Raw genomic sequence first — 72,089 nt, 5'->3', positions numbered from 1 at the left:
TTTCCTTTTAAACTCATGGTTACCATGAATCCAATAACCACCCACTCATTTGGTTATTAAAGAAAAAGAATTAATTATCCAATAATTAATATTATTATAAATATAAATGATAACCAACTTATCATACTATATTTATAACCTATAGTTTTAATATTTCATCTCATGAAACATATAAACCCTAGTTCTTTTTCTATTCCATGGTACTTAATGTAAATCTCATTTACATCAGTCTTCCACTAGATGTATCTCCTACATCATATCGATTATATCATATATAGTCAAAATGCCTCCAGTCAATTTGAACATTTCAAATCAATACCAAGAACTGATCCTCAATTGAATCCATTGAGCTACCAAGGGGACCATATGGACATGTAGCTTGAAGCTCCAATGGTACGTGAATAACTGACTAAACTCTTTAGTCACGGGATCCACCATCCGTTAACTACCAGCCACTCTACTAAACACCAACAGGTGAACTCTCCTTACCACAGATATATTATGTGTGCATCTTAACCAATCAGTACAGCGACAACCCTTCACAGATCGCTTGTAAGTACAGTTGGGCCAATAACCGTTATGCCTCTGTAGTTACATTTGTCTCCTTAAGTACCACTGATCCCTCTAATGAACATAAGTCATAGTCCTACTATGACTGAGAAGTTGTGACTACTATGTTCAAGCCCCGGAATCAGCCCATAAGGGAGCAATCTCTCTAATTATCTCTACTTCGGGAAAAGAAGTGAATTCCATCTTGTGGATTGAGTTCCCAGCTCCCAGATCAGACAAGTCCCTAAAAAGGTAGACATGTTGAGTTGGTAATCTGGCCACTCTCACCATACTAATCAAAGGACTGCCTTCAAAGGCAGGAGTTTCCATAACACTCAGGATTGAGGTCGTGTCACCTATGGTCGTTTAGGTCAGATTTCCATAACACTCAGGATTGAGGTCGTGTCACCTATGTCGTTTAGGTCAGATGCAAGTCTCTAGTAACGGCGTTATGTACAGAGTCTAGTCATCTCGTGGTCCAGGTCTTATAAAAACTCTTTGTATAGGACACCCCAACTCGCACGTCTCCACATGAATGGTCAGGATCTACCATCTGTAGTAGTTTACAACACTTGCAAACTTCTACAAAGCAGGCCATATTCGTAGTGTCACAAGGATTAGGTATCCCACCTTAATCCTTATACTACAGACCTATTTAGGTTATCACTTAAGGCATGATCCACTTGTATATCGCATATACATGCTTAAGTTCACATAAGATAACCAAGGAGCTTTATTGATTGGATATGAATAAATGCCAAAATTAAATAACATTTATTTTGTTCATTAAACAATGTGTATCTTTACAAAACAACGAGACTCCGAGAGAATTAGGACACCAATCCCAACAATCTCCCATTTGTCCTAATGACTTGGGAGACTAATGTACAATACAATATAAAAATGTACAATATACAATAAACTAGGGCATGCCCCAGTATCATCTCCCACTTGCCCTAGACAAGATGCCGCATGTCCCGCAGACCCAGACTCTCAAGGTGACGCTTGAACACTGTATCCGTGAGGGCCTTTGTAAAGGGATCAGCAACGTTGTGCTCCGATGCGATCTTCGTGACTATCACATCACCACGATGCACAACCTCCCTGATCAGATGATATTTTCATTCTATGTGCTTACCCCAACGATGACTCTGAGGTTCCTTCGAATTTGCTACAGCCCCACTGTTATCGCAATACAGTGTGATCGGAAAATCCATATTTGGAACAACTTCCAAATCTGAAAGAAATTTCCTCAGCCAAACAGCTTTCTTAGCTGCTTCATAAGCCGCTACATATTCGGCTTCCATAGTGGAGTCTGTGATGCATCCTTGCTTGATGCTTCGCCAGACTACAGTCCCTCCATTCAGAGTAAACACTGACCTCGATGTCGATTTGCGAGAATCTCTATCGATCTAAAAGTCAGATTCCGTGTATTCTATAAGGATCAGATCCTTATCTCCATGCACAAGCATGTAGTCCCTCGTTCTCCAAAGATACTTGAGGACCGTCTTGACCACCGTCTAGTGATTAAATCCTAGATTGGACTGATACTGACTGACAATCCCTACTGTATAGTAAATGTCGAGTCGAGTACACAACATTGCATCCATTAAGCTTCCTATAGTAGAAGCATAGGGAATCCATCTCATCTCCTCAACCTCTTGAGGTGTCTTAGGACATTGATCCTTAGACAGAACGATTCCATGCCTAAAGGGTAATAAACCCCTCTTGGAATCCTATATCTTGTACTTGATCAACATTTGATCAATGTATTATGCTTGAGACGGGGCAAACCATTTTTTCTTACGACTTCGAATGATCTGGATCCGGAGAATGTACTATGCCTCACCCAAATCTTTTATTTGGAACTGGGCAGCTAACCAACTCTTAATGTCAGTCAGATACCCTACATCATTTCCAATGAGTAGGATATCATCCACATACAGTACTAGGAAAGCTACTAAGTTGTTAATGATCTTCTTGTAAACTCAAGGCTCATCAACGTTCTAGTCAAAGCCAAATGACTTAACAACATTGTCCAATATGATGTTCCAAGATCTAGATGCTTGTTTCGGCCCATAAATGGACCTATTAAGCTTACAAACTCTTTGCTCTTGATCTGGAACAATGAACCCCTTTGGTTGAGTCATATAGATGGTTTCCTCAAGATTACTATTAAGAAAGGCAGTCTTGACGTCCATTTGCCATTTTTTATAATCATAAAATGTGGCTATGGACAGGAGAATCCTATTAAACTTCAGCATGACAACAGGTGAGAAAGTTTCCTCATAGTCAATTCCCTCAAACTGGGTATAACCCTTTGCCACAAATCTAGCCTTAAAGGTTTGCACCTTTCCATCTACACATTTCTTTCGCTTAAAGATCCACTTACACCCAATAAGTCTTACCCCATAAGGTGGATCAACAAGCTCCCAGACATTATTGAAGTACATAGACTCCATTTCCTGGTTCATGGCTTTATCCCATTCATCTTTGTCAACATCCTCCATTGCTTTCTTAAAAGACAACGGATCCTCTACCCCATCATTCATAATGACGGTTTGGGCTTCAGTCAAACTCATGTAGTGATCTGGTGGGTTCATAACCCTTCCACTATGTCAAGGCAGTCTCAATTCTTGAGCTGGTTGATTAGACGTTCTGACCTCAACAACTCTTGTTCATCTGTCGGGCTGTTCAACAACTCTTTGAACCCTCAGCAGTCTCAGTTTCACTAGAGATCTCATGTAAAACGAGCTTACTTCGTGGCTTATGATCCCTCATGTGATCTTCTTCCAAAAAGATAGCATTTATGGAAAAAAATACTTTGTTCTCACTCGGATCATAGAAGTATCCTCCTCTCATATCCTTGGGGTAGACAACAAAAAGGCAAACCTTCGAACGTGGTTCCAACTTTTTTGGGTTAGTCGCTAGCACATGCGCCAGACAGCCCCAAATCCTGAAGTGGTGTAAACTACCTTTACGGCCTTTCCATAACTCAAAAGGTGTTTCAAACACACTTTTCGAGGGAACGTTATTCAGGATATAACATGCAGTTTGCACTGCAAACCCCAAAACGAGTCTGGAAGATGAGCATAACTCATCATAGACCGAACCATGTCCAACAAGGTTCTGTTTCTTTTTTCTGATACACCATTTTGCTGAGGTGCACCAGGGGCCGAGAGTTAGGATGCAATCCCATGTTCTATCATATATTTCTAGAATTGGAGGTCCATATACTCTCCATCACGATCAGATCATAGTGTTTTTATCTTCTTACCTAACAAGTTTTCAACATCAGTCTTATACTCTTTGAACTTGTCAAGGGCTTCAGACTTACGTTGCATTAGGAAGAGATACCCAAACCTGGAATAATCATCTATGAAAGAGATGAAATATTCATACCCACCTTGAGGTATAACATTCATAGAACCACAGAGGTCTGAATGTACAAGCTCTAAGGCTTCCTTGGCTCTGTAACCTTTTCCAGTAAAAGGTCGTTTGGTCGTCTTGCCTATGAGGCATGATTCACATACCGGCAAGGAGTTTTCTTCTAAACTCTTTAGAAGTCCACTTCCCACCAATTTCTCAATCCTATTGAGGTTGATGTGACCTAATCTAAGATGCCAAAGATGGGCGTTTTCTTTTGGAGAAACCTTTGGTCTTTTAGCTGTTGTTGCCGTACTGAACATTTTAGTGTTAAACAAGGCTTTTGTGACTAACGGTCTTAGTACATATAAGTTATTTTCCATTGAACCATAACCAATCTCCATTCCATTCTTGAAAATAAATACTTTATTCTCATAAAAGGAGACAGTGTAACCTTGTTCAATGAGACAAGAAACCGAGATTAAGTTCCTCTTAATATGAGGAACTACAAAAACATTATCCAATAACAGATAATGTTTCTTGTCAACAAATAACTTCAGCCTGCCTATAGCAACAGCCGACACACCCTCACCAGTACCGACTCGAAGAGTCATCTCTCCCTATGACAATGTTCGCCAAGAACAGAATCCTTGTTAAGAATAACTGACATGATTGGTAGCACCTGAATCAAGGATCCATGCAGAATTATCATTCTCTACCAGACACGTCTTCAAGACCAGTAAATCATATTTACTATCTTGTCTCCTCTTTTGGAGAGTAGTGGGATCGAGGTCGTTTGCCACGAAATTCATTTCGCACGATTCTTTCCACTGTAAATAATCGGTCATTTTAAAAGCTTTAAACGGAAATACTAACGAGTTGCTGAAAAGAAAAACACATTGACCTACGTTAGGTTTTAAGCAAATACCCGTTGTAAAACAAAACAACATCTAATAAGATTTTAGCAAAACATGTATCCCGTGTGACATCTAGTTTCGCAATGACTCTTCAAAGGTTTAGGACAAAAGCCGCCGAAGGAAGGTCAGTTATCCCTCCTCTGAATTGAGAAGTTCTCAACCAGTCATTAATACCAGAATAACTATTTCTCCTATAACGACTAGCCATCTTCATTTGGCCAAGAAATCATTAACTTACTTAACAATCTCTCATAAGTGTGACCTACCATTTTAAGCCCTAAAGGTCCGTCCCAAAAGGCCAACCCGAAGGAAAAAGTTCCGATTGGGGAAAAACCTAAAGCGACTTTATCCATTTCTGGAGTTCACCTTGATATTGACCAACTGCACAAAACCCATCTGAAGGGGGACGCTCCAAAGGCGACACGAGGGCGTACAGAATGATCTCAAGGTGTGAACCATTGACAGAGACCATAGGACGTATTGACACACACCCTTCACCCACTTACTATAAATACTCTCTCCATTCACCTTGATATTGACTCATGCAAACACCATCTGAAGGGGGATACATCCTGGGCACCACGAGGCCAAGCATGAATCTCACAAAGTGAACATATAGGAGGAAACGTGAGTGAAATCATAGACATATCTGATAGGCCTCTTCCTCCCACTGAGTATTTTATAACATAGTGTTTAGCTTACCTAGAAAAAAAACACGACTAAAGATTTTAACTAAGTGACTTTTAAGTTTTCCCAAGAGTAACTTTTACTGTGGATAGTGAAACAACTTTTTATCATCATCCATTAAACTCTTTAACAGAGTCTTTGACCAAATCGTCATATGCTTGTTGAAAATCTATCTAATTCACCTTTCCAGGTAGGTTCCCAGGTGGGGGTATTACGTTTCCGTCAACTTAAGAACCCCAGCCTAGCCAGAACCCATCTTAGACAAAAGGTCCCTTATAGATAGGTTTACAACAAATTTAATCTTTTATTCAACCAATTTAATCCTATTAAACTGATTTTAAAAGATTAATCTAGGTTGCTAAACTCTTTAGAACCACTAGTTAATCCAATTTTAAAACCCTTTTAAAAAACTTGAGTTCACCCGTCTAATTTCCTTTATAACACTTATAAACGGAAACAACCACGATGTTAAGCTAACACATGCAAGGCATTCATAACGCTAACAGCTTAAGTGTCATGCTCAATGCATTGTCCATTCATTGCTACTTCTTTTATATAACACTTATACAAAACGGCAATGAAACAAGAAATATGCTTCCATTCACCCTTAGACTATAACATTTATAATAAAATGATTATGCATGATAATGCTCAATGCATGCAAAATATAACTCTTATATTTCATGATGCATGCGCATGCTTTCAAGTAATTTCTTCATGCTTGATTATAACATTTATAATACATGATGCATGAATAATTGCACAACCTAAGGTGAGTTTTAACTATATGACAAACACTTTGGCATATAAGTACCATACATCACATGTATAAACAACCAAGGTTGATGAACCGGGTAAATTGCCTTAAAAACACAAAAGGAAAGCTAACTATTACAAAGACAAGGAGTCTCTGGTTCAAACAGGCGAACTGAGTCTTGAATCGCTTGGGCGAAGCATCGCTTCTCCAACCAACCATCGTGTATTAAGCACCCCACAATCGTCTATACGATAAAACAAACTCTTTGCTCTATTGCTTACCAGCACTCCTAGAGCTAAATGATTGTTTAGCATTTACTATACGATTGTCTAGAAAAAAACTTAACGATCATTTAGCTATTACTACATGATCGTGTACCTTTACTAAGCGATGAAGCCTAAAGTACACGATCGCTTAGTGCACTCCGAAAAACGCCCGCTTTCCGCGATCATCTAAGCGACTACGATGCTGCAAAGCACCATTGCCTAAGCGATCACTTAGCTAGTGCCTCCTTATCGCATACGCATGATCGCATAGGTATTAACTAAGTGATGAAGCTTGCTAACTACACGATCATCTAGCGTGCGCCTTCTACTAAACAACGAGCATTGCATGCTCCCACTTCGATCGTCTACCTCCAGCACCTACGTGATCAGGCAACCAATGCCACGTGATATGGTAAACGATTTACCCCATCGTTTAGCATTAGCTAAACGATCGATTAAAAAATACTACACGATCGTCTAGAAAAATATAAGCGATCATTTAGTTAAATCCCAACGATTGTTTACCTGAGGCTACACGATCTGACCAATGCTTGATCTTCTTCTTCGTTGAGAACCGCATCTCCATGTGCCGAAGCTTCATCACGAACGACTCGACAAACAAAAACTTTTTGAATTACAAACTCGATTGCGATGTTAAGTTCGCCAAAAAACACAGGGGCCCTTACAATTAATACTTTGTAATACCGAAAGCTTTAACAAAAATGCAATTTTAAACCCGAACATTCATCAATGCAACCATAGATGTAGAAAATGGTTAACCACAATTGCAGAAACCCACCGCGACTGAAAATTGCGTTCGATTCAGATCTGTAATTTGGAATATCAGAAAACCTTGCTCTGATACCAATTGAAGGAAATCGGATTCGCGATTTTCATGAGCAGCGGAAGAAAGATTATTCCAAATCACAATCGTGAATAAACAATACATTTATAGTCAACTTCAAACAAGCGGTTATACAATTCATACAGAAATTACGGCATGAAAAAATACAAATGCACAAAGGGAAAACTCTACAAACATTTGCAGATGCGTCTCCACGCTTCTTTGCGCATGACCGCTCGAACAATAGCAACTTCGAAAGCCCGATCTACACAACCGCAACACTGCAGCACGAACACTGCGCTTGTCCTCAATGATCGCCTCGGCCAAAAACTCCTCAACAACATGAACTACCTCCATAGCACCACGAACGCCCTCCTAAAACTTGACGGTGTCGAGTTGAGTCTGACACCACCAACAAGGCTACCTTGGTATTCTCAATGTGAGAATTCAAAGGGTCGGCTCTGCTCGAACTTGGTATGAGGCAGACAAACGGAGGAAACACCGATCATGTACATGACTAGGCAAGTGGAAGATGGCAGAGACCTATCGTTTAGCTCGGTCTGTCGCCTACAGACACTACACGATCGTTTACTTAGGGTAAGCGATCGTCTAGCAAAACTATGAGATCGTTTGGTAAATATTGCACGATTGTTTAGCTCGCCCAGCCATCGTTTAGTAAATCTGTATTTACTTGACGACTCCATGAGATCCCTTTTTTTTTTTTTTTTTTTTTTTTTGCCAAGAGAAATCTCAAAAACTTTTATCAACCTTTTGTAAAACTTCTTTTCAAAATAGGAAAACCACTTTTCTTTTAAACTCACAGTTACCATGAATTCAATAACCACCCACTCATTTGGTTATTAAAGAAAAAGAATTAATTATCCAATAATTAATATTATTATAAATATAAATGATAACCAACTTATCATACTATATTTATAACCTATAGTTTTAATATTTTATCACATGAATGAGTCTTCTCTTCCAAAGAGAAGTTGTGACCACTATGTTCAAGTCCCGAAATCTGCCCTTAAGGAAGCAATCTCTCTAATTATCCCTACTTCAGGAAAAGAAGTGAAATTCAACTTGTGGATTGAGTTCCCAGCTCCAAGATCAGACAAGTCCCTAAAAAGGTAGACATGTTGAGTTGGCAATCTGGCCACTCTCACCATACTAATCAAAGGACCGCCCTCAAAGGCAGGAGTTTCCATAACACTCAGGATTGAGGTCGTGTCACCTATGGTCATTTAGGTGAGATGCAAGTCTCTATTAGTAACGGCGTTATATACAGAGTTTAGTCATCTCGTGGTCCAGGTCTTATACAAACTCTTTGTATAGGACACCCCAACTCGCACGTCTCCACATGAATGGTCAGGATCTACCATCTGTAGTAGTTTACAACACTTGCAAACTTCTATAAAGCAGGCCATATCCGTAGTGTCACAAGGATCAGGTATTTCACCTTAATCCTTATACTACAGACCTATTTAGGTTATCACTTAAGGCATGATCCACTTGTATATTGCATATATGCTTAAGTTCACATAAGATAACCAAGGAGCTTTATTTATTGGATATGAGTAAATGCCAAAATTAAATAACATTTATTTTGTTCATTAAACAATGTGTATCTTTACGAAACAACGAGACTCCGAGAGAATTAGGACACCAATCCCAACATGCCCCACCGTCGGGAGATAGAACCTATCTCCTAACAGTCCCTTACGTCGTCGGGAGTTTCTAAGGTACTCCCAATGGTCCCTTACATCGTCAGAAGAGACCATATCTCCCAACGACCGATCTCTCGATGGCAGATTTAGGTGTCGGGGGAGCTTCTTTTTCTTGTAATGAGTGTGTCGACAATATATCTAATATCAATCAACATTCAATCGGTAACTTATTTTAAAGTAAAACATGTGTGTTCTATTTTATGAACATGATATTCCAAGTGCATCAATTCTAAATATGTTTGCTTTTATTTTTTTTCTTCTTATATATATGTATTGTTTCAAACTTCAAATTTCATATTAAAACCAATAAATCAAAAAATTTTATTCAATTCTAAATTTCTAAATTCCGAATCTTTCAAATTCTCCAAATCCTGAATTATCATATCTCATATCAAACTACATCAAATAATTATTTTATCAATTATCCTAATTACGGTTCCAAACATCAAATAGAAATTGCATGATAATCAGATAGTAATCACAAAGTACTTAAATCAAATAGAAATTAGATAGCAATCAAATAGCAATCGGTATCACTTATTGCTATTTAATTGTTTTAATCAAACAACAATCAGGTAGTCATTAGTATCATTGATAACTTGAAAATCATTATCATATAGGAATATGTATGATTGACAACCAGTATTAAATAGTAATCGGACAACAATCAGATAGTAATTAGACAATAAAAAACAATCATTATCAAATAGCAATCAAACAACCATTAGATAGCAAATCAGTATAAGATAACAATCAGCATCAAATAATAATCAAACAGTAATGGCAACAATCAATATCATTGACGATTAATATATCAGATAACAATCATATAACAAAAAATATCAAATGAAAATCAGATAGCAATCACATAACAATCAGAAATCAGATAGCAATCAAATTCCAGGCGGAAGTCAATGAATCATGACCGCACGAGTGAGATTTGCCATGTTTGCAAAAAATATAAACGAGGGACATGCTTCAAATTTTCAATTTATTTTTTTATTAAAGTTGCAATTGTCCCATGATGTTATATATTTTTTAAAATTAATTAATAGTTAAAATATCATTTTATTTAAATAGAAAAACAGATACCAAATCATTCATGGTTAACCAAAAAATTGACAATGGGACCAAAAGTGTTATAAAGTAAACTTCAAGAAAAGTGTTGAATCTAACCCCAAATGCAACTTAAATCAAATTTTAAGGACTAAACGTGTAAATTTTCTTTAAAAAAAAATTATAACATTACTTTTTTTTTTCGAACAACATCAATTGAATCTTTAACCTTCAGATCAATAATACAAAACTTATATCAGTTAACTTACGCTCATGATATTCATTTATTATAAGGAATTTGTTGCTAACATGAAATTATAGCTTTGTGTTATAATTAGATGATGATATCTTTTTGGTCTTTTAAGTTTTAGATCTAGTTTCCATTTGTTCCATAAATTTTAAAATGTTATGCTTTTATTCATAAAGTTTTGAGTTTTGTTTTAATTTAGATTCAAGTTTCAAAATGTTACAATTTTACTCTTAAAAGTTGAGGTGTGTTTCAATTTTGTCCATATGTTTCAAAATCTACACTTTTAATCTCGACTTTTCATTAAATAATCAATGCATTCTTTGACATCAATGTTTATTAATTAATTTAAAATAACAATGTAGTAAAATCTTCAGTTTAATTTTAATAGTGATGAAAATTAATATAACATAATTATTATAATTCTTTTAATTTAATTACATTAGTTAATAGACATTAGCACTAAAACAAAAAAAGTAAACTTCAGTGAATCAAGATTAGAAATATAAATTTTGTTACTTAGTGATCAAATTGAAACAAAACTCAAATCTCAAAAGTAGAAGTGTAATATTATGAAATTTAGAAACTAAATTGAAATCAAAGTCAAAAAATATAAAAACTAAAAGGGTAAAATTTCGAAACTTATGAACAAAATAAAAACTAGATCTAAAACCTAGACACCGACCAGTATTTTTTTCAAAAAAATATTTTTAAACTTCCACCCTTTATTCATTAAAAAAAAAAAAAAAAACTTTCTAAATTAATTTTTCAAACAAGAAAAAAAATGAATAATTTTTTTTAAAAAAATTAATGTAAAATAATTTTCAGTTAAGTTAGTACTTCTTTTCTTTGTAAGTATTAATCATTAAACAGCTGTGTCTTTACAAAAGAGATCCCCTGCCTCTTCCCCCACATTTCTTTATTATTGAACTTAACTTTAGTTAACTAAGACAAGATTAATTTAAATGAAATAAACAAGTTATATCCATAACAACATTAATCACGATTTGATGAGATGAGACAGCTCAAGTGATGTAATATATGTTGTTTCACTTAATATTGTTTTTAAGGAAAAGAAAAAAATAATTGATTTGACAATTGAGGATATGTGGGGTTATGGAAGACTTGAGATTCCAATTCCAAAGGCATATGTTTCTATGTGTTTGACTTATTATATTCTATGACCAACCATTGAAAAATAAAATAAAAAAGATACTTTCTTTTTCACTATATTTTAGGCTTTTTTACCCCTTGGAAAAAGAAAAAAAAAAAAAATGGGTCCCCAATAACTCAAAAATATGCTTTTAATTTCACTTTCAAAGGTTTTTATTTTGTGTAAAAAAAAAATACTTTGCCTCCTCGAGTGGTCCAACCAACAACACTAAAAATCATCTCAAATTATTTTCATCTTCATACCTTAAAAAGAGATGGATAAAAATTCTAGCTAATTCTAAACGTGCCTCACAAGTTGCAAAAAGTTCAATCACTTTTTTTTCCTTTAAAAGTATATTTGTTAAAAAAGGATTAAACCTATCTCCGTAATGTAACATGATATACTAGATTATGAGATTTAGAATTCAATTTATAACTTAGATAGGTTAGTTTTTGCTGGTTTAATTTTTCTCTCTTTTTTTCTTTTTTAAGGGCGTCGAGTGAATTTAAATATGCAATTATAAAGTATGATATTTAATTGGAAATACTTTAGTTTGCGTTGTGTCTCTGATGTGTCATCTTTGAGTGGTTTCCAAGTAGATTAGCAAAAATGTTAAAAGAGAAAGTGTGCGGAATGAAAGCATATGCCAAATGAGTTGAGGGGCCACACCCACAAAGCAAAGCAAAGCATGCATGGCCGAAATTTTGGAAAATTTTGTGCTATTCCATCCATCTCCATAATTACACAAACTTCATCATATAAATCCACAACTTAATTCAACACACATCATCTTCTAATTTCTTCTCAATTTTCCTTTCAAATGGAGATAATTGTCCTTACTTATATATCCATGATCATTCTCTTTCCTAACCAATGTGAGATTTTGTTCGCACTCCTAACAAAAATATGGAAAAGAAAGTACTTTCATATCTAGTCACAGTCGTAGACAAAGTGTTTGGATGTAGGAGTTGGATGAAGTAGAACGAGTTTATTAACCTCATTTCTTGTTGACCCAAAAAATTTGTAAATCGATTGTGGGTCCAACAATTTAGGAAGTGTTTCGAGCAAGGAGTGGAGTTGTGAATTCCAAGAAGTGGAGTCTTTGTGAACTCCTAGGACTTATAGTGTAGAGAGTTTTTTTATTATTATTATTATTTGTAGTACATAGAGTAAGAGTTAGTAAAACATAAAATTAATGTTTTTAGTCGTGGAGCTCACAAACTCATTGGGCCAAACACCCATTTATTATTATTAATTTCATAACTTAATTAAAAAATTAATATTTTGAGAAAGGAGTGGAGTTGTAAACTCAGACCTATAGTGTAATAAGTTAATAAGATATGAAGTTAATGTTTCTAAGTCGTGGAGCTTCACAAACTCCTTATGTCACACATCCACTTATTAATATTAAGGGTTAACTATACGAATAGACCATTTGAAGCCTATATTTTCACCTACTCGAAGGTAAATTTGGAATAAAAAATCTGTAGAATTTTGAGTCATTCTAAAGCTGAAATTTTCTAAAAAAAATTGACACTTGTAAAATATATAGTTGAAATATTGTTATTTCTTATTATTTCTATTGTATTATAATTTTATAACTTATTAATTCCGTACACCATTGAGCTCATGACTAAATAATATCACTCCTTGTTGTGAAAGTCTCTCATGTCTGTCAAATAATCACTCGATTCGAATCTATGCCAAATCACTTAGATTTTTTTTTATTTTTTTTTTTTGGTTGTATATGTAGCCATGTCTTAATTTCATCTTCAATCATAGCCAATCTTCCTCCAACAACTTGTCTATTGGACACAAATATGCAAAGCTTTGGTACCACTTATTAGAACAATAGACTTCTATCTTTTTCATATCTCCTTTGAAATATATTATATTGATATTTTTCTGATTTTTATTCTTAAAAACTTCATTACCAATAATGAAATTATTGTTTCCTACTATATTTTTTTTCCTTCAATCCATGAATTAGTCAAATGTACGTAGTGTGTCATGTGAGGAACTAATGACAATTGGTATTAAATTGCTTCCTTATCATGACCAATTTCTCCATGCTTACCTATGTATAATAATTTGGTCTTTTTTGTTTTTATTCCATCAATTCTAAGCACTCATTCTCTCAATTCCATCTTTATCTTTGGTTATGATATTAATTTTCTTAGCTTGTTGGTTCAATAATTTTCCTTTTCTACTAATTATGTTCTATACTTTTATTTAACATACAATAACATCAAATGTATGTTCATATGTATTTTACAGCATAAATTATGATTTATATTAGGTGTACGACGTATAGTGGTTAATGACGAATATGCCCTCCAAAATCAATAATATATCACATTATTATTTAGAATGATCTTTTTATCTTGTCAATATGGTGCACAAATTCTAAAATAAATTATCTCGAAAGATCTTATTTACACTATATATATATATAGATAGGTATATTTCACAAATGAGACACAAGTTACGTATATATTCCAATTTAAGCAAAAAAGTGAATTTATTAGAGTTGTGATTCTTGTGAAGGAATTAAATGGCTTCTTTGACAATGGTTTGCTTACTACTTTTTAGATCAAAGAACATAATTTATAGTGATTTCATTAGGACTCTTTCTCTAGTTAAGTATTAATGAAGGGCTACTTTAGTTATTTATTTATTTTTAGTCCAAGTAGACTATGTAGGTCGTCCAAAATTAAAAAGGAAGAGATCATAGATTGACTAAGAACAAAAAGGTTGTCAATATGGACTACAAAAAAATATATAAATATTTGGAAACTTTTAAAATAAAGTGAAATATTATGGTTTTCCAAAGAGGAGAAGCATGCCCATTTCTTATATTACCCTTTTTATGACTAGGTTAAAAAATATTTGCATGAAAATAACAATTTAGTTTCAAAATTTTAATTGATATCGATTTAGTCCTTATATTTTTAAATTTGTAAAAATTTAGCCTTTGAAGTTATTAAGTAACAATTTAATCTATATATTATATAATTTGTAACGATTTAGTCTCTATCATGAAAAAATACTATTATGATTTAATGAATTTTAATAGATAACGATAAAACAATTTTATTTTCCTCTTTTTGGTCCAATGAGAAGATAAAGGTTGGCAATATGGACTATAAAATACATATAAATATTTGATTTTTTTAAAAAAATAAAGTCAAGTGTTATGGTTTTCCAAAGAGGAGAAGCATGCCAATTCTTGTGTTACCTTTTTATGACAATAGATTGAAAACAAAAATAATAAAAAAGAAAAAGAAAGCTAAACTAAAGAAAATGATATAAACGATTCAAACCAAGCTTTTGAATTAGAAATTGATGTCCCTCTTCTTCTTCAAAAGCTCCCAACTTTTTTAAAAAAAAAAATTGCCAAAGGTTTGTTGGTCAAAACCACGTTCTTTTATTACACTCACTTAGAAAATGGCGAAATTTTCCTTAAAGATAGGCTTTTTATTAGAATGCAATTTGGAGTTGGATGTGATGTGACCAAAAACTCCTTCAATGGCAATTACCGACCTCAATAAAGCTATTGTTTATTTCTTCATTTTTTCTCCTTTCCTTCAATGGATTGAATTGAAAGGGATGTTGTCTTGGGAGTCGAGACAAAGATAAATAAGTTTGAATTCATAGAACTTTCAAAACTTAAGAAAGCCTTCAATTTGTGTAATTTGTATTTTTTATTTTTTATTTTTTTGGTTAGGTAGAGAAATGATATTTGATAAACCACTTGTTTAAAATGTTAATCGCAATGAAAATGTCAATAGAAATATGGATATGTTGATTTTAAAAATCAAGTTAAGATGTTAATTTTATTTATATTATATTCACATTAATGACTTTTTTGTTTTTATTTTTTAGATCATATAGAGGTCAAAGTTCGAAGAAACAACATTCTCAAATATATAAAACAAAAAATTATAAAAAAAAAGAGAGAGAGAGAGAGAATAAAAAGTCAAAATAAACCAACCAAATAAGACTCCGAGGAACACAAATTAAAAAGACATGTGCTCTAATTGTTAAAAGGATTATAAATCAATTGACATAAGATATGTAGTTTTAATCTCCCTTTTTATTGTACTAAAAAAAATATGTGCTCTAATAAAAGAAGGTCATGTTTTTCTTAATTTTATAAAGAAAATCATTTAAAAATTGATATACGATAATTTTTTATTAGATGTTGTTTGGACTAAAAAAGGGGTATATAGTGTAAATATGGATGAATGGAATTTAAAGTTTAAAAATAGAGAGTGATTAATGATGGTTTGTGGTCCAACTCCTAAGTTTTGAAAAGAGAGCTTGGTTTTTCACAGAGGACACACCATCATATGACCAACTTGGTTCCACAAAGATTCAATTTATTTGCAACTCGCTTATCAAAATAATGTTTCTTCTTCACTAACAATTAATTATGAATTCTGTATATATGTGTTTTTTTTTTTTTTTTTTTCCTTCCATTTCATAATATCATCATTTACTCTAGAAATACATCTTTGTTTCCTAGTATACACATAAACGAACTCATTATTGCAATTAAATTTAATATATAATGAATAATGCATCACTCACGTGAAGATTATTAATTTAATTTGTTGTTAATTATTATAAATTAATTAGTCTTAAGGTGTTTTATCTAACTAGTTTCCAATTTTTTTTTTCATTCTTTTGAAAAGAAAAGAAAAAAAAATGAAATTTAGTCAAGTTTAATTTGTCTAAAATAAGTAAATAGGTTTAAGAATAATTAAATTAAGAGGCAATGGTATCCCTTGGGGTTGAAGAAAATGCCAAATGAGACACTGCCAAATGAAGTTTCAAACATTAGAACAAAATCCCTCATCCACTTTGCAAGAATGCATATCCATCTTTCAAAGATGCCATATACCAATGATGTCATATAGATTAGGATTCAAAAAAAAAAAAAAAAAAACAATTAATACTATTTTTGTTATAACAGTATTATAATTATCATTTTGTAACTTTTTATATAAATTTGGTATAAATATATTTAATAGTCACTGTTCATGTGTAGCAAAGTTTTAAATGGGATTGTTATTCAACCTTTCTTTTCTTTTCTTTTTTAACGAAAATATATGTGGGGAGAGAGAATCTAACCTCTAACTTCAAAATCAATAGTATAAATGTTATGTCAATTGAACTATACTTAATTTGACAACATTTTTTAAATAGAAAGTTGGACGAGACAATTATAATAGCTTTGGAATATTGTGCTTGTTATTCTCCTTTAAAATTCAATTTTTGATGTATTCAATGTTAAAATATAATTTTGCTCACTTATACTTCCAACAAAACTTAAAATTTTCATGTAAGAAATATACCATCTGGCTATGTTTCCAAAATTTATAGGGAAAATATTAATAGAGACTATTTTTTTATTTAAAAAAAAAAAAGATCACATTTGATAATGATATAGTTTTAGTTTTTTATTTTTGAAATTTATGTTGGTTTTCTCCTAAATTTCATGTTGTAGTTCTCACATTTTTATTAAGGAAAAATTCTTAAATCTAAAAACAGAGACAAGTTTTTATATATACTAATTTTTTTAGTTTTCAAATTTTGACTTGATTTTTCAAAATGCTTATGGAAGTAGCGTTATAAGCTTAATTTTCAAAAATCAAAAGGCTACCAAATAGGCCTAAATTTACAGTAGAGACTATTTTTAATGTTTATTGAAATTTAATTAAATTTAAAATATAGGGATCAAAATGACATTTTAACCTATTAATACAAAAATCTAACCAAGTTAAATCTCATTTGACCTTCACGTGCCTCAACATTAAATTTGTAATTTGGAGAAGAGTTGAACTGCAAAACCAAAAGAAACCGTACAAAAGTATAACACCTGTCACAAAAGCTTCAAAACTTAAGATAAAGATCATTTAAAAAAACGTGTACTAATCTTTTATATACATTGATCCTTCTTTGACTTATCCAAGTTCACTTTCATTTCAAACTTGTTTTTTCTATTTTTTTTAGGTCTAATTTTAGTCCAACAAAACGTAGATTGATTATGAAATGGGCAAGTGTTTTTTAATTGAAAAGAAAATGGAGAAGATTGAATGAAAAGGTGAAAATGAGTACAAGTGCAATAAAAAAGAGGATAAGCCCAAGGAGATGTGGGTGTAGGGGTTGAACTGACAAGGAAAAAGAAATGGTAAAAAAGGCTGCACATATTGCATATAAAATCCACTGCCAAATTGCCAATCCCATTTCAATCCCTTCCTTTTCTTTTGGACTCACTCTACTTTCTACATACTTCCATTTCAATCTTCCTCAAACACACACAATAATGGAAATTTCTCATTTTCTTCTTCCCTTTTTTTCCCCCCTCTCTTCCTCTTACATTTCATTTCTTTTTCCCTAACTTCATATATTAGAGTAATTACAAATTATTCTTACTTATGATAAAATTATTCATTTTTATTTTTCATCGTCAAGATCATCAAATCAAATGATTTCGATCCTATTTGATAATCATTTTGATTTTAGTTTTTTGTTTTATAAAAATTAAATTTATAAACACTTTTTTCATCTTTAAATTTGTTGTCTTGTTATCTAATTTCTACCAATGTTTTAAATCATCAAGCCAAGTTTTGAATTTTTTTTTAAACAAATTGTTTTTTATTTTTTGAATTTAGCTAAAAATCTAATTCTCTTACTTAAGTAAGATGAAAATCATGATATGAAAATGAAAAAATATGTTTAATTTTAAAAAATAAGAAAACAAAAATCAAACATTTTTATTTGTTCATTAAAAAAAACAATATCATGCAAATAATCTTGAATCATTGTTTTTGTTTAACACGGTAAATGTGGGTTTTTATTAGAAGGAAAACATATAAAGGGTTGTTTGGGACGCTGATATGATATAGGATGTCAGGAATTCTAATATCTGGAGAGTTATAATGTCTGTGTTTGAGATGCAGAGAGATGTCCACGAAGCAGGACGAGGACAGGGAAGGCTTCCCCGTTCCCATCCCCGCCCTCCTATTTCGTTCCCATCCTCAGAGTTTCCCCGCAGGGAATTCGCAGGTATCGAGTTCCCTGCGGAAAAAAATTTTTCGTTTGTCTTTTTTTAATATATTCATTTTTATTAATTTTGTTTATTTTCAACCAAATAAAATTATATATATATATTAAATGAGTTATTTCCAATAAATTTTTCATTCGAAGAAAATAGTATAAAAAATCATTATAAAAATAATACTATTATATGTGTAAAAATATAATTTAATCCTATAGTTTCTAAAAGCTCAAATTTAAATATTACAATTCATAGTCAAGCTTTTTATTTATATACTACAACATTTATGATTTAAGGTAGAAAGTCTTAAGTGTTAAAACAATTTAGAAATGTATTAAAGTACGAAAATGTGGAAATGAAAATTAGAAAATAACTAACTTTTTATACTATAACTTTTGTAAAAAATATATAGATAAAATAATAATTACAATAATTATAACTATTATAATATTTATAATAATAGTTATTATTATAAACTCATATTCTGTTTATGTAAACAGGAGTTGTTATTATTATTATTATTATATAATATATTCATCGGGGCAGGGTGGGGACGGGATATAAAATCTCCATCCCCATCCTCATTTAGCCAATGGAGAAAAAATTATCTTCGCTTCTTCCCCCATTCCCCCTCTAATCGGAGATTCCCGTCCCGTTTGGGGTGGGTCCCTAGACATCCCTAGGTGCAGAGTTGTGTTGTCTGAGTTCATATGTCTTTGTTTGAGTGTGCAAAGTTGTTATGTCTGTGTTTGGGTATGCAGAGTTCATATGTCAGTGTCTGGTTCAGTTTTTTGTACTTTAAAATAATTTGTCTATATGAACACTATTTTTTTAATCATATAATTCAGTTATTTTATCAATTCAGTTTTTTGTATTCAATTATTGTCTTTTAAATAATTTTTTATTATTGTTGCTTAAAAAAAATCGGTCGAAATTTAAGATTAATTATAAATAGTCAACGAAATACCTAACATTTAAAAATATGAAATTTAATTCAAAGTCAGGGATTGACATACCAACTTTTTTCTAAACCCTTTTTTCACTTTTTGATACTAAATATATATATAATTTTCAACCATGACTTGAATGTTGAAAAGAGCCTTCAAAAGTAAGATAAATAAATAAAAAAAAAAAACGAATGAAAGTAGTATTTATAAATTTAATTTTTAAAAACTATCCAGAACTAAAGGATTATGAATGACCAGTTAAATATTTTAGTGAGGTATTTTTTAAAAAAATGTTTCTGATTGATTTTAAGGATTTAGTTGAGGTTTTTCTCATATATATATTCATGGATGAGTTTTCTATTGAGGTTTTACAATGGGCTTTTGGATAGTAGATTTTGAATATTGATGTTGTAGAAGAAGAGTTTTTTTTTTTTTTTTTTTTAATTTTTGAGAAATTGTGTACAAAGATTTAATCCAAAATATTATGATTTTTTTAATGGGCATTATATTGATAAATAATTGATATACTAAACAGATAAAAATGAAAACTTGAATGACATAATTTATAGATAATAAATTAGTAATATACTCTATCACAAGACCCTGAAGGAAAAAACGATGAATGTAAATTGAAGGTAAAAGATGGGTGCATGGAACTTAGATTGCAATACCATGGTTTCTTAATAAAATGGATATAGTTGAAAAAAATTACACCAAAAGTATAATGAAATAAACTCAAGAAAAGAATAAAGAAATAAAAACGTAAGTAGGTCATAGGAAGGGAGGGAGAGTAACGATTGGGTATGAGAAGGGAGAAGATATAAGTAAGGAGAGAAGCTGAGAGAATTGTTAAATGAGGGGTTACTGTGCACATGTTAAGGAAATGAAAAGTGAAAATGGTATATCAGTAGATCAAACGATGGTAAAAGGACTTATACCATCTCTCCAATAGGATATTGGGCCCCGAAAAGGCCTTAAGGTTATTTGAAAGACCTATTAGGTTCAGGATTTAAAGAAAAAAAACAATAAAAATGTTTTTACATGTATTTTACATTTTTGTTTGATTGCACGATATTCAATATTGATTTTATTGATGGTAAATATATTTTTTAAGAAAATTATTTTAAATGATAAAATTACTAAAAATATTTATAAATAATATCAAAATGACACAATAATAGTCTATCATGATCTATTATAGATAGACCATGAAGTTTTTCTATATTTATAAATATTTTGATTTATTTTCCTATATTTGAAACCACCATTTTTATTACTTATTGTATATTTGGAGTATTTCCAGTTAATTGTTAAATTTTATTTTTGGATACTGATTCACCTCTTAAATATTTCTTTTAAAAATGTCTTCAAGTAACTTTTTTTATTTATTAGTATTTTTTGAAAAGTTATTTATTAAAGAAATTTTAATCACTTTTCATCATCTATAATCACTCAATAAATTATACAAAATATAATCTAGTTTATTAATTGTTCAAACATGCTTTTAAAAAAACTAAACTTTGCTAAAAACTACTTTTCTCACAAGTTAATCCAAACACACATTATCAATCGTTAGATCTTATTGTCCAAAATTACTTTTCAAACCCATTAATCTTCTTAATTTTTATTGGAAGGTTAAAATTTTTTTTGTTAAGTGTCTTCAAACTTTTAATTAATTTTGCATCCAAAATTAATTACAACGGAACTTTAAAAAAATTATCTTTATACTTTTGATTTTGTATCCTATTGGTCTTTAAACTTTAAAAATATTTAAAAAAAATCTATGACTTTCAATTTTATATCTTATAATAAAGTCTTCCAATTTTAAAATTTGTGTCAAACAGGATATCAATTTTTTTTAATAAATGAGAACAAATCTAGTGGATACATGATTGAAAATTTAATAACTTATTAAACAAAAAAAATTATATATGATACATTCATCAATTTTTTTTTTAAATGTTAGAATATTTAAATGATCAATTAGACACAAATTTAAAAATTTAACGACCTATGTTAACATTTTTAAAGTTTAAAAGAATCAAATAAACACAAAATTGAGACTTCAAATGTTTATTAAATATTTTTAAAATTTAGAGACTTATGAAATACAATCATAGTAAAACTGCTGAAAATATTTTCAAGTATAGTAAAATGTCATTGTCTATCAGTGACAGACCTCGATGGACTTCTATCACTTAGTCTATCGAGGTCTATCGCTAATAAATAATGACATTTTGCTATATTTATAAATAAGTTGACTCATATACTTAAATACTAAAGATAATTGATTTAACTTTTAGTGCATGTCACTAAAGAAAAATTACAGAGTGAGTTGATAGATAGTTAAAAATGTTGAGCAAATCATTTTACCAAAAGTTTGGGAGAGAGAGAGAGGGAAAATAATGAGTAAAAGACAGCCAATTTAAGAGAGAAAGGATAATGTAATAATGTGGAAATAGTAATTAATTAAAGAGAGTGGATATGTCTCCTTTACTTTTGGACAGACAAAGGTTGGCTTACAATGCCTAAGGCTTCCAAGACCAAATAATTATAAATAAATAAAACTAAACGAAACCAAAAGGGCTTCAATTTTACATAATTTATACATATAAACCCTACACAAAAGTCATTTTCCTTGTTTGGCCCCTCTCTCCCAACAAACTTTGCAAGGGCCAATATGCAACTTCTATGTGATTCTCAAACATGTCTTTATCTCTCTTATTAAACTCATTGGGGTTTTTGTAATTAAATTTGCCAATTACATATTGTCCATATTGTTGTTGTTTTTGGGTCCTTCATGTTTGGCAATGCATTTAAACTAAAACTTGGTCATCATTGTATCACCATTGCTATTCAATTTCCTTTGCCTCTCTCATGTCGGTTGCTCTTATTACCTACTTTTCCTTCCCTACGTATTTATTAACACTTTTAACTAGAGTTCAACCAAAAATCAAAAAACAAATAAACGACTTAAATGAAATTGTTTGCTAGTTCGAGTTGAATCTGATCATTCATTTGGAGGTTTCAACTCGCAAATGAAAGAAAAAACCGATATATAACTCCATTTCGGGTTTGACAAAGAATAAAACGTAAATATATTGAACCGGTCGATAATATATATTAAGAGTTGATAATTATATAAAAATAGAACATTCAAGTTACTGAAATACATGTTTTCTGTTTGGCATAATGTTGGGGTTTAGAAAAATATTAGAAGAGTAATTGTCCTACATTGGAAAAGTTTCAAGGAAGTGATGAGCTCCAAGCACTATAAAAGGAACTTATAGCTTTGGTTTCAAATTGTCCCTATTGAAAACACTTTAAGCTTGAATGTGTTAACTCTAATTAAATTCGTTTGTTGTAGTCTCTCGATTTGAGAGGGTGAAGAAAAGGATGTGAGTTGTAAAAAGAATTATGAAACTAATAATCAAAGAGAAAAGAGAAAACGTAAAAAGTAAATAATCAACATAGGGATTTACATGGTTCACTAATAGTGCGTTAGCTCCGTTTAGGACAAAGAAAGATAGCAATTTATTAATAGAAAGAAAATATCAAATTACAAATTTAGAGGTGTCAACAGAGTTAAAGAATTCATATAGCACAATCATCTAAATTAAACCTTATGGCCAAATTCGACAATAACTAAAATAACCTAAATACAAATACAAAATAACAAGACCTCGTGTTTCGGTCATTCGAAGTACCAAATAACAAATTTAATGTATTCTAGCAAAAAACTTCGAAAGAAGATGCTAAACTTTTCCTTTTTTTAATAGATCGTATTTTCTCTAATTTTGATATTTTTCACGTAAATCCTTGTACGACAACCTAACAAGCCGTTTATACATTGTCCTAGGTCCAACCCAACATGTGCATGTCTACCCTTAACCATATGGTTCCGTCAGACTGAACTGATAATACCCTACCCTCTTTTTGGAGCTTTTTTTTAAAAAAAAAAATAATTATTATTCATGTCAATTTGAAAATGGATTATTGCTTCCCTAAAACAATCAGTAAGACATTTGTGTTGATGCTATAAAACAATCAGTAAAACATTCAGAAGTCATGAAAATATATATATATATATATATAAGATTGTGCTAGGATTTTTGTTGTGTTTTGAAAAATACCCATATAATAAAATTGAATTTATTTTTTAATCTTAAAAGAAACAAGAGTTTTTTTTTTTTTTTTTTCCCTTCCTTTTTGGCATTTAGATTTGTTTTGAGGATAATATGAATGAAAAAAACACCAATAATTTTGAAGAGAGAATGGACAGGCTTTTTTATAATATTATTATTATATTAATTTTATCCACATATAAGGGGCAAGTGCATATGATGAATGGTTTGCAATAGAGTTGTTTAGTACTGTTGTTGGCTTTCTTGTTGTCCAATAACACTAGTACCATTTTGAGCTACCCCATCATCCACTTGCAAACTCTTACTCCAAAAAAAAAAAAAAAAAAGGAACAAAAATCATTTTTGTTTAAGTCAACAACAAAATCATACCCAAATTAGCCATTCCAATTATGTAGATTAATGACATAACTTAGGTAATTAAATTGAAAGTGATTTATTATTTCATTGCTCTTTCTTTTGAGACATTAAGTTAAGTGTGATTTGAAGGGGGAAAAAAACTAATTGGTGTGAATTACCATCTAAACTAGAAGATTGTCCAAATGTTAATTTTACCAAATGGCAACATCATTATGACCAAAAAAGGGTTTTTCTTTCCAAGGCCCAACATCTTCTTCATTCACTGCTCTTTTTTTTCCCCCTTTTTTTAAGTTTAGTAACTACATAAATGTTAAGAGTGGTGGTATATGGGAAAAAAAAGCCAAATTGAATTTCAAGCATAGGAATATTATTCTAAATTTAAATATATATATATATATATATAAAAGAAAGAGAGAGAAAAGAAGCTTGAACTCTACTAGTAGAAAACATAAATGATTTTGAGAGAAATGATAGTTTCTTGTTCTTACAACGTCACAAACACATATCATCTATTAACTTACTATTGTCTATCAGTAATATATCAATCACATGTAAAGATTAAAAGAGAATTGCATAAAAATGTCTAAATTATTTCCTTTTTTTTTTAACAATTGTATTTATCTCATCATAGTCGTGTTATTTACTAGCCATTAGTTGATTATAATATATGTTATCTATACATTGTCCTCTTCAATAAAATCCTAGATAATCATTGATTTAAGGCCACTAGTCGATTTTAATATTCCTTTCTACTTTTCTACTTAAATAAAGAAAATAAAGTTTTGCTTAAGGTTTGCCACTACACTTAATAAGTTCTTCCCCTTTTCCCCATTCTTTTGGACATAGAGTAATTATAACATTTATGTAAACAAATAACACAAATATTATTTTTATAACATATTCTTCAAATCTCTACAATATGATATAATGTACCCTAACTCTACGTGGTTTCATTTTTTAGCTATGTTTAGAAATAATAAAGGAGAGATTATACTTCTCCTCTTACTAGCTTTTGTGTATACTTGGTTGATGTTGATGTGTTGGAGGCTATAGTTACTCAAAAAGGTTTATTTGTGGCAATTGAAATGCGTTTTCTTAATTTGGAGGTAGAAACTAACTTCGTACATATTCCTATTATATATGTCACAGAAGAAGAAGATGAAAATCATTGAAATCTCAGAGGTGACGATGATCATTAGTGAAGTGAAGATGCAAGGCTCAACGTTTTTAAATTTGTGTTATTTTTTTATTGTCGGCATCAAGCTAATCGATTGGTTCACGAAGTAACCTAATGGACGTTGCAAATGAAAATGTCGTTGATTTAGATGGAAGAAGTTCTACAGAAGATTTGGGAACCTATGCACATGAATCCCGTTGATGTTAAATGGGCTTTGCAATCGTCCAACCGATTAGTAACTCTTTTCTATGTTTCTTTACTATTATTTTTTTGAGTTGCTTTGTTGTTGTTAAAAAAAATATGGAGAGGTTTATTTATTTATTTATATATATTTTTTGAGGGATCTATGGAATTGTTTTGTAATAAAAATAATAATAAAACTATATGGAATTTGGTCATATGGAAAAAATAAAAGAGAAAGAAGGAATTAAGATAGAGAGAAAAGGGTGGCAGCAACAGGGAAAAAAACACACAAAACCATGTGAGTTGCGCATGCAAAAGCAATGCATGAGGGACAAAACCATAACTTAAATCAATATTAATATAATATTAATACTCTCTTAATATATGTGTTGTAATTATGAGTTTTTATAATATCTAAAAAAGAAAAAAGAAGAAGAAGAAAGGCCTCTAAAAGGCCAAAAGCAGTGAAGTGAAGAGGAATGGCCACAGAAAGGCCAAATTTTGGGGATTGGGGAAGTAAAAAAAAAAAAAAAAAAATTTAATTAGTAAAAATAAAACTAAAAAACTTTATAAATTTTTTTTCTATTTTTAAATTTTCGAAATTTTTTTCCTGCAATCCAGGCAATGGAATGAACAATAAAATAGCATACAACATTATGTTAAACTAATGATTCAATCTGACACAAACCCTGGTCAAAATAATGCTACCAAAATGCCCTCACTCATTATATTATATCCATTTTTATAATTCATTTCTCTTTCTTTCTCTCTTTCTTTTCTTTTGTTATCAATATTAAAGTAGTCCATTTTAACTAAGTTCAAAAAATCAAATATATGCACATTACCTAGCTAATATATTAAAATTTAAGCCTTTTAATTACGCTTCAAAATCAAATTAGGGTTAAACTTTTTCCCTTTTTCTTTCTTACCATTCTTTTAGCCTTTTCTCACCAAATTAAATTACACACCATATATACAATCGATAATTATACGAATTAAGTCTAGGATACGAAATTTGAATCCAACATCTCCTACCATGTTATCTATTTATCCTAAATTGTTCTTTAAAGTGAAGACCATTCCCGTAGATTAACACAAATCCTTTTAATATACTTTATTTCACTCATATATTTTTTTTAACAACATTTTCAAGAAATCACCTAACAAAAATTGCTCCAAGCCAACACACATTTAACTTTGAAGCTTCCATGATTTAACATCTACAAAAAAAAAAAAGTACCTTATTGGTAAAAGTGATAACTCTTCATTCTTTGAAGACGGCAAAAGAAAGGAAACAAAGAACAATCAAACCAACTACATTGTCACCTCATCATCACGAATGGGGATGCCAAAGTTAGCAATAGCATGAGTAGCTTTATTCTCCTCTCTATATTTTAATTAATACTTAAATATCTTAATGTAATTTCGATTCATTCATGTACGTCTATTCCTTCTTGACTTGGATGTTACACTAATATAGATATATTATATTGTAATTACTCTTATAAAATCTTCAAACCCCTAGCCAATGTAATAGAGATTAGTCACACACCTTCAACAATTAAACATCAAATTTTCATAGGAAAAGAAAAGACCCAAAATCTTGGAAAAGGGTGTATTTGAATAGACTAAAAAAAGGAAAAAAAGTGGAGAAAGCATGGGATGGGGAGTGGGGACAGAATGGTTGGAGAAGGTGAAAATGGAGGATATGGGGAAGGGGAAACAGAGCGTCTCCTTTTTTTATATAAATTAATTTTTTTAAGAAAAAAAAAAACTCAAATGTTTCCTTTGAATACAGCATCTTTGTCTACTTACCGATCCTCCCTTAGGGCACACTTTCATAACCCATAACCCCCACATGTTTTTTTTTTTTATATATATATATAACTTATTACAATTTTTATATTTTTAAAATATTCATGTTAGTCTTTCAACTTTAAATTTTATTTCTTTCCATTTATATATCTTTTCAAATATTCATTTTGATTCTGGTCATTTTGATTGATGTTTGTATAATTTTAACATAATTCTTATATGTGATAGAAACTTTTTAATATGAATTTATGGTTACATTTTAAGAAATATAGATCTTGTTTGGTAACTATTTAGTTTTTTATTTAAATTTAACTTATTTTTTCTCAATTTTTTATCATGTTTTGCATCTTACTAAATAAAAGAGTTAAATTCTTAACCAAATTCCAAAAACAAAAAGATATTTTTAAATTTTAGCTTTTAAAATTCAGCTTGATTTTTTATAACATCGATAAAAGATGTGCCTATAGATGTAGAAAAAGTGTTTAAAGACTTAATTTTTGAAAATTAAAAATTAAATGGTCATTAAATAAGATCTTAGCGAATGGAGTATATTAAAAAAAATAATTAAAAAATAAAAAATGAATGAACCAAAACAATTTTTTATAGAAAAAAACTTAGGTCATGAATAATTTTCTTTTATGTGTAGGGAAATTAGACCTAATATTGCTCAGAATTCAAACTAAAATTGGAAGTAGATGCAGTAGAGTAGTATTTTATTTTTTATTAAAAAAAAGAAAAAGAAAACTCTTTTCTTAAAAAGGAAAAAAATAAAAATTCAATTCAATTCAATCATGAAGTCTCTCTTGCACAAAGCTCAAGATGCTATATGATGCCATTGCCATCTGCCCCATAATCAGTCCTTTCTCTCTGATTCATCCCATACTTTTCCTCAGTTTATATATTATATTATTCCCTTATTGCCTTCAATTTCCTTCATTAAATTAAACCCTTTTTAACTCAATGTCGTTTGTTCTTCTTCTTCTTTCTTCTCTCAATGGAGGAATTAAAAAATTTTAAAAAAATAAAATACCCCCCATATCTTAATGTCTACCATTACTGCCTTTGTTTTCAAAAAAGAAAATTAATTAAATCTTGTTAGAGAAATGGACAGCAAAGGGGCCTGTCCATACTCTTGTTAAAAAAAGTTTGCATCTTTGGACAAACAAACAAACAAAACAATACTATCATTTTGGTTTAAACAATAAGTTTCATATTTATTATATTCAACACATCACTAGCTAAAAGTTGTAAACCTTTTAGCCAACTTTGGTTTTCCTTTTCATCAATACCTTTATGCTGATCTCTTAACAGAACATTCATGCTTAGTTTTACTCATCTTGAGAGGATGTTTTTATGTCTCCACATTTTCTCTTCACTTAATTATTGCATTATATTTACGTATATAATGAGGCATGTCTATATATTTCTATATTAATGTCTAATAAAATTATAACATACCCTAATACGCATCGTACTAGTCTTTAGAAAGAGAATATTCTAGAAATTGTATCAAAAAGAAATTAGTCATAAATAATTTAAAAAAAGATAAGGTCCCATTTCGTTTTTTGTTAATGAAAATTGTGTTGGTTTTCTCGAAATATTTGAAGAACACCAAGTAGTAGTTCAGAAAAATACAAAATAAACTAACTATTAATGCAGGGTGGTTAAGCTAATATTCAAGATAAAAACATCTAACATTCCAGTGAAACAAACAAAGAATAATAGCATGAACTATAGTAACTCCAAACGAGCCCTACCTTAATGCAATGAGAGATGAGAAACCCTAACTAATTAATCTATTAAATATCATACTCTTTGATATTTTATTTATCCATGAATAAGTGCTTGCTTCAAACTTAGTTTTTTAACTGCATTATTATTATTATTATTATATTTTACTTTGGTTAATTATACATCCTACATAGAAAAACCCCATAATCGTTTTATGTGGCAATGAGTCAGTCAAACCATAAAATTAGGTTTCTAAAAAAAATAATCTCTAGAACACTCTACAATCATATATATTTTCTTTATCCACCAAAAGATATTATTTCTTTTCATATGTTTATTAATGGGATAAGAGTAAGGAAGAGGGAAATGCTCTTCTTCATTTGATCATAAATTCCTATGGAAAACATAGTTTAGGATTTTGAGAGAATTCCAATCTGAATATCGAACAAAACCTTTTAAAATGATAATTAGTATTTTATTATCTATGTTCGAAAAGGAAAAAAATTATCTTTTCATATGTTTAGGAGTGGGAGATGCTCTCCTTCTAAAACTTGTATTTGATCATAAATTTTCAAAGAAAAATATAGTTTGAGATTTTGCGAAACTCCAATTTAGAGATCGCCCTTTTAAAATGATATTAAGTATTTTATTGCCAAGAAAAGGACTTTTTTTTTTTCTTTTTTCATAATGTTTATTAATGGATGAGACTGAGGGGGTGGGAGATGCTCTCCTTGCAGGAGAAAGTGCATAAGTTGTATTCCATCATAAATTCTCAAGAAAAATATAAACTTGAGATTTTGAGAGAACCCTAGAGATCAAATACCAACCTTTAAGATGATAATTGGTAATTTATGGAAGATGAGTGAATGGGGTTGAAAGAATTGTAAAATAAAAGATGGGTATTTTGAGAAAATGGGTAAAAACCAAAAAAGACATCGTCTTTGTGTTTGTGTGTGTGTGTTTTGTGGTAGTGGGTGGTGTAAATGAGAAGAGAGAGAGAGATGGTGGTCCAGGCGTGCGAAAGTGTGAAGGTGGGCGTACGAGCGTGGTGAGGTACTCGCAGTCACGTGCGAGGAAGTTTATATATACGAATAGCCACTGAGAAAGGGGAAAGAGAAAGAGAGAAAGAAAGAGGAGTGGTGGCGTAGAGGAGAAAAGGGTGTGGCCTTTCATATTTTTGTATTGTTCTGTGCACACAAACACTTCGTATACAGTGGTTGGGGAAGCATATACAGACACAGAACAAGAACAATTTCATTCTTTTTAGTTTTTTTTTTTTCCTTTTCTCAAAAACAAAACGCCTTTTCATTTGTTACCCAACAAAATAAGGGATTGTGGGATTTCATGGAGGTTGAGAATGAAATGAGGCAATCCAAGTTCAGAAGAATTTGTGTGTTTTGTGGTAGTAGTCAAGGCAGGAAAAGTAGCTATCAAGATGCTGCCATTGACCTTGGCAATGAATTGGTATTCTTCTTCTTCTTCTTCTTCTTAAACAAATTTCAATCAATCTTTGTTTTTCATTACTTTTCTCAACCGAGGTTTTCTTCAAAGTGTGTGTTTTTTAATCTTTTCTGTGGGTTTTCTTTCTCTTCCTCTTAATGTGGCTTCTCTTTTATCTACTCCTCTGCTTTACCTTTTCTCTTGTTTTTCTTCTTTGTCAGGAATCATTTACTTTCCTTTTGTTTATTTATTTTGCTCATTGTCCTAAAATGGTTGTTTTTATTCTTACCATATTCGTCTCCTCCTCCTCTTCTTCCTCCTCTTCTTCCTCCTTTTCATGTCTATTCTGATTCCTCTGTTTTCTGTCATAAGCTGTCAATCAAAACCCCTCTTTAGTTTTCTTTGCTTTTGTTTTTTCTGCCATTTAAATGCATTGAACTTACCATTTCTTGCTTTTTGGAACTTTCTTATCCTTTTGTTGATGTGGCTTTAATTGTTTTTTAAGGTTTCGAGGAACATAAATCTGGTTTATGGAGGAGGAAGCATAGGGCTAATGGGTCTGGTTTCACAAGCTGTTCATGGCGGTGGAGGGCATGTCATTGGGTAAGTAAGCTTAAGACGATTTTTTTTTCTTTTTTAAAATTTTGAAAATACCACTGGGAAAAAAAACAAAGAGTAAAAGACAAGTATGATGGGTGATTAAGGTAGGAGGGGAAAATTATTATTGAGTTGGTTCTGTTTTTAGGCCTTGATTTTTTTCTGTTATAAATAAATAAATAACTAATTTTTGTCTTCTTGTTGTTTTTTCTTCTCAGAGTCATTCCCAAGACACTCATGCCTCGAGAGGTATGTCTGCTACTGCTAGAAAACACAATTAACCTTTTCAAATTATACCAAATATATAGATTCAATATAGCCTTTATTACCTCACTTTTCTCTGAGCTGATGTTTTGAGACTTTCACCAAATTTATCTCTTTTTTGCTCGTCTTCATAGCCACTTTCTTCTTCCTCTTCTCACTGATTTAACTCCTCCATTGATGTGTTTTCTCTTTGCTATTTTCTAAGTGGTTCTCAATCTCTAGAGGAGTTGTCTCTTTTGTGGGCACTTGTGGCCTTATCTATGCACCACTTCACTTCAGAATTTAGCACCAATAAAAAATGGTTGGCTACAGTTAGAGACATAAATATTTGGGGATCTTCTGTTTACTATTTTGAATGATTCCATGTCAACTCCCTCCGATCAGTTGAGCTATGAGTGTATTTGTTCCATTGTTTTTTATTCCTTGGCCTTTTCCTACTTGTGAACACTTTCTTTTGTTTTATCTCCTTGTGAGCTTGAAATATTGTGGCTAGGGAATATCTGACCAAGAAATTATTCCTGCAACATTCATCATTACTTTACTGCAAAACTCTCTCTCTCTTTCCCCTTCTCTCCCTCTCTCTTCATTCAAAAAATTTCAATTTTTTTTTTTCTTGGCCATGTTTGTTTCTTCTTGCAGCTAACAGGTGAAACAGTAGGGGAAGTGAAGGCAGTTGCAGATATGCACCAAAGGAAGGCAGAGATGGCCAAGCATTCAGATGCTTTTATTGCCTTACCTGGTTAGTACAAGCCTCTCAACACTTCCTCTTGCACTTCAATATCAAAGCATATTTGTAAAACATAATACTCACCTCTGGTCTTTCTGTTTTGCTGCTTAATTATCAGAGCATTTAAGACTTGACTTGACCAAATCTCTTACTTTCCAATGACGGCTAAAACCCTTCTCTAATTTGATCTCTCTGTGTTAATTTATGTAAAAGTGGATATAACCATAAACTGCAAAGCGAATGACACTCTTCATTCTTTGCTTTTTGGATTTAGCTTCTATCTTGAAAAGTCCATGTCTCTTTAGCTGAATATCTCTGTTCAAAGAAGGTAAATAAATGAAAAGGGAAAACAACCAAAAGGAGGAGGGGGGAAAAGGGAAAAAAGAGGATTTATTTTGCTTTCGGTGCAAGCACTTTTTATGGTTAAGTCCATTGAAAGCTCTAGTTCAGTCTCTTTCTAGTATTGAAGCAAAGAATATGTTTCTTTTTCTTTTGTTTTCTTTCTTTCTTTCTTTCTATTTTTTTTCAAGTCAAACTGAACGTTATCTTTTACTTCAATGGCTTCTGTTTGGCTTTAAGGTCTTTTGCTTGCTAGTCATAATTACTCATCAACAACCTCTCACGAACCCCAAGACACAATGATTATGGTCTATCCTTTCAAACCCTAACTCTTGACTACTAATGACCCATCAACATCTTACACTGAAAAATAGAGTTACAGAAATGCTCCAATCTCTGTGATAGAATACTCGTGCTTTCCCACAACGTTGTCTCATGATCTTGATCTTACAGTTCAAAATTTTACTCTAGTATGATTTAACTCAACAAAAAGGCTCCTCATGTTACCTAATTATTTTCTCTCTCCAGAGGGGCAATGTTCTTCAATAAATTATAAATTATTCCTCATCTCCTTTAGAGATGTGTGTTTCACTTTCAGCTCATATTCTTTAATAAAGCTGTCTTTTTGTTGTAAAGTACATTTTATTGACTTCATTATAGATAATGAAGTATTTAAACGTTTCTTACAGGTGGTTATGGAACTTTAGAGGAGTTGCTTGAAGTTATAACTTGGGCTCAGCTTGGAATTCATGATAAACCTGTAAACTAAACCTTCTGCAATTTTCTTTTTTTAATCCAAATTATATTTATATCCTTTTTGGGAATTGACTCATGGTGCAAATTATTTCAAATTTTGCAGGTGGGTTTGCTAAATGTTGATGGATACTATAATTCCTTGCTGTCATTTATCGACAAAGCTGTGGAAGAGGGATTCATCAGTCCAAGTGCACGTGAAATTATCTTATCCGCTCCAACGGCAAAGGAGTTGATGATGAAATTGGAGGTATTTTCTTTACCTTCCCAAATCATTTGCATTGCTTTAATGCCTGGAAGGAGTTATCTTCTCTGTTTCTTGGATTCAATGAATATTTCAAGAAAAACATGTTTGTTTCTTCAGAAAAGAAAGAGAGGGAGAGGCATTTATATTCTAGTGATAGAAAAGGAGGCTCTCTGTATCTGTCATGTTCTAATAGTTACTGTTGATTGTTGTAGGAGTATGTCCCTTGCCATGAAAGAGTTGCTTCAAAGTTGAACTGGGAAATAGAGCAGCTTGGCTATCTCTAGGAAGGATATAGAATGGAAAAGGAGGAAAGATGGAATCTGAATTTTGAAGCTCTAAATTTCTATTTTGGGGATTCTTTTTTGTAAATTACTGCAAATTGACCTCAGTAAATGAAGTTGGCTATATTTCCTTCTCTATGAAACACTAATTTCCTTTTGAAATTGTAAGTAAATGAGGTTGATGAAGATTTCCCCTCTGAGAATGGGCTATCTACTAACTTGAGAGGAAAAAAGAAAAGAAGAAAAAGAAAGAAATATTTGCAAGTGTTTCATCAATTATTGTTTCTCTCCATGTCTCTGTCTCTGTAAGCTAACAGGAAACCTCCATTATCATTTCATATCCATCTGTGTATTGGTAAGAAATGGTATTGAATTCAGATATTTTGTTATTTCAAGATTGGAACATGAGCATGTCAGTTCTAATTTCCAGGTGGTCTTGTCAACTGAAATTATGACATCAACACATCACTCTTTTAGAATGGCCATAGAAACAGATCAAACTCACATCAAATGGCTCCCTAATCTTCTTCATTAAGAAATGTCCAAGAAATCATAGAACAAACCTTAGATGCTAGTTAAGACATGTCATAAATCAAGAGATCAGAAGTTCGAACTTCTCACCCTACACATTACTGAACTAAAAAATGAAAGTAAGAATCATGGACAGAAACAGTACTCGACTAAGAGGGAGTTAGGTGGTAGTTAGTTAACAAAGAAGAGGATAAGGGGGGGCCAATAAGGATAACTAATGCATCACCTGTTTACGTGTACCTGTTTTGAGAGAGTTCCTTAGAGGCTTAGATGTAGACACAGATAGAAAGAGAAAAGTTTAGAAGGTCTATAGTGTTGGGTGGGAGAGGCAATTGGTGGGGGTAGGGGGGGGCTCTCATCCGTACCCTTAGAAGAACAAGTGGTAGGATTCAGCTCTTCCAAACAAATGGGATTGTGACATCTGTCATGGTGGGGACATGTCAGCAAGCTTTTCCCCCCTAACAAATGGCCTCCGATGAATGTCTTGGAGACATAGGGAAGTGGGTTGGAGCCAATAACACGGCGACAACTGTCGGTGGTGTATCTCATATCAGCACATCGAGCAAAATGGATGATTAGGCAAGTAGATGTGGGGAATGTTAGATGGGAAGGCCATCAAAGTGTCCCAGTTACTTTTTAACACTTTGCCGGTGGTTGATTTTCTTCACTCGTTTATCTACAAATTAATTATGCAAACTAAAGGGCTTGGGAACAGCATAAGGTTTGTTGACTAGTCATTTCCAGTAGGGCTTGAAATCTTGATTCATTCCCAGATTCCCCAAGGTGTAAAAGCTGATAATATAAGAACCATAGAGAAGGGATATACCATAGTTTTCATGGACTGATTTTTTTGTTCATTTAGAATTCTTTTTTTTGAGCCATAATATTATTGAATTTTGTTTTCAATTCATGCTTTTACTGTAATTGATTGTAATTTATATGCCAATCCTGTCAATTGAAGTTTTCACCAAGAAGAACTGATGGAGCCATAGTGCTCGATATTTCATTTTAATAGGATCAACTACATTATTGTGTTGAGCAGGCACTGTTATTCACAAATCTATTATATAATTAACCAATTGCATACAGATGAAATCAGTCAATTACTATAACATTCAGCTATTTTACTCGGTCAAAAGAAACTAATTACTAGACTAATTATTATAAAACACTAGAATTTAGTTCCCAAAAAAGAAAGAACCAAAGGAAGAAAAAAGAACTAAAACACCAAAATTTTGGCCCAAATTCAATCTACAAAACGCCAGTCAACAATCACACTTCTCTTAAAAATAATAATAAATAAATAAATAAAACCCGCTAATTTCATTAATATTTTCCCCAAAAAAGAATGGTGTCGTGGGAATAAAGCAGAGATCTTAATCCAAAAGAAGCTCCAGTAACCAAAAGATTAGATTATAAGTTTAGTTGCTAAACTTTTAAGCTTGTATTTAAAGATTCTTAAATTAATAAGTATGAACTTTACTAACATCAAATAGATTACTAAGTTTATAATTCACTGTCCCAAGTCTATGACATATTTAAATTTTTTTAAAAATTAACTAATATATTAACTGTGAATTCAATTTTATGTATATTAGGATTCTAGACTTTCAATTTAGTGTCTAGATTAGAAATCCGTGAATTTTAATGATGTTAAATAGTTCAGTTTCAAGTCATTATTAGATATGAAATTGAAAATTTTAAAATCTATCACTTTTTAAAGTTTAGGAATCAAATCAACACAAACCCGGAATTTAGGGACTTATTAAAAACTTTTTAAGGTTCATGAATGAAAATAGACACAACCTTAAAAACTAAACTTGTAACTTAACCTTAAAAAAATTGGATAAAGGGCTCAAAAAAGAGTAGTGTAGATGTTATGAGTATATGTAACTCAAAAAGCATCAATTTGCTGTGTGGATGTGGATCATCAAAAAGGTCTTGAGGGAGAAGTTCCTTCAAAAGATTTGTACGGAAAATTCACAATATTATATTGCTGATTACAGCACCAAACCAAGGATTTGATTTGACAAACATTAGTGAATATGTGATCAATGTGATGATGATCTGGTTTAAATAAGAACAGACACATTAAGCTCAATCACATTCATTGCCTTTCACTTTTTGCATTCTTATTAAGGCTTGATCAAGGCCCAAGTTGTATATAATTCAAAACCCAAGCCCATTTGTTGAGTCCAAGCAGATGAAGGCCCAAATATTTGGTAGTTGAAGGCGGCTTGTGAAATTAATTCAGGTAGCGTAGCTGTTATATGTTCCCTATCACTCGTCTCTTTCCCTCAACCAACCCATGAAGAAGGAGAAGAAGAAGAAGAAACATCAAATCCAGCTCCACAAAACCAACATCTTACTCCAAAGCATTTTGCAGACGGTCACAAACTACAGAAAGGAACACGTTTTATTAGAATACTATATTGCAATGTAGTCAATTCAACATTAGCTTAATCGCTACTCCAGGAAAAATAAAAAAACATAGGGTAGCATTTCACAATGGTTTTCGTATTGTTCAGAAAACAAAACTGTAATGTTCCAAATCAAAATTAATATATAACAAATGTAACAGTGATGTTTCAACTTCTTACTACAGTGTTGCTTTGAAGCCTTGTTCAAATCCCCTAGTTGTTTTACTTTCACCCATCGCTAAGTGAAAGCTTCATTTCATAGCCAGCTTTGCCTCTAACAACTTCCAAAGACCTAACATTTCTTTTTTCTGTTTTTGTTATTATAAGTAGCAACCATGTTTCAAACAAAACATCTGAAGTTGAAGACAAACAGGAATCAAAAATGGCAATCCTAAAACATGGTTCTCACCTGGGATTGCTGTTTCTCCTCACATTCTTTGCTGGGTCTCTCCCTTTTCTGGCTGAATCAGCAGTCAAGCAGTACCAATTTGATGTGGGGTTTTCTTCTCTCTTTACATTATGATATGAGATTAGCAAATTTCCCATCTGCATTATTATAACTACATAAGCATAAATGTAACGGACTTCTATTTTCTTATGCTTCTTGGGATGATTCAGATTCAAGTGAAGAATGTGAGCAGGTTATGCAATGCCAAACCAATCGTCACGGTGAACGGAATGTTCCCAGGACCGACGATATATGTTCGAGAAGGCGACCGAATTCTCATAAATGTTACAAACCATGCACAATATAACATGTCCATTCACTGGTACAAATATATATATATATATATATATATATGTTACTACTAATTCCTATTCATCTTAGAAATAAGAGTGGTAAAATGGTAATGTGTTTTTTTTGTGAGAATGCAGGCATGGGTTGAAACAACAAAGAAATGGTTGGGCAGATGGACCGGCTTATATTACACAGTGTCCGATTAAGACAGGCAATAGCTACACTTATGACATTACTGTCACAGGACAACGAGGGACTTTATGGTGGCATGCCCACATTTTGTGGCTAAGAGCCACAGTTTATGGGGCTTTTGTTATCATGCCTAAACTAGGAACTCCATTCCCATTTCCTCAACCATATTTGGAGGCTAATATCGTCTTAGGTTCCTATTCTCTCTCTCTCTCTCTCTTCTTTTTCCTTTTCAGAAAGGTAGAAGAAAACAAACTAAAATCAGACCTAAAGGGCCTATTTGATGGCTACTGTGATTCTGCTTTTGATTCTCTCTTTTGGGAATGATGTTTACTTTTCAAAATCATTTACTTTATTTGTAGTATACTATTCAAACCTTTCTTCATAAAGGAAAAACTCTATCCAAAATTTCAAATACCCCTTTTAAAGTTAAATCTAGACCAAACTTTTAAATTAAAAGAAGAAAAATATAGTATTGAAAATTACTTCTCTCTGGTTTTTGAGATTTTGTTTGGAAACTAACAGTAAATTTGCATAAACCAAGACACAAATAAAGAATTTACTAAACATTCCCGTAATTTTCAATACTCTACTTCTCAGTTCTTAAATTTGACCAAAAATGAATCCTCCGGAAAGAAAAAAGTTAATGAATATCTTTTAACTTCTGAAAATAGAGTTCTAACAAATGAGATCAAAGATTTTTGTGACAGTTGCTTTTTGTTTACTCCTGATATTTGACATACACAATTGATGTAACCAGAAAATCTGTAAATACAGGAGAATGGTGGAACTCAGATGTTGAAACCCTGGTTAATCAAGCCAACAAATTGGGACTTCCACCCCAAGCCTCTGACGCTCACACCATCAACGGCAAACCAGGCCCTCTCTTCCCCTGCTCCGACAAACGTATTTCCATTTTTTCCCTTTAGAATTTCTAGTAATACACGCAATCTTTAAACTCCCATTCATAATTCCTGTGCATTAATTACCATTTTATGTTCAGACACATACGCATTGGAAGTAGAGTCCGGTAAAACATACCTGTTAAGGATCATCAATGCTGCGCTCAATGACGAGCTCTTCTTCGCCATCGCCAGCCACTCTCTCACCGTCGTGGAGATCGACGCCGTCTACACAAAACCCTTCACAACCACCGCCATTCTCATAGCCCCAGGCCAGACCACCAACGTTCTGGTTAAGACTGATCAAGCCCCTGGCCGGTACTTCATGGCGGCCCGCCCCTTTATGGACGCCCCAATTCCGGTCGACAACAAGACCGTGACTGCCATTCTGCAGTACAAAGGAATTCCAACCACAATCCTTCCTTCTTTGCCAACTCTGCCTCTTCCTAACGATACCAATTTTGCTCTGTCGTACAACAACAAGCTCAGGAGCTTGAACACTCCTCTCTTTCCGGCCAATGTCCCGATTAAAATCGACAGGCATCTTTTTTACACCATCGGTTTAGGGGCAAACCCATGTGCCAGCTGCTTGAATGGGACACAGCTGACGGCTTCATTGAACAACATTACCTTTGTGATGCCTAAAACAGGGCTTTTGCAGGCCCATTACTTCAACATCCCTGGTGTCTTCACTGCTGACTTTCCTGACCGGCCGGCGGTTCCGTTTAACTACACGGGTGTGCCATTGACGGCGAATTTGGGGACGACTTTAGGAACGAGGCTGAGTAAGCTGGCGTTTAATTCGACGGTTGAGTTAGTGTTGCAGGACACCAATATGCTGACTGTTGAATCGCATCCGTTTCATCTACATGGCTACAATTTCTTCGTGGTCGGTACTGGAATTGGTAACTTCGATCCCAAGAATGATCCTTTGAAGTATAACCTGATTGATCCTCCGGAAAGGAATACGGTCGGTGTCCCTACCGGCGGTTGGGCTGCTATCAGATTCAGAGCAGATAATCCAGGTACGACCAATCAACTTTCTTTCATTACCATCTATTTTTTCACATTCAATTGTCCAGTTTTAATCCTCTAAGGTCCATTTTTTATCCAAACCATTATTTTGCTCATAACGAATATAGATAACGATATGGTTTCAAATTTTCAATGGGTGTATGTATACTAACAAACATATTAATGATGGTGGTTTAGGGGTTTGGTTCATGCATTGTCACCTGGAGCTGCACACAATGTGGGGTTTGAAGATGGCGTTTGTTGTTGAGAATGGAAAATCAGCTGAAGAATCAATTCTGCCGCCGCCGGTGGACCTTCCACCCTGCTAGTGCTTTAGAAAAACTCAACCAGCAGCTTCTTCCTTGACGGCTTTATACTCATTTTTCAATTCCCACTTCGTAACTATAAATTACTGTATCTGCAGAAACAATTGATGATCGTGTGAGCAAGATGTATACCAAATTTAACTTTCTCCATTCTTTTCCATTGTGATTCATCCCTATACATGGAAGGAACCAAACTTTGAAATTACACATACATTTTTAAGTAAAAAGTTGTTCTTTTTCTGTCTGTCTGAAGATGTAATTAGGGTTTAAACTTTGGGAAAAAAATCAAAGAATTTTGAAACGTATGATATATCATAAGTCTCAATCTAACAAACTAAATAGTAAATACTTTAAAGAAAGTCAGATGAAGATAACTCAACTTGCATAAATATGTATCATCAAATAAGAAGTTAGATACTTAAATTTTTCACTTCAATCCAATATATACACACACTTAATCAACTCTCACACTCATTCAACTCTTATACTATATCATCTAAGTATATCATGCCCCATTCCTAATCATCATGTTTTTAAGGCTTTTTGTTCCTTTAAAGTCGGTTTGAGATAACTATTTTAAGTGTTTTCAAATAAACAAAAAATTAAATGTCCATTTGAAAAGTCATTTCAAATAAACTCTTAACTTTAAGGTTTAATTACAAGTTTAATTCATAACTTTGAACTTTGTGTTTGTTTAGTCTCTAAATTTTTAATTGTTTAATAGGTTTTTAAACTTTCAATTTATTTTTTCCTAATAAATTTAATTTTTAAAAAAATCAGTTGATCTATTAAATTTAAGTTTGAAATTTTATTGTTTAATAGAATCTTAAACTTTTTAATTTTATATCTATTATATCCGTGAACCTTTTAAAAGTTTTAAGAACCAATTAGAACCGAACCTCAAACTCAAGACTAAAATTAAATTTATAAGAAAATGAAGATGAAAAAAGAAAAAAAAAACCCCATAAACTAAAAATAATAATAATAGAAATTAATGGTTTACGTTTGGTCCAAGCCCATTAAAACGCCTAGGGCCCTAAGGTTTCGAAGATTGAGAAGCAGGTCAACTGAATAGGGTCGTTAAACTTTTAGGCCAATAAGTATCAGATTTTAGGGCTTTTCTCATTCCTTATTTTCCAACTCCCCACTTTATAAATCATTCCATAAACATCTCACTCAAATAATGACGAGTCATGTTAAATATAATTCAATTGTTAAGGCATATTCCTTTCAAAAAAAAAATTTGTTGGGACATATCCAAATTATTAAAGTTAGGTACAAATAGGATGAAATACAAGCATAGCCAAGCATATAAAGCATATGTTCCCCTGCTTGAGATTGAGAATTTAAATTAAATTTTCATCACCACATCTATTCTGCTAAAAAAATAAATATGTAAATACAAATTACTGCCTTATAAAGTTATCATTAAAATTAATTAGCATATTGTTTTTTTTTATAATTAATGGTAAACTAATTACAATGCAAACGTATGTTTAGCTCAATGGTAATTGACATACATTTCTTCTCTTAAGGTTGGAGATTCGATTATTTATCTCACAATTATTGTACTAAAAAAAATGATAAAGTAGTGACAAAAATTCCTACAAAAATTTATGACCCATATGACAAAAAAATGAAAAAGTAGTTTCAAGCGCTGATTTTCAATCACTCGAGAACTTACTATCCATTGGATACAATTTGGACCTCAGTTTGATTTTTAATTATATTTGTTGGTATTTCAAATTCAATACAAGTGGGCGCATCAAAGCAAAGCAAGTCCTCTGGCATAAAACTTCCAACTACTAACAAACAAAACGGGGAAAGTTGTGTGTGTTTGTTTTTCTTCCACATTTAACAAAAGTCAGACATGAGATAGATGGGAGTGGGAGCAACAGGGAAAAGGTTAAAAAAGACATTAAAAACTTTGGGAGATTTGTCATCAAAGTTAATGATGTCAATCTAGACTTTATAATAGACAAAATCATAGCGTTGAAATAGGTCGTCAAAGCTGACGACCAAGTTTAAAGCAAGTTTAGCCACTTACAACCCCCTAGCTAATCCATCAGTCAAACCATTACTATATTCTAACTAAACAAGCACAACTTCAATATTGCTTAATGTGGATTGAACAACTTCAAAGGCCCAAAAGAAAACAATTTTTTCAGCACATTATCCCCAAGAATTTCTTTGTATACTTTCACTACTTATTATACAATGTGCAATTTCTTGAATCCACGTCTAACGATTATTATGAGGTAACTATATTATGACGGTCCTCGTTAAGGAATTCATCCACAGGTCTGATTTGTGCAATATGAAGCAATGAAATAGTTGATCCCCATCTAACATTTCAATTTGTCTATCTTGGATACAATCTTCATAATCTCACAAGCCATACACACGCTCAAACCTTTGAATCCCAATTCTCACCTCACAAATCTATAGATTAACTAAGACCGAACCAAACATATCAACTTTTACAACTTTAATTAAGACTAACCTACCAGACAGCCAACAACCAAAGAATTCCAAAGCAGTTATAAAGTCAACAGTTTCAAGAACCCCAAAAGAAGGCCCTAGCCCCGATTTTCTACCCACTAGCTCGAATACAAAATGGAGGGGCATGTGTTCAACCAAAGCCAACCTCTACTGCTTTTTGAGTATCGCCCCATTTGATAGCAGAATAGTAAATAACCAACCCACAAGCTCAAATTTCAAACAAATTGATTTTGTGGACTTTCAACAACAACAACCAACGGCCCAAAAGAAAAACCAAGGTCATCGTTCAGGCATTTTATCGAGCACGTTGTGGGCATCAAAAAAAAGGGGAAATTGTGGGCATTAAAAAAAAAGGGAAAAAACAACAAACCATGGTTAAAAGGAAAGTTGGGTCTCGATATCAACTGTTGACTGGTTGAAATCGTGAATAACGATGGGAAATTAAAAAAGAGAGGGGGTTGGGTAGGGAGACCGAAATACCTCGAAATGAGAAAATAGAAGTTTCTGTGCGAGGGCTTTGTCGGGTGCCCCAGCACCCATTGATGGGTAATTAGTAAAGTAAAAGACATTGATAATCGCAGCAAACCCCACTTGCAGTTGGTGGGATTAATTAAAGAAAAGGAAAAGAAGCGTAGGGTTTAGCAGCAAGTGCGAGCGTGGGCGTGTCTGTCATAAGAAAACTAATCAAATGCCTGCGCCGGCACCGCCTACGCTGCTGCTGCTGCTGCTTCCCCCACCCTAAACTCTGTTCCTTCCCATGTGCCCAACTAAACGTATAATTAATCTAATTAATTAATGGCTTCTTAATGTAACAAAAATTAATTATTAAATAAAGTAGAGAAGATAGAGTACAAATATCTTAACAATTTGAGTCATGATGATGTTGCCTAATCTAACAAAATATATATATATATATAACAATTTTTAATAACACGATAATTTAATTATAATTTAAGTCGTGTTTGATAATTATTTAGGTCTCATCAGTTAACAATTTTATTTTTTTAAAAGTTTCATTTTTTAAAATTGAGCCTATTTTCTTCATTTTTTATGATGATTTGTATTTTTCTGAAGTATAATAGTTGAGTTCTTAGTCAAATTCCAAAAATAAAAACAACTTTTTAAAAGTTACTTATTTTAACTTATTTTAATTTTCAAAATTTCGCTTGATTTTTTAAACCATTTGTAAAAAGTAGATAACAAATAAAGGAATTTGAATATGAAAATAGTGTCTTGACGCTTAATTTTCAAAAATAAAAACCAAAAACAAAATTGTTACAAAACAAGATCTTAGTTTTTGTTTTTAGTTTTTGAAAATTAAGTCTACAGATACCCTTATCAGCTCTAGATTTCTTTCTTTTTTATCTTGTTTTTATCAATGCTTTTAAAAATCAATCCAAGTTTTAAAAACTTAAAAAAAATAAAAATAAAAACTTGTGTGTGTGTTTTTTTTTTTTAATTTAGCTGAAGATTAGACTCTTTTACATAAGAAATATGTAAAACATTATAAGAAATGGAGAGAAAATAGGCAATTACAAAGTATATATGTGTGATTGTTTTCAAATATAAGAAAATGAATCAAAATATTTATAAATATAGCAAAATTTCACTATTTATTTGTGATAGACCACAATAGATTGTGATAGAATACTATCTGTGTCATGATAGATACAGATGGTAGTCTATCGCGATCTAACCTATAGACTGCATGTTTTATCATTTAAAATAATTTTTCATATATATAAAGAGAGGAAAAAACTTAATTTATGTCACTAAACTCAATAAATTTGAATCAATTAAAACTTTAAACTAATAATTAAATATCAATTTTATAAGCAAATCAATTTCATCATTCCTTTCTAATTTGAACTTATATTCTTACTTCATTCTATTTAAAAATCAGCTCAAAATAAAATTAAAATAAAATTATTGTGGTCCCAAAAATATAACTGAATTATAAAAAAAATACAAAATAAAGAAAGACAATAAGATTAAAAACCATTAAAAAACTTATAAAATAATTTTTTTTTTTTTAAAAAAAAAAAAAAAAAAAAAACCACTCAAACTCAATGAAAACGGATACTTTCATCATATTCATCTTTTTTTTTTTTCTAATTCACATTAATACTTGTAATTTAAAAAAAGTGAAAAGATATTAAAAAAAAAATTGAAAAGAATATGAAGATCATGTATTCACGAATTTGAAATAAAATTTTAATAGATAGAGTAAATTAATTTACTAATAAGTTGAATTTTTTAAAACTAGAAAAGGGTAATGGGGAAATGTGATGATTGGCGGGAAAGTGGAAGAAGAGGAGAAAAGAGTAAAACTTAAAAGGAGGTGGGGGGGGGACGACAAGTCGGCAATGATCAATAAAAACGGAAACGCAGCATCGACATAACAAGCCAACAGATGCCGTGAAGAAACAAATGGAAAAGGAAGGCTGAGGTGGGACCCTCCTACACGTGGCCGGTGAAGGCCAAAGTGATGAGGTCAAGTGGGACCCACAAATGAGAGAGTAAGGACCGTTGATTTGACGGTGAGAATGTGATTTTTTATTTAATTTATTTAATATTTGACGTCATTGTGTTTTGCGTCCACTAATACGTGGAAGAATCTCCTGTCAGACACATCACCGTCACTCCAACAGGTGCGGACAAGAGAATTCCCACTCTCTCACACACACGACAAATATATACACACTTTTCTTTTTTCTTTTTTACTTTTCATTTCCACGTATTATTTTCTAAATTTTAATTAAATATGTTATTAGACTTTCACCAACATATTAATAGGGTTAATTGCAAAACTAAGAGCCCCCATAGTTTGCAATTTCGATTATGTTTCAGATTTTTAGATTTATTGAATTAAGTGAGTATATGTTTGATAACTCAAATTCTTATTTTTAAAAATTATTTTTGAATTTTGTGATTCAAATCGTATCAATTTTAAAATTAATATTTTTTTTATCTTTATAATCCAAATTTAAATTTTAAAATTTAAAATGTATAATTATATTAAATAAAATTAAAATCTTTAAAAATATAGTACGTCATATTATAAATATAATTTATTTTTTTAAAAAAATTAAAATACATACCATATAATATATTATAAATTAAATTAGGTTAATTCCAAATTTGGTACCTATGGTCGGCATAAACTTAAAGTTAGTGCACATGATTTTAAAATTTAGAATTTAATTCCTATGGTTTGATAGTCTATATGATTTGTTAAATTCTCTTAAATAGTCCATACTATAAGACTAGTTATTATCAAACCATAAGAGGTAGATTCTAATTATAAACCACAATATTAAATTTTAACTTACTCCAAACCATAGGAACCCAAAATTCAATTTTTTCTATAAATTATATAATATTACAAAATATTAATTATACAATTTTTTACTATAAGACATGTTCATAAATAAATGTATAAAATTTATTGTCAACTAATATTTAGTGGGTAATTACAACTATTTTATAATTGTATAGATTAGAATTCAATTTGTGAATTGTGCTACCAAACACACATGAAAACATGAATTACAACTTTGATTTCATTTAGTACTTTATTTTCAATTTAGTCCCTGAGTTTCATGATTTACACTTTCAACCTTGATATTTCATTAAATACTCACGTTTAGTTATTGACGTAAATATTTAATGATTAATATCAAATAATTATGAAGTTAAATTTTAAACTTTATTTTAATAATGATGAAAAATAGTGAAACTTAATTAATTATAGTTATTTAAAATTAATTAATAGACATTATCACTCAAGATGGAATGTGGGTGTTTAGTGAAAAATTGAGGCTAAAATGATAAATTTAAAAACCTAGGGACCAAATTGAAACAAAACTCAAATTTAAATGATAAAATTGTAACATCTTGAAACTTGTGGACTAAATTAAAACTAAACACAAAATTTAGTGACTAAATGTATAATATTTTGAAACTTTAGGGACCAAATAGAAAGTAAACTCAAAACTTAGGAATCAAAAAAGTATTTTTTCCTAATATAAATGATAGATAGTTTAACTTGTATAAAAAGCATACAATTTTTGTTGATTATTTTAGAGATATATTTTTTTTTTTCCCAAAAAATTTCATCTACGTCACAATTTTTTCAATGGAAGAATGATTAAGTGCAACATAAATTTCAATGAGCGTTGATTATGCTGCACAAGAGACGGAGTTCACTAAGTTTTTTGCTTTATGTTACCGACGTTTAAATTGCTATCTTTATTTACATCAATATTTTAAATTTTTAGTTGCGATGTTTTCTTTACAAATAAAGATTAATTAGAAATCTCTATAACAAAATATCATTAGGTTGTACGCAATTAGCCTTAAAATATTTCAGATTAATCGGAAAAATGCCATACCAATTGATGATGAGGGATGGTGAAAAGAAAAGGGCTTCCATTCTACTAATGAATCAAGCAGGGATTTGAATGACAATAAATATATAAAAGACAGGTTAAATTATAAAAATTACCTCTTAACTTTTACCTTTTATTTAAAATATGTTCGTGTACTTTCAAAAATCACAATATTAATTATTTCTTATTTCGCATAAAATTTTGAAAATCGATTTTAAAATAGTTAAATTTATTAGAATGTTGAATGAAAAGTCAATCGTATATACTATAATATCATTCTTTTAAATTTAGTATAGGTTATAATCTCAATCATCGTTTGTTATACATTAAGATTCTCTCAAATTTTAATACAACATTCTAAATGATTTATATTTAAATGGTAGTTTTGAAATATTTATAAAAAGATTAGAATTAATATTATAACTTAAGAATAACAGTGGGGATTTTTTAAATGATTTTTTCTTATAACTTATAAATATATATTCAAACATATCAAAATCTCATTTTTCTTTGTTTCGTAACAGTGGTGTCATTTTCTAATTATAAATTTATTTCTCAAAGAAAAGAAACGACAACATGATAAACTTAAAGAGTTATTATGCATTTATTGATTTTTGTTTTTTTTGGTTCAACTCAAGATTTTGGAGTAATAATATTCAAATTTATATAAAAACTATATTTATTGGACAATTAAATAGTTATATTTATAGTAATCTAATCATATCCAAAGAAAAATGGGGGAAAAAACAGACATTTCAAATTCACAAATCACAACCACCTTAAAAAAGGAACAAAATTGTTAGCTTGGCCCTCCACTTCAAAACTGTCTGAAGAGAGAGAAATCAATTGTCCACATATATATATTTTTAATTTGCTGCTTCTAATAAATTAATATTGTTCATAGAAAAAAAAAAGAATTAATGAAATAATAATTGAAGAAGGGAATAAGAAAAATAAAAAAGACATTATTAATTGGAACATTCATGGCTGGGACCAGAGGTGCTGGTGGGTTAAAGGGCAGAGGGGTTTGAATTAGCTAATGCGTTGTCGTTTAATTCAAGTCAAGAGGGACGAGACCCACCCTTTTATGAACTTCAAAATAATGTCTTTTTTTTTTCCCTAAAACAATAATATTATTATTAACAATAGAACATTGTTATGACTTATGGTCGTATTTGGAAAGCGATAATTCAGACTAGGTTTTTATTTCGACCGAGTTTAATTTTTGTATTTTAGCTCCCAAACATCCCCTTATTATTACCCTAATAATCATTTTCCAATCAATTATTATTAATACTTATAATAGTCAATCCCACGTTTCTAAACCCGGTTTAAAATTACATTATTTCAATATATATATCATTTTGTTACAATTTTGTATATTTGTCATATATTCGTTGAAAAATATCCATGATATTGGATGAAAAGTATCAATGATAATGATTACGATGTTATTTGATTTATTATTATTTTTTTTTTATAGTTTAATAAGGAGCGAGGGATTCGATTATTAGTTCATACTACATACTTGTTTTAGTTTTACCTTGTTACATAAATTATTTAGATTAAAAAAATATAGAATATGACCATTTTATTTACACGTTATAAAGCATACAATTATAAGAAAAAAATTAACATAGCACACATTATTTCTTTAGTGAAATTACCTTTTAGTCCTTGAATTTTGAATAAATGTGTGTATGTTCCTGAGTTTTCAAGACAACTTTTTAGTCCTTGAATTTTTTAAGATAAATGCATTTGGACGGTAAGTTTTTAAAATATATCTTTTTAGTCTCTGAATTTTTAAAAAGAAGTATAAAAAGTCCATTGAATAATTTTTATTATAATTTTAAATTAAAAGAATTACCTATTCTTTATTAAATGAGTATATTTTAAAAACGATCAAATGCATCTATTATGAAAAAATCTAAGGACTAAAAATGCATGTTTTGAGAATTCAAAGATTAAAAAGATAGTTTTTCCTTATTTTCTTTTTTGGTGAAAAATATATTGTTGATTTAAATTATGTTTTTTTTATAATGTGAATTCGAGCCTAATTCATTCGAAAAATGCATCAACTATCACTTAAAAAATGAAAGATTTATTAGATACTCATTCTACCCTTACTACATAAACTTAAAAAACGACTACAAAAGTAATGGATAAAAAGTGTTTGAATTGAGATGGCAAGTGGGGAGGGGAATGGTATTATTAATAAGTATCAATTTTCAGATTTTATGATGTTATTTATTTATTTTTAATGAAACCATTAAAACATAAAAGGAAAAAAAGGAAACAAATTTAAAATTTGTATGAACAAAATATAAGTACAATATAAGAAGGAAAAGAAGAAGAAAAAGAGAGAGATGATATTTATGATTAAACTTGGACATGGAAGCCAAGCTATCATTAATAATGCACATTTCTGAAGCATATGCTATATTGCTAAGATATGGTAGAAAATTAAACCCAAAAAAGAAAAAAGAAAAAAGAAAAAAGAAAAAAGATAGGACAAAAGTGTATAAATAAAAGGCATGGGGGAAGATGTTTTATGGTTAGGAAGTCTCAATCAAAAAGGCAAGAGTGGTGACAATAATGTGGGCTTAGTGTACAACACAATGACAACCAAATGGAAAGGAACATAAAAGGGGCAACTCTAAAACTAATAAAGAGAGAAAACATTGTGAAGTCATATTCATGTGTGCCCTTCTTAGCTAACAAATGCACTCTCCATTTCAAATGTCTTTCCATCACTTCTCCCATTTCTTCATTTCTATACCCTTTTAGAAGATAACTTCGTATTAATAGGTAAATGTTCAGATTTAAACCTTTGACCAAATTGAAAAATATATATATATGTGTGTCTTCATTACTAAACTTACATTTACCCTGGTGTTTATTTTATAAGATTTATACTTTATACAATATAGATAAGTATAACATATATAAGGCATAACCAATTACAAGTTTTGTTCCTCAACTTTTTTTATCTTGTGTCTAATGAATTTGACAAATTAATATGTAAAATTTCTAATTTTGTATGTAATAGGTACAACTTCTTTTTTTACTTTTTTTTTTTAAAAAAAATAATTCATGAACATAAACTTAATTATATTTTGAAACACTCGACTTTCAATTGTGTGTCTAATAAGTATATCCATTAAAAAAAATGTTGGATGGTTCATTGGTCTATTAAACACTTCTTAAATGTTTACAAACATATGAAAGCACATATTTGAATATTTTTTTTTTCTTAAGTACATCATTCGTTTGAATATAGAGATTTGAATATCTAATTTCAACTTAATGATTATATGTCAATTGTCGTTGAATTTTGGTTTTACCCCAAAAGGCCTCATATCAATGGAGATAATCATTCTCACTTATGTACCCATGATCCTCCTCTTATCTAACCAATTTAGGACTTTGGTCGCATTCCCAACAGATCGAAATCTTGAAAATTGGTGGACTAAACTTGTCATTCAAACTATTTTTATAGAAGTTTATATAGGGGAAGAAAAGGAACATTTAGAATAACTATAAAAATGGATATTAAATAACTAGGAAAAGTTAGATAGATTAGGAATAAAATTGTTAAACTTTGAAAGAATGAGAAGAAGAAAACTTGTGACCAAATATTAAGAGAGTAATAAATGCAATAGGTCCCTCAGTTCCTCGAAGTCCTAAAACAGTAAAGGAGCGTTACAAAATAAGTGTGTGAAATTTTAATATTAGACGTGACATATTCTTCTTTTTTACACTTTGTTTTCACATGTGCCTAATATATCAAAATTTTCCATGATTGAGTGTGTATAAAAATATCAATGAATATTATTAAGAATTTCTCAAACATGAAAAAAAAAATATTAAGATTATAATAAATAATACATAAGTCAGCAGTAATTAACACATATTTCCTCTCTTAAAATTGAAAGTTTGATTATCATCTTTACCATTGTTTATACTATAAAAAAGAAAATAATAATAATCAATAAATAACTAGTACATACACTCAATTTTGATTAAATTTCTCGTGATAAAAATTGAATGGTAATATATTAAAGTTTAAAACTCATATTATTGTTGAATATAAAAACTAAATTATTACAAATTAAAAATTAAATATTAAAGGTGAATATTATTTTGGCCGTTTATTCAATTCTAGTTCAATATACTTTTAATTATCTGATTTTTGTAGTATATTTTTAATAAATAATCTTAAATATAGTCTATCAATTTTTTTTTTAATTAAAATTATTATATAACACTAATTATTTCTATACAAGAAAGTACAATATGATTTCAAAGTTTTCATAATAAAAATGTTAAAAAAAAATAACAAAAACTCTTAGAAAATCAACCATCAATTAGCCGTGAGAACTAAATTTAATATTTATTTAAAATCTCTTAAATCACCAATTGACTCAAAGAATTAAGTTGATGGGTGAAGGCGACAAACATTGTAGGGATTTGGATACAAAATCTCTTGAACTACCTACGTTGATACCATTTTAAATTATCAATTGATCAAAAAAATTAAATTAATAGATGAAGTCAAATTTAACTATATATCATTTAACAAAATACGCGAATTAAAATTGAACAATTGAAATTATATGCACTAAAATTGAACGAATCCCAAATATGATAAGTAAAATTGTATTTTAAGATTTAACCAAAATTGAAAGTAAAAGATATTTTCAACCACGAGGGTAAAATAATAAAAGAAGGAAGGGGAATATATAAAAATTGACCATTAAAAAAGGTAAATTAGGTCAGTTACCGGCTTTTACCGTGCACTGAAATCTGAATCATCCAATCCTTTGTACAGCAAGTGCATGCTACCTGTCACCACCACTGTCTTCACGCGCTCAATCAGGAGCGTCCATATTATTTTAACTTCCTTTTTTTTTTCTTTTTTTTCTTTTTCTTTTTCTTTTTTTTTATACAGCAGTAAAAAAATCCTTTGAAAATGGAATCTAAAGACGAGAAAATAAATTAGAGAGATTCTACAGCTTCCAAGACCAAGCCGACGCGCGTCAACTCAACAACTTGTCGTTGTTGAACACGCCATTTATTTTCTTTATTTATTTTTATTTTAAATACAACATGTAGTTTATATATCATGAGACAAGAGAATTATTCCTTCCTACAAATTTTGGAAAGGAATCAAATTCTATTTCATGCTAGTTTTCCCCCTTATTACAAATCTAGCTCTTAGGATTTGGAGGATGAATGTTCTGACATTTTCAATTTAATCCTTTAATTTGTTTTTAATTTAAATAGAATGCTCTAAAAAGCTTCAATTTTGTAACTAGTAAATTTTAGTTCATTTAGTATACTAGAGGTGGAAAATTCAAAACACTGACATTTTAACTATGTTCGCTTTGCTAATAGATTCTAATTGTTATTACAATTGACACATTTATTTTCTTATACAGTAATGAATTATGTGTTAGCTAAATGAGATTAGAATTTATGATTGAATAAAAAGTTGAAAGAAAGGTCAATTGTCACATTGATCATAGTTCAACTAAGATACAAATATGTTAATAAGCAAAAGATCTATAGTTCGAATTTTCTTTCTTGCATGTTTATTGTGCTAAAAGAAAGAAAAGAAAGTGAGGATAATCCAAATACAATGGATAAAAACTCAAATTATCATTTCAACTCACAATGCACTTTTGAACTTTAAAAGGAAAAAAAAAAAAAAAAAAAAAGACAAAATAGTAAGGAGAAACCGATGTCCGGCTACAGCGGGAGAAAAAGGAGAGAGAAAAACGTTGTTATTATATTATTTTAATTTTAACTATTAAAATAGTAATTAAGTTTATTTAAAGAATATCATATTAGTTAACGAATTATGTCGATAGAGGACCAAAGTCAAGTTTGTTTTTATTTATTTATTTTTTTTATTGTTGGGAACTTGATTATTTAATTTTAAAACTTAGAAACTAATTTGACACAAACTTTATAAATCAAAGTGTAGTTTAAGTTTTTTTTTTTTCCCTCTTTTTTAAATTTTCCAAGATACAAATGAAAAAAAGTTAACTTTGACTAATTCAAGTTAAAAACAAAAACCCTAAATTTTATGCGTAGGCTTGGTGACTCAATCCATTATTATTGGATCTTTCTGATTATATTTCACATAAAAGTATCAATCTAATTGATACCCACTTTTACCCACTCTTAAGTGTTAAAATATTGTGATGGTGTAATTTTAGGCAAACAATTAAGAGTTTGATTGCATAAAAACATCATCTTTGGTTGAAAGGTGTTATGGAATGTCGACATCAAATATTGCAACAAAAAACAAAGTAGTAGAAGAGATTACGTACAAAACAAAAAGTTATTTGTCATATATAATGTGTAGGTATAAGTTGTATGGTGACACATGATTACATGTTGTTAGTCATTTTTTTTTGCATCACTACAATAAAAACTGCTTTTAATGATGAAAAACATTTAGTCATAATTTTTGTGACGAAATATCAATTCTTGCATTTTTGTCGCTTAAATCTTGCAACAATTTTTTATTTTCGTCGCAATTTGGGACAAATTATCTTTTCGTCATGCAAAATCTCAATAAAGAGTTTAACTGAAATATAAGTTTCTATAGTACTTGTACTGCAGTATAAACATTTTCCAAGCGTGAAAAATATAAAGCTATTTTTATCATAAAACAGTAAAACTGTTTCTCAGTTGAGAATAACCCTAATGTGGGTAAAAACAATCCCAATACCAACTGCTAGTCAAGAGAGAACCCTTTTGCTCAATCTCTGACTCTAACTACCTACGTGCACGTGGCCATACTAAGTATCGTCATACCTTAGGTACTTCTGTTCAGATACCTTCTCAAACATCCTTCAGTATCTGGTTGGTTTGGTACCTTCTCAAACGTCCTTCAATACCAATAGATACCTTCTCAAAGTCCTTCGGTATCTAGTTGGGTGGATACCTTCTCAAATGTCCTTCGATATCGCGTTTTAAGTAACACTAGTCATAAATGACTTTCTCTTTAAAGCATGTAAAGTATAACACATATAAAAACATGGATTTAAAGGTACTAACGCATGCTGAGTATATTTAACATATATAAATCGCTTTTCAACAATTTCTCACACATGCATGCATTTAAAACATAATTCGTAGTTTTCTTGGAAATCACTTTGTAAAACTAGCTGGCATGAGAATAATCTTCTTTAAAACATCTTTTCTATAACACGTTGTAATCAAACATTTTAAGCAAATGTTTTAATCAAAACGTTTTAGCCACTCACCTTGATTGCTTAGGAGCTTTTCACTCTAGTGGCTCCCTTTTCTACCTCGGGCTCCCTTTTCACCCCTAGAATCCATATTCAAATTACAGCTTAGATTACTCATAGTTTTATTTTGAGATACTTCCTTCTACAAACATGTTCTAAAATGTCTCAGTAAGATTACCCTAAAATATGAGCTCATAACTTCTTGTGGTTTGGCCGGAATCACAGAATCTTCAGGATTGGCTCAAGCTTATCCAACAGCCTGACCCTTCTGCCTTCTTCTCAGTTTCCAGCCCGATCCCTTTGAGCTTTTCCTCCGTCAGCCCTACCCTGAAAACTAGACTTTCAGAGCTTTTAGGTGGCTTTAGAATCACTCCAAACGCACGAGTAAATTGGGAGAACTCTTCGTCCCAAGTTGATGCGTCCTCTTCAGACCTCACTGTCCAATGCGTCCTCTATGACTAACGCATGGATTTAGCTCCAACGCAAGGTTTGCCCAATTCTTCCACTCTTTTTACGGTATTTTTGAATTGTGATATAAAAATGAAGTCTTTTGGCACTATTTATAGGCGTCCAAACCTTCTCTAGAGTTGACACCACCTACTTGGCTGCATGGCCAAGTGTCTCATTCTCACCCCATCAACGCAATGTTGTGATCATCGCAAGCTAAGTGTCTTCCTCCCACGTTTCCAACGCATGAGCCTCCAATCTGATGCCACCACCTCAAATTCTTAAGGCTTAAGGCTTTCCTCCCAAGAAGACACATGGTTTCGATGATGTTCTCCTGCTGATCTCATTCTTTGTATGCGTCCAACTCTTAGATGTTCAACACATAACCCATACTCAATGCATAGCCTATCATCAACGCATAACAAGCAAATTCAGTCTCATTACAATTCAACTTAGCCATCGCAAGAAGCTAACCATCACAACCGCATAGGGTGATCGTCCATCCTCGACGCATGGCTCACTAGGTAGAATTGCACTGCTTGCTTGGCATGGGCGCATGGTGCTGGCCACCAATGCATAGGCGTGCTGCATAGGTTGGTCGATCGACGCATGGGCGCACTGGCCGCTCGATGTATTGGGCGTGCTTGGCCGCATGGGCTGCGTGCGGCGACTTGATGCTTGGCCAGGTGCTTTGGCACATAGGCGTGCTGCTTCGACGCATGGGCGTGCGGAGTATGCTGGCCATCGCTCGCTCGCTCGGCCACATGGGCATGCTTGGCCGCATGGCAGGGCACCTCGACGCACGACATGGCTCTCAGCGCATGAGCGTGGCCGCTCGACAATGCGCTCAACACATGGGTGTGGCCACTCGACGTATGACAGGAGTGTCTAGCCGAGGCTGCTCGACGCATTGCAAGGGCGCTGGCCGAGGCTGCTCGACGCATGGCAGGGGTTCTGGCCGAGGCTTCTCGACGCATAGGCTGCCTTCCAACGCATCACCTCCATCTTTCTTCCTTCAGCCGCATGCCATCCCAAACCAGTATTCCAACGCATAAACACCACTCTTCCAACGCATCAACACACAAAATTTACTTTGCCAAATTTCCAAATTTTTCCCAAAAGTTTAACTTCCAAATTTCCTCTTTTCTTCAAATCTCCACTTTTTCCTCTACCATTCCATACTAGTTTCCACATCAACCTACTCATCACACTAGTCTTAGTAAGGAACATACTTAAGTAGAGAAATTAGGATTCGGGGTTCACCTCAGTGGATTTTATACTTGGATTCCGATGAGGAAACTTGAGTGCTCAACACATTTTTCACCATCGCATTTCATCCACAATTTCACTTCATAAAATAACGCATCAAGTTTTTGGCGCCGTTACCGAGGACTTTGGCAAAATAGTGTGCTAACGGTAATTTTTCTTAATTCTTCGCAGACTCAATCTCTGGCGAATTACGACCCAGAGATTGAGAGGACATTTAGATGGAGATTAAGAGACCACCAACAAAAACAATCACATAAAGAAGAGATGACGGAGTAGCCTGGAAACGGAGTACCAAACGAAAACAACGTCATGGCAAATCCAACCCTTCTGGCTAACGATCGAAATAGACCCATTAGAGACTATGCATCGCCAAACCTCTATGATTTCTCTCCAGGAATCATGAGGCCTACCCTCGATGGAAGCAGATTCGAAATGAAACCGGTGATGCTACAGATGATCCAGACTGCAGGATAATTCGGAGGACGGCGTGGCGACCACCCGCACACCCACCTCCATAGCTTTATCGAAATCTGCAATACTTTTGCGAAGAAGTTCAACTAACTTTGTTCCCATTTTCTCTTTGTGATCAGGCAAGGAAATAGGCGTATTCCCTCGAGTCGGGAGAGATCACTATATGGGAACAGGTCGTAGAGAAATTTATGAAGAAATATTTTCCGCCTACTGAGAACGTTAGACGAAGGAAACTCATAACAAATTTTGAACAAGACATGGACGAATCGCTCAGTGATGCCTGGGCGAGGTTTAAGAGGTTGGTCCGGGACTGTCCACACAATGGTTTGCCAGACTGCCTTCAAATGAAAATCTTTTATCATGGTTTAAATCCCGCTTCACAGACCGCTACCAATGCGGCAGCCGCTGGTGGTCTGCTTGACAAAACGTATGAAGAGGCTAAGAATATCTTGGATTGCATCTCTAAGAACCATGAATAGAGAGTGATTAGAGACTGAGAAACAAGGATAACGACGCAAATAATGAGGCTATTACTTCACTACAGAATCAGATAACCGCAATGATGAACTTAATTCAGGAAATTGTAATCAGTAGCCCAACACCGCAAAATGGGCAAATCAACACAATTAGTCAAAATACCAAAAGGTGTGCGACTTGCGGTGATGGGCATGCAATGGAAGAATGCCCACAGAATCCATAGTCTATTTACTTTGTGAAAAATAATCCCTTTTCAAATACTTACAACCCCGAGTGGAGAAACCAACCCAATTTTACATGCAAGAATCAGCAACAGAATTTCCAACCTGTGGCACAAAAAGAAGGGCCACCTGGATTCTTCCCGCGATATAACAATCAGACAAGCAATCAAGCCAGTAACTCACAACCGCTGCAATCTTCTTCCCTGGAAAGCCTATTGAAGCAATATATAGAGAAAAATGAAATAGTGCTTCAAAGTCAGGCTTCGTCCATCCGCAATCTGGAATTACAAATGGGCCAGATTGCAAGTGAGCTAAAGAACAGACCGCCAGGGGCTCTGCCAAGTTCAACAGAACTCCCACGTAACCCGGGGGGATCAGGTAAAGAGCAATGTCAGGTTGGGACATTGCGAAGTGGAAAAAATGTGGAGGAAGAAAGAAATGAGCCTAACCGGATTGCTCCCATTGCGGCGGAACCTATAATTGTGGTGACGCAAGAAGAAGAAGGAGAAAAGGAAGCAATAGAACCAGAAGTTGCGTCGACCTCAAGGCCAACAGAGAAGGGGACCGTGAGAGTGCAATTACCACCTTTTCCGTAGAGACTTAGAAAGAAAAAGAATGAAGAGGTACAGTACCAACGTTTTCTGTCTATGTTAAAACAATTACATATTAATATTCCATTCAGTGAAGCGATTAAGGAAATGCCTGCCTACGTAAAGTTTCTGAAGGATATGATAACCAAGAAGAGGGGAACTGGTAAGTTTGCCACGGTGGCGTTACCACAGAGTTCTAAATCAAACATTCAACCAAAGATGAGCGATCCTGGGATCTTTACTATACCTTGCTCCATAGGAGGACTGTACATTGGGCAAGCTTTGTGTGACCTTGAAGCCAACATCAATTTGATGCCTCTGTTGATCTTTAAGCAGCTGAATGTGGGGTAACTTGTGCCCACAACCGTGACTCTTCAACTGGCCGATAGATCTCTGGTGCATCCAGAGGGAAAGGTGAAGGATGTGCCGATCACCATTGACAAATTTATCCTACCAGCCGACTTCATCATCTTGGATTACGAGGCCGAAAAAGATGTGCCCATCATCTTGAGGCGACCATTTTTATCAATAGGTCGTGCCCAGATTGATGTTCATAAAAGAGAGATCACTTTGAGCATCAACAGACAGAAGCTCAGGTTCAACATAATCCGTGCCATGAAGTTTCCTGACAAAGAAGACCTGCAGGACTCAGACGACGACCAAAATTTGATTGAAGAAAAAAAGTTTAATGAAGAGAATGAAGAAGAGCATGCAAACGCATCCGTTGCTTCCTGTAATGCGATCATAACAAAAACAAGCAAAGAAGAAAAGATGATTGCAAACCAAGAAGAAGAGCCAACAGAAAAAGAAGAAAGAAAAATAACGCAACCGTCCCTAGTAGAACCACCAACACTGGAATTAAAGACACTACCGAACCACTTAAGGTACGCATTTTTGGGGCAGGATGAGAAGCTGCCAGTTATTATTTCCTCTGAGCTTAACGAAGACCATGAGAATGTGTTAATGAATATTCTAAGGAAACATGTGCGAGCAATTGGTTGGACGCTCGCCGACATTAGAGGAATTAGCCCAGCGTACTATATTCACCACATTCGTTTTGAAGAGGACCACAAGGCAACGATCGAACATCAACACAGACTCAACCCTACGATGAAAAAGATTGTTAAAAAGGAGATCATTAAATGGTTAGAAGCAGACATTATTTATCCTATAGCAGATAGCACGTGGGTCAGCCCCGTGCAGTGTGTGCCGAAAATGGGTGGCATGACGGTAGTCCTGAACGAAAACAATGAACTAATACTGCAAATGACCGTCACTGGTTGGCGCATTTGCATGTACTACTGCAATCTGAATGCAGTCACAAAGAAAGATAATTTCCCCCTACCGTTCAATGATCAAATGCTAGACCATCTAGCTGGAAATGACTTTTACTGCTTTCTGGCTGGTTATGTCGGGTATAACCAGATTATGATAACTCCAGAAGACTAAGACAAGACCACATTCACCTGCCCATATAGGACCTTTGCTTTTTGCCTCATGTCGTTCGACCTTTGCAATGCGCCAAGCACGTTCCAAAGGTACATGATGGCCATCTTTTCAGACTATCTTGAGAACTCCGTTGAAATCTTTATGGACAACTTCTCTGTTTATGGGAACACCTATGAAGTCTTTCTAGCCAACCTAAAGAAGATACTGAAGAGATGCGAAGAGACGATTCTGCTGCTTAACTGGGAAAAATGTCATTTTATGGCTAAGGAAGGCATCATATTAGGGCACAAGATTTCCCGGGACGGGTTGGAGGTAGATAAAGCAAAAATCGAAGCAATTAAAAAACTTCCACCTCCAAGAAGCATGAAGGCTGTACGAAGTTTCTTGGGGCACACTGGATTCTACAGATGCTTTGTCAAAGAATTTTTGAAAATAGCACGACTACTAAGTGCGTTGTTGGAGGTTGATAAAAAATTTGATTTTGACAAAAATTGCCTCAACGCATTCAGAATTTTGAAAAATGCGCTGATTACCGCACCCGTGTTGATTACACCTAACTGGACACTTCCTTTTGAAATAATGTGCGATGCAAGCGGGTATGCGATGAGAGCAGCTTTGGCACAGAAGAGAAAAACAATCTTACATCCCATTGCATATGCGAGTAAGGCGTTAAATCCTTCTCAGACCAATTATACCACCATAGAAAAAGAGCTTCTTGCGGTAATTTTCGCGTTGGAAAAATTTCGAGCATATCTGCTGGGGACGAAAGTACTCATCCATACTGATCATTCGACAATAAAGTACTTAATGACAAAGAAGGACGCAAAGTCGAGGTTGATCAGAACGGTTCTTCTCCTTCAAGAATTTGACATAGAAATAGTTGATTGAAAGGGGACAGAGAACCAAGTTGGGGATCACTTATCTAGATTGGAAAACCCTGAAGTTGACCGCAATGAATCAAATGTGAGTGCGGTATTCCTGGATGAGCAGCTGTTCCATATTTAAGAATTGCCTTAGTACGCTGACATAGTCAACTATCTGGTTTGCGGACAATTTCCTAAAGATTATACCTACCACCAACAGAGGAAGCTCAAACATGAATACATATATTATTATTGGGATGAGCCGAATCTGTATAAAAAGGGGGCAGACCCGATTTTGCGACTATGCGTACCAAATGCTGCTGAACAACGCATATTATCGCAGTGTCATGACTCACCATATGGTGGGCACTTTGGAGGATAGCGCACTGCAAGCCAAGGTTTTACAGAGTGGATTCTTTTGGCCAACATTGTTTAAGGATGCAACTGACTACATTTCATGGAAACATGCAATGCCTATGAATACCATCTTGGAGCTTGAATTGTTCAACGTGTGGGGTATTGATTTCATGGGACCATTCCCTCCCTCAAATGGTAAACACTATATTTTATTAGCCGTCGACTATATATCCAAGTGGGTAAAGGCAGTGTCGTGCGCCACGAGCGATGCGGCGGTAGTCTCTCAATTCCTGAAGAAGAATATTTTCACTCGTTTTGGCACCCCACGTGCCATAATAAGTGATGAGGGGTCTCACTTTGTCAATCATTCTGTCAAGAAGCTGCTGCGCAAATACAATATTCTCCACAAAGTGGTCACCACTGACCATTCGTCCGAGGTGTCCAATCGGGAGATTAAACTGATACTCGAGAAGGAAGTAAGGCCTTCACAAACATATTGGGCAACAAAGCTCGACGATGCATTGTGGGCATACTGGACAACATTTAAAACACCCATAGGTATGTCCCCATATGCGTTAGTATTTGGTAAGGCATGTCATTTACCTCTGGAGCTGGAATACAAGGCAATATGCACGGTGAAGAAACTGAATTTTGATTTGAAGAAAGCAGGAGAAGCACGAAAAATGCAACTAGTCGAGTTAGAAGAATGAAGGATTAACGCATATGAGAACACAAAGATTTACAAAGAGCGCACCAAGCGCTAGCACAACAAACACATATGCGGTAAGAACTTCTATGTGGGGCAGACGGTCTTACTATTCAACTCACGACTATGGCTCTTCCCAGGAAAATTAAAGTCACATTGGTTCGGACCATTCATAGTTAGACAAGTATTCCCGCATGGTGCGGTTGAATTATCAAATGATGACGGAACCAACATATTCAAAGTTAATGGGCAGCGAATAAAGGCGTATTATGGAGAAGGTTAGCATCGTCGAGTCGACTCCGTGGAACTAAGGAACTTTGAATAAAGAAGGAAGTAGGTGGTCCATGCATTATCAGACGATCGAAATCCATCAGGGACACAAGTTTTGGGAATCATGGACTCTTCAATTCTTCTTACTCAGAATTTTCAATTCACTATATCGTTTCAATGTTTATATATTCTTACTCTTCTTATTCATAAAAAAAAAAAAAAAAGTGATCGTGCTGAACGATTGCGGTAAAAGAATTTTGTTTTGTTTAAAATCATTTGACCCCCTCTCTGTTTTTCTTGCAACAATTGAGGCGCTGGATTGCGGAGGTGTTACATAAAGAAGCAACTTATCTTACTCCATCACCGCAATCCAAAGAAGATAGATCGCCGCAAAGAAGGATGCGTCAATACACAATGCGAGCGTTAGCGCAAAATTTGAAATAAAGTCTTATCACCGCACCTTCTTTGATTACCGCAATCATTTGACATGGATAAATTTAGTAAGTTACTGCATACTATCTCTTTTCCAATTATGATTTCAATAATGAAAAATATGCTTTTATGTTTTTCATATATACTAGAGTCAACTTAACTTTAAGATAGTCACCTCATGAAATATTTCTAGAAGTTAGGGGTTGCTAGCTTTCTTTCAAACTCTCTTTATGAAGCTTTCTAAGGACATCACATGACTTATTTCAATCTTTTGGCAATGAGGACGTTGCCGCATTTTAAATTTCAGGGTGAGGTATTTATTTTCGACCTTGCTATTTTGAAAAAAAAAAAAGAAGAAGAGGAAAATAACAACTCCACTGTCAACGCAATGGGAAACCCATGTTGATAAGAGTTAAGTTGTGAAGGGCACTGACCCGTAGTTGGATGTCTGCATGACACACATGGGGGCAAACCAAAACGAAAGTAAGTCACCTGGATCAACGCATAAATAAATGACCATAACTCCGCTGCCAAGTAGGTATGAGTTTAGTCTGAGGAAGAGCGCATCACTCATAGTTGGATATCTGCATGACACACGTGGGGGTAGGCCAAAACGAAGGCAAGGTACTTAGATCAGCGCAAGGTCAGAAAAAAAAATAATAATGTAAAGAAATATGCAAGGATAAAATCATTTGACACCCAATGGAAAAGTTTTTTTTTTCAAATAAATCATGCGATGTTCCTGAAATTAGGAAAGTCCTTTTGAAGGTTAAGCTTGCGGTCCCTAGATCTTAGAAATATTTTAAGAGAAGACTTGAATAATACTTAAGAAAATTTTGGTATATAGGATTTGAACGAAGTATCCTTAAGAAATCTAGGAAAAGAACATTGCAGTCGACTTACTAAAGGAAATCTTTAGCTTATGCTTTAGGATAAGCATTGTTTAAATTTGGGAGTGTGATAACGGATAAAAATGCACGTTATCATAGTGCTAAGTTCTTAAACAATGCTGGCTTCAGTTGATAAAATATGTTAGATTGCGTCCAAAAAGCATAAAATTCATAATATTGCAGTCGCATACGTTCATCGCATAGAAACAGTTGATTTTTGTGTTTTTATGCAGAATATGCGTTGATGCAAGGCGAAAATTATGATCATAGGAAATCATTGGTCAAGCACAGCATTACCGCAAGACTTTGCAGTGATTGTGTTCGCAAACATTTGCTCAAGAAGGATTGTCGGAACTTGGTGGGCACATCTGGGTGAAAGGCATAATTAATCGCGATGGGACAGAAACCTAGTGACGGTCGAATCCGAATTAAGCTGACAGCCACTAACGATAACAAGTACATTCAGCTTTTCGATGACAAATAATCGGCGCATCAGTTAGGGAATTAAAGTCATCCCATCTGTGCAATCATAAAAGAGAAGCCACTTTCACCCTGAAGCTCTATAAATACCAAAGGCATCCTTCAGAAAAGGGGTTCACAAGTTAGAAAATTCATTAGTTAGCTTAGCACGCCTTTGTCCATAGTTTTTCCTTTTTATTTTAAGGCGGAGCAAGAGAAGTGAAAACATGCTGGAAATCGCTCAGGGAAACTCGAGAGAGAACCTTGAGGTGTAGAAGCAGAGAGTGGGCCGACTCTCGCGAGAGCGAGATTATCTTTTGAACACTTAGGCAACAAGAGATTGCTACCAGGCTCTTTATTCTATCCTTGCATTGTTATTTTGTACTTCATCTTTATATTTATACAATGGAAGTTCTTATTCTACATCTGTTCACTCTCTTAGCACGCATAAGTAGCTAAACTAGTCGAATAAACTAGTCAAATGGGTTGAGAAGAACTAAGCTAACATGACCGAGGAAGTTCATTGCTTGCGATTGTCTTGTTTTATATTGTGTCCAACACCCCTTTAAGGCTACTTGAGAGAGAGTCTAAAGAAAGAACCTAATGACTCGAGAGAGCTAGGTTAGAATCTAGACTCGAAAGAGCAAGATTAGAACTGCATAAACAAGAGATAGGGACTTAGAGATAAGCTCTGTTTGTCAACCTGCATCGTATGCGTCCTAGAGATGGGAATGATATTATGTGGTCGCCTTATTTTTGTGTGTGTCATTTTGTCATCGCATAAATAAGAATAGAGGCTTATGTGTAGGTTCTATAGACTTATCGCATATATCGTATGCATTCTAGCCTTCGAAGCCGTGGCATTCGCATCGAGAGGTGGTTTACTGTTGTATGTATGTTGCATGAACGCATCCTAGGAACTGTTAGCCAAAACTTTTCTCAACCCGTTCACCACATACTCATCATATTTCCCATTTATTAAACTCTTTTCAAACTCCGCCGCATTTGTTTATTTTTCATTACCGCAAACAAAACCCTCAACATCTATCGATTTATTTAGTTACCACAAAGTTTTCCTAAAAATTACCACCGCAACCTATTTTCACAAGTCCCTGAGTTTGACCCTAGATTTACCAAGAAACTAAGTGGAGTTTACACTGGGATTCCATTGAGAAAACTTGAGTGCTCAACGCATTTTTCACCATCACATTCCATCCATAATTTCACTTCATAAAATAACGCATCGTCGCCGCCCCTCTCCTCTTCCTCCCTCTCCAATTTTCCCCCTCTTTCCCCATTGTCGTTGCCCCTTCGTTGCTGCCATTCGCCCTCCCCCAACTCCTCTCCATCCCTCTTCCATTTTCCCCTCATTTTCTGCCGCCGCTCCTCTCTTCGATCAGCAGCTGCAATCAACTACCCGCCACTGCCGTTGTCTCCTCGTCTCGTTCAGCCAATGCCTTCAACTGCCCGCTGCCACCGCCGGTAATCTTCTCATTTTATTTTCTCTTGTATATTTATTTAAATCATTATTTCACATCCTTTTGTACAAATCATGCCCATTCAAATGTATGTATCCATTTCTATTCGCGACTTTCAATTTAATCAAATTAGACCTCAACTTTGATAAATATTACAATTAATTAACCCACTAATAAAAAAAGACACTGTTAAAGATTGTGTCAATTTCACTAGATTTCAATAATATCAACTTTGATACCAATTTTAAATTTTAACTAATGCACATATTTATCATCCAATATTGGTGCATGTCGCTTTTGTTAAGATCTCGTCAATTTTGCATCATATATTTGTTTTACAATTCTCTAAAAGTCTATAGAGTAATTTTATAACGAACATGTCATAATTCGTTAGAGATAAACATTATTACATTCTTTTAAGTTTCAAGTTGATTACTACACTATCTTTATGTCTAAAAAATGATATGATGTTGGTTATTTGGAGCCTAAGCATGCATGATTTAACATTTCGAACTTTACTTGAAAGGAGAAAAAAAATTAGTACATAGATGCTATGTGCTATTTTTAATATATGAACTTTTTTATGCTTATATGTTTGTGTCTAATAAATCTATTAATCTAAAAAATATAAAATAAATCTTTAAACCTCCAATTTGGTACTTAATAGGTCCCTAACACATTTAATATTTGAAAAAAGTTTAAAGAATCTACTCATAAAACTAAATTTTGTGTCTAATAGAAAATTGAACTTTAAATTTTGTGTCCAATAGGCTTGTAAATTTTAAAATATGTTGAATAGATTAAAGGCCTATATTAGACACAAAATTGAAAGCTTAGAGACGTACTAAATAAAACATTTGAAAGTTGTTAGACAATTTAAACGGTTTAGGGACCTATTAGATAAAAAGTGTAAGGATTATGTGAGCCTTCATTCATCACTTTTTTTTTTATAAGATAGTAAATAATAATAATAGTTTAATATATTTTTTAAAAAATTGTTACAAACAATTTTTCATTAAGTGGGTTGCACTTAAAAAAAAATAGATTAAAAATATATTGTAAAGATGATTAAAAACATTAGTCTCAAAATATGTGTTTATTTTGCCTTAAAAATGAAAATTATGGAACTCACTATCAATAAAAAAAAAAAATCAAATCCCATATTATAAATTAGTTAAATACTCCGAACAAACTTGGAAATTTTTAATCAAAGTTCATGCTTAATAAATACTTTGTACTTTGTCCTTTAATCCAAGTTATTGTTTCTAATTACAAGTTAGTTAGAAAATATTTATTTTTAAGGATGAATAAAGAATGGATTAAACTAAGGAATAAGTTATCAGTGGAGTATAGAGAAGGAGTATCTCAGTTTTTAGATATGACAAAGTTTCATGTTAATGATTCAGACGAATAAGATGTCCATGCAAGAATTATATGAATTCAATTTGAGAAAAGATAGATATTGTGGATTTTGGATACAAATCGATCAATACATCACACTTTTGGTATGTCGATAAGCCTTTCATCTTTGCTATCCAAGTACAACAAGTCTTTTACACTGATGACATCAAATATGGTAGCAATTGGAAAGTTGTTCAAGTAGTCCAAAATAAACGAATATGGGATGTACCAAAAGTGGATGATGTTGAAAATCCACAACTAGATTTACTAGAAATTATTGGTGGAGTCCGAATGGATGAAACCATTGAGGAGGTTACTTTATGCAAAGTTGACGTTGATCCTGCAGTTGTGGATAGACCAATTATTGTACATGGCGATCATGACTTCATAAACGATGATGATGAAAAATAATTATCTCCCAATAACAGTTCAAGTGCTGATGAATAATTTGAATTAGATTAAGATGATGAGTAATGATGTATCTACTCAATTCTCTTTTTTGCTAGGTTATATGTATTTATTGTTAATTTAATATTTTTTTGTCTTTTTGTGTTTGTATATATACGATGTCAACCCTAATAGGCAACATGAGGCTGATGAAGAATTCCAGGAGATATATCTAGGCAACACGGTATCTTCTGTGGGTGATACTTCAGGTTAATATATTTTGAAATATATTCTGTTAATTGAAATACATCATAAACTGTTTTAAATTTTTTATTCCTCAGATAGTAGCTCAACATCCACTCGAAGGAAACACGAGCATTCGCGGAACATCGAGTTGGAAAAATACTTCCAAAAACATGGCAGAATTATAATCGTGATAAATGAGGGGGAGACGAAACTGATATCTCAACATTCGGTACGATTTAGTAATGCGATCGGCGTCACCGTGAGATCTGCATTTCCAGTACGATGTCGTACTTTTGTTAAGGTTCCAAACGAGTTTATAGAACTGGCTAAAAGTCAATTATTGGTAAGTAATTATAAGTTTATTCTTTTACAGTCATGAACATCATCTATGCTAATTCTTTCCTCATTCTTTTGTAGCCTCATTTCGAACTTGATCTGTCCAGTCAACGACTTAACCATTTTATAGAACATCAAATGCAAAAATACTTCAAAGAATTTAGAGCAGATTTGCACATACATTACAGAAAATGTGGAGATCCTCAGCAAGCATGTGCCAATTTGCCTAGCTGGCTTAAAAATAGGCCAGAAGATTGGTACTTTTTGTGTGACCTCTTCGAGAGTGAAGCGTTTCAGGTAGAATATTTAAGGCATGTATTATTTGATGCATTTACTAATACATCACACCATTGACATTTTTTTTTCTTGAAATGTAGGAAATGTCTGTGATGAACAGGAAGAATAAAAAGAAATTACCGTTCGACCACGTAGGTGAATCGAAGTCATTCTTGCAAATTCAGGCAGAATTGCAGGCAAAAGAAAGTTGAGAAATAGGATGTGTTGACCTATTTAGGGAAACACAGTCTAAAGGTGGCAAGTTTGTGAACGAGGTAGCTGAAAATGCACATGTAACATTTTTTTTTGTTGTTTTTCATTTTTAACTTTAGTCGCTCGTTCTTACCCATTTAATTAATATGTCAAGCATTAAATGTTGGAATTACAATCAAGCCCCTTTCTAGAAGGTTCTCAACCACAAATAAGGGATGAAATCTGTGAGACGGTTTTGGGTAGATGACCCGGATATTCAAAAGGCCTAGGTTGGGACCCTAAGCCTAAGTCAAGAAGAAGCAGCATCTCATCAAGCTCGTCATATACTCAAGGAACGGAGACGAGAATGGAGGAATTGAGAGCCAATTTCTAACAGTCTCAGTCGAGGATTAAGGAACTTGAAGACGTTCAGAAACAAATGAAAGAGGATCATGCAAGACAAATGGAAGAAATGAAAAAAATGATTGAAGACATGATACGATCACATAGAGGAGACCCATCAAATTAGGTATGATTACTACATTATTTAGTTGTCTAATATGTTGCTATCCTACAGTTATGATAGCAAAGTAGTTATGTCTTAAGTAGCTTTATGATAAAGAATTGTTGGCTATCCTACAGTTATGGTAGCCAAATAACTAGATTTTGATGTGTTTTTTGTTGTTTTATCGTGGGGGGTGGGTAGAGTTTCATTACACATGATTCTTGTCGTTGAACTTGGAGTTCTTGTGTGTTTATGAATGTTTACGAAGTTTAGTGTTGTGGTGGGGGGAGGGGGAGGTTGAGATTGGGTTAAACCATTTTGGGGACAAAGTTTGAGTTTTATGTGTGTTGGTTATTGTTACTCATTTTGTGTGTTTTTGATATTCGGTAGGTTCAATGTTTATCGTGGGGGGTGGGTAGAGTTTTATTACACCCATCTTGTCCTTGAACTTGGAGTTCTTGTGTATTTATGAATGTTTACGAAGTTTAATGTGTTGTGGTTGGGAAGGGGGTTGAGAATGAGTTAAACCATTTTGGGGACAAAGTTTGAGTTTTATGTGTGTTGGTCATTGTTTACTCGTTTGTTGTGTTTTTTATGTTCGGGAGGTTCCATATTTGTCGTGGAGGGTGGATAGAGTTTCATTACACCCATCTTGTCCTTGAACTCAAAGTTCTTTTGTGTTTATGAATGTTTACGAAGTTTAATGTGTTGTTGAGGTGTGGGTTGAGATTGGATTAAACCATTTGGGGACAAAGTTTGAGTTTTATGTGTGTTGGTCATTGTTTACTCGTTTTGTGTGTTTTTGATGTTCGGGAGGTTACATGTTTGTCATGGGGGGTGGGTAGAGTTTCACTACCACCCGTATTGAAGTTTGAACGTGTTGTGGATGTTTACCGATATAACATTTGAATGTTTTTGTTTTATTGTAGAATATTGTTCGGAGATGAGCTGGGGCAATTGTTGAAGATGTTATGTTCCAGACGTGTTCTAGACGTTGCTTTGATTTTATTTTTTTTATGTATTTGTGATATGAATGTTTATGAACTTCTAGTATTGACTTCGTTTGGATATTGTAATTTTTTATTTACTCGTTATAATATGGACTTCATTTTCGTTGTTTAATTATGTGAACCTTTATTTGGTTTACTATGTTTTACAGGTTATTTAGATCAAATTTTAAAAAATTACAAATGATAGACAATTTTCAACTAATGAATGAACTCTCCACGCATATATTACTGCGTCTGGAGTTCTTATATCTACCGACGCATTAAATAAAACCGTCGAGAGTTCTAGAACTTCGGACGCATAGAACAACTGCCGGGAGTTCGAAACCTCCCGACGCACTTTAAAATGGGGTCAGGAGTTAGTCGGGGAACTCCTAATGCACATATAGGCATCGAGAGTTAGTTGGAGAACTTCCGATGTACATATAGGCGTCAGGAGTTAGTTGGAGAACTCCCGACGCACATATAGGATGTCGGGAGTTCCCCGACTAACTCCCAACGCCGTTTTAAAGTGATCTCCCGACGGGTTTCTCCCGACCAAACTCCCGGCATTCAATCAAGAAAGAAAAGAAATGGGCTAAGCTAAGTCAAGCTTTTTTTCCAAGTGTTACCCTTTATTCGTCGGGAGAGGATCTCCTGACGCGTTTCCACACTTTTTCGACGAAATGTGACATTGGGAGAAGTCTGATTTCTTATAGTGTTTGTATTGTTTAAAGTCTATTTGTGTGATTTAAGTTTAATTTAGAGCTCATTGTTAGATGAAAATGTAATTTTTAGTTTATTGTGTGTCCAAAGTGATGGAGTTAGCATGCAATTAGTAGAAGCAAACAGTATCATTAAGCAATCTAATTCCATTAATTTTAAATAACAAGCAAGCATGTTCATAACAAGTTTCTAGGGTTTCTGAAGTTACCTTTGAAGATCACTTCAAATCTTCGAATTCTACTTGAATCTTCACTCCAAATTATTGTAGACCATCACTTGATCTTCCATACTATTCTCTAGGACCTTAGATTGAACTGTGGGATCTAAAATAAGCCTCAAATTTTTGGAGAGGAAAATTTATAGTTTGAGATAAAAAAAAAAAAAAAAACAAGAGAGAGCCTCTTCTTTCTTCAATCTCAAGTTGCATAATCTCTTCAGCTGATAATTGGTTGGTTTTAATCAATTCAGTCATGCAACCAGATTGTATAACTAATTGATACCACCTACTTTGAGTGGAAAAAGAGTGTTCAAAGTGGGAAAAACCCACTAAAACACACATTTCCTATTTTTTCCATTTTATAGAATTAAAATCAATTTTAAAATTGAAGTCCAATTTTCAATTTAATTGATTATAAACCAAATTAATTTGAAATCAAATTCAAAATTTGAAAAAAAAATTGTAAAATTAATTTTAACCAAAATTAATTCCAGTAATTAATTTTTGATAAAATCAATTCTAAATAATTAATTCTATTTAATTAATTTAATATCAAATATTAAATTATGTAAACACCAATTCCCGATACATGAATCTCTATTCATGTAAATATTTAAATCAAATTTAAATATGATCAAATTCTCCAATTTCGTTTAATTCGATAATTAAACTTGTAATTACATCGTATATAATTATTGATTCCCTTAAGTTGTATTTGAACATTTCAAATTTACTCATCACGATATTCTAAGGTTTACTCCGTTTGTGAGCTAGTAGGAGGACCTAATGGACCTACAGATCATGAGCTCCAACGATCTGAGATTAATTAATTAAACTCTTTAAACCAAATCAATCAACAATCGTTAACTACCGGATCACTCCACTAAAACTCGTAGTTGCACTCTTCTCACTGTAGATATAATTCGGTCCACTCGATATAACCATAATCAGTAAGTCAACCCTTCATAGGTTGTTCTTAATAACTGTTGGGTCAAAAGCTAATTTACTCCCAAGATTACATCTTGTTCCTTAAGTCACACTGATCCTCTAACAAACAATTGGTTTGTAATCCAATCACCAAAATGAGTCCCTCTCGGGCTAATGAGAGGCGGGGACCCCATGTTCAAGACCCGAAGTTAACACTTAAGGGAACAACCTCTCTACTATCCTAAAAACGGGTAGGAGTGAATTCCGTCTTGCACCTTATGTCCCCAACTATCTACCCGGTCTTACCCCTGAAATGGGAGGCTTATTGAGCCAACGTTGTTGAGCCAAGCCTCACCCATGTAAATCTAAGGATAATTCTGAATAAACAGGAGTTCATAGTTAGCTCAGGATTAAGGTCAAGTTACCTAGGTCATCGCTTTAAAATAGTCAGTCTTAAACTGTAAATAGCGTTATAAAGAAAGAGTGACTTATTTCTTAGTCCAGTCTTATACAAACTCTTTGTAAGGACGCCCTCACTCGCATGTCTCTACGAATCAAGATCACATCGTTTGTAGTACTTTACAACAATTGTAACATCTACAAAGTGGACCGCATCTGATAGTGTCCTCAGAATAAGGTACCAAGTCTTATCCGTATACTATAGACCATTTTGGCTATCTACTCGAACTCGATCCACTCTTATGTTTCCACATAAAGTCCAAGTAGTCATGTAAGAGTCATGAATCTTAGTTTATTGGATTTAGGTTCTTTCTAAAACAAAATGAGAAATTTATACATTCAATAAAAACTTTATTGAATTGAAACTTCAATAACATCTATATTGATTAACAGAATAAATTTATTGTTTACAAAACATGAGTTTAGAACATAAAACCCAACACAAAGTATGGTTATAGAGGTTATTTATGTGATTAGAATTTGATTTGCAGCTTATTATTGCATAACTAGAACTTTGCTATTGAGCCTTTTGAAGTTTAATATTTGATTTCGAGTGTATTATATGTTTAATGTGTAATTTGAAAAATATTTGTGTGATTAAACTACAATCTAAAGTATATTTATGTAGATGAAGTATTATTTAGAACTTATTGTTTGTAATTAGAACTTTGTTAATGATCGTTTTGATTTAGTTTAAGATTATACGTATAACATGTTTGTGACTATGGGGATTTCCTGTTTAAGTTTTTGAAAAAAATTCCTTACGTTTAAGTAATTTGAAAATTTTGTTATTATGATAGTACATAATTTATGATCGGTCACGTTTAAAAGGAGGAGAGTGGTTATTTTGTTTTTAGTTGTGATAGTAGTAAATGTTAATTTGTGATTGTTATGCTTTGTACATTTAACATCTTAAATAACATTTTCATTCCTAATTATTGAATTGTTACAAAATACATGTATTATGAAATTGGAACCAGATTACTACTTATGATTCATTGTACTTTTTTTAAAATTATTATTCTTTTGTAGAGTTACCCAACTCTACATTTTGGTGCCTAGGGTTTGGGTAGGTATTATTTCTAAGCCATCTTTCTTGTGTACTTCTATATATGGAATTGAAAGTAAGCTT

General features: G+C 32.7%; 2 protein-coding genes, 1 long non-coding RNA gene and 1 pseudogene across 3 annotated transcripts; 3 read left to right on the top strand and 1 right to left on the bottom strand.

Moving 5' to 3' along the window:
- The first annotated feature begins 29,714 nt into the window (after positions 1-29,714).
- LOC120074303 (cytokinin riboside 5'-monophosphate phosphoribohydrolase LOG3) lies at positions 29,715-33,917 on the top strand. The gene is made up of 7 exons (XM_039027389.2): positions 29,715-30,457; positions 30,939-31,036; positions 31,249-31,279; positions 31,934-32,033; positions 33,050-33,120; positions 33,220-33,363; positions 33,573-33,917. The coding sequence occupies exons 1-7, from the start codon at positions 30,338-30,340 to the stop codon at positions 33,642-33,644; spliced, it is 636 nt and encodes a 211-aa protein (XP_038883317.1). The 5' UTR covers positions 29,715-30,337; the 3' UTR covers positions 33,645-33,917.
- Positions 33,918-36,138: 2,221 nt separating this feature from the next.
- On the bottom strand, positions 36,139-38,701 carry LOC120074304 (uncharacterized). The gene is made up of 3 exons (XR_005480950.2): positions 38,562-38,701; positions 37,002-37,138; positions 36,139-36,569 (listed from the first exon to the last, which is right to left on the bottom strand). It is a non-coding gene; the product is annotated as an uncharacterized LOC120074304 (long non-coding RNA).
- LAC11 (laccase 11) lies at positions 36,927-40,006 on the top strand. Its single transcript, XM_039027388.2, has 6 exons — positions 36,927-37,085; positions 37,211-37,362; positions 37,469-37,713; positions 38,298-38,426; positions 38,524-39,447; positions 39,635-40,006. The coding sequence occupies exons 1-6, from the start codon at positions 36,975-36,977 to the stop codon at positions 39,763-39,765; spliced, it is 1,692 nt and encodes a 563-aa protein (XP_038883316.2). The 5' UTR covers positions 36,927-36,974; the 3' UTR covers positions 39,766-40,006.
- Positions 40,007-58,940: 18,934 nt separating this feature from the next.
- On the top strand, positions 58,941-67,531 carry LOC150037232 (uncharacterized; annotated as a pseudogene).
- Positions 67,532-72,089: the final 4,558 nt, after the last annotated feature.

This window comes from Benincasa hispida, chromosome 3 (genome assembly GCF_027475165.1).
Source record: "Benincasa hispida cultivar pf3 chromosome 3, pf3_genome.v1.1, whole genome shotgun sequence".
NCBI classification, from domain to species: Eukaryota; Viridiplantae; Streptophyta; class Magnoliopsida; order Cucurbitales; family Cucurbitaceae; genus Benincasa; species Benincasa hispida.
This window is presented reverse-complemented; position numbering and strand designations above follow the sequence as displayed.

Excerpts from the sequence above, each read along its gene's own strand:
- LAC11 (XM_039027388.2), top strand. The coding sequence starts at position 36,975 with ATGGCAATCCTAAAACATGGTTCTCACCTGGGATTGCTGTTTCTCCTC. Across the intron at positions 37,714-38,297 it reads GGAGGCTAATATCGTCTTAG|GAGAATGGTGGAACTCAGAT; the intron begins GTTCCTATTCTC and ends CTGTAAATACAG. Across the intron at positions 39,448-39,634 it reads ATTCAGAGCAGATAATCCAG|GGGTTTGGTTCATGCATTGT; the intron begins GTACGACCAATC and ends ATGGTGGTTTAG.
- LOC120074303 (XM_039027389.2), top strand. The coding sequence starts at position 30,338 with ATGGAGGTTGAGAATGAAATGAGGCAATCCAAGTTCAGAAGAATTTGT. Across the intron at positions 30,458-30,938 it reads TTGACCTTGGCAATGAATTG|GTTTCGAGGAACATAAATCT; the intron begins GTATTCTTCTTC and ends TTGTTTTTTAAG. Across the intron at positions 31,280-31,933 it reads AGACACTCATGCCTCGAGAG|CTAACAGGTGAAACAGTAGG; the intron begins GTATGTCTGCTA and ends TTCTTCTTGCAG.